General features: G+C 42.7%; 2 protein-coding genes across 2 annotated transcripts; both read right to left on the bottom strand.

The window, feature by feature from the left end:
- Positions 1–34841: 34841 nt before the first annotated feature.
- On the bottom strand, positions 34842–36653 carry LOC123153928 (uncharacterized). The gene has a single exon (XM_044572801.1). The coding sequence runs from the start codon at positions 36651–36653 to the stop codon at positions 34842–34844; it is 1812 nt and encodes a 603-aa protein (XP_044428736.1).
- A 23446-nt stretch (positions 36654–60099) lies between these two features.
- Positions 60100–61911, bottom strand: LOC123153927 (uncharacterized). Its single transcript, XM_044572800.1, has one exon. It carries the CDS (start codon positions 61909–61911, stop codon positions 60100–60102), a length of 1812 nt encoding a protein of 603 aa, XP_044428735.1.
- Between the last annotated feature and the right edge of the window lie 10178 nt (positions 61912–72089).

Here is a 72089-nt window from a genome sequence, read left to right as displayed (position 1 = left end):
GATAGACATCCCTCTAATCCTCTAAGTGATCACGTGATCCAAATCAACTAAACCATGTCCGATCATCACGTGAGATGGAGTAGTTTCATCGGTGAACATCATTATGTTGATCATATCTACTATATGATTCACGCTCGACCTTTCGGTCTCCGTGTTCCGAGGCCATATCTGCATATGCTAGGCTCGTCAAGTTTAACCTGAGTATTCTGCGTGCGCAACTGTTTTGCACCCGTTGTATTTGAACGTAGAGCCTATCACACCCGATCATCACGTGGTGTCTCAGCACGAAGAACTTTTGCAACGGTGCATACTCAGGGAGAACACTTCTTGATAATTTAGTGAGAGATCATCTTATAATGCTACCGTCAATCAAAGCAAGATAAGATGCATAAAAAGATAAACATCACATGCAATCAATATAAGTGATATGATATGGCCATCATTATCTTGTGCTTGTGATCTCCATCTCCGAAGCACCGTCATGATCACCATCGTCACCGGCGCGACACCTTGATCTCCATCGTAGCATCGTTGTCGTCTCGCCAATCTTATGCTTCCACGACTATCACTACCGTTTAGTAATAAAGTAAAGCATTACATCGCGATTGCATTGCATACAATAAAGCGACAACCATATGGCTCCTGCCAGTTGCCGATAACTTGGTTACAAAACATGATCATCTCATACAATAAAATTCAGCATCATGCCTTGACCATATCACATCACAACATGCCCTGCAAAAACAAGTTAGACGTCCTCTACTTTGTTGTTGCATGTTTTACGTGGCTGCTACGGGCTTAAGTAAGAACCAATCTCACCTACGCATCAAAACCACAACGATAGTTTGTCAAATAGACTCCGTTTTAACCTTCGCAAGGACCGGGCGTAGCCATACTTGGTTCAACTAAAGTTGGAGAGGCAGTCGCCCGCAAGCCATCTCTGTGCAAAGCACGTCGAGGGAACCGGTCTCGCGTAAGCGTACGCGTAAGGTTGGTCCGGGTCGTCTCGTCCAACAATACCGCTGAACCAAAATATGACATGCTGGTAGGCAGTATGACTTGTATCGTCCACAACTCACTTGTGTTCTACTCGTGCATATAACATCAACATCATTAACCTAGGCTCTGATGCCACTGTTGGGTTTCGTAGTAATTTCAAAAAATTTCCTACGCGCACACAGGATCATGTGATGCATAGCAACGAGAGGAGAGTGTTGTCTACGTACCCAACGCAGACCGACTGCGGAAGCAATGACACGACGTAGAGGAAGTAGTCGTACGTCTTCACGATCCAACCGATCAAGCACCGAAACTACGGCACCTCCGAGTTCGAGCACACGTTCAGCTCGATGACGATCCCCGGACTCCGATCCAGCAAAGTGTCGGGGAAGAGTTTCGTCAGCACGACGGCGTGGTGACGATCTTGATGAACTACAGCAGCAGGGCTTCGCCTAAACTCCGCTACAGTATTATCGAGGAATATGGTGGCAGGGGGCACCGCACACGGCTAAGGAATCGATCACGTGGATCAACTTGTGTCAACTTGTGTGTTTAGAGGTGCCCCTGCCTCCGTATATAAAGGAGGAGAGGAGGGGAGGCTGGCCGGCCAAAGAGGGAGGCGCAGGAGAGTCCTACTCCCTCTGGGAGTAGGATTCCTCCCCCCAATCCTAGTCCAACTAGGATTCCTCGGAGGGGAAGGGAGAGAGGGGGGCCGGCCACCTTCTCCTAGTCCTAATAGGACTAGGGGAGGGGAAAGAGGCGCAGCCACCTTGGGCTGCCCCTTTTCTCCTTTCCACTAAGGCCCATGATGGCCCATATGGCTCCCGGGGGGTTCCGGTAACCTCCCGGTAACCCGGTAAAATCCCGATTTCACCCGGAACACTTCCGATGTCCAAACATAGGCTTCCAATATATCAATCTTTACGTCTCGACCATTTCGAGACTCCTCGTCATGTCCGTGATCACATCCGGGACTCCGAACAACCTTCGGTACATCAAAATGCATAAACTCATAATATAACTGTCATCGTAACCTTAAGCGTGCGGACCCTACGGGTTCGAGAACAATGTAGACATGACCGAGACATGTCTCTGGTCAATAACCAATAGCGGGACCTGGATGCCCATATTGGCTCCTACATATTCTACGAAGATCTTTATCGGTCAGACCGCATAACAACATACGTTGTTCCCTTTGTCATCGGTATGTTACTTGCCCGAGATTCGATCGTCGGTATCCAATACCTAGTTCAATCTCGTTAACGGCAAGTCTCTTTACTCGTTCCGTAATACATCATCTCACAACTAACATATTAGTTGTAATGCTTGCAAGGCTTATGTGATGTGTATTACCGAGAGGGCCCAGAGATACCTCTCCGACAATCGGAGTGACAAATCCTAATCTCGAAATACGCCAACCCAACATCGACCATTGGAGACACCTGTAGTACTCCTTTATAATCACCCATTTACGTTGTGACGTTTGGTAGTACCCAAAGTGTTCCTCCGGTAAACGGGAGTTGCATAATCTCATAGTCGTAGGAACATGTATAAGTCATGAAGAAAGCAATAGCAACATACTAAACGATCAGGTGCTAAGCTAATGGAATGGGTCATGTCAATCAGATCATTCTACTAATGATGTGACCTCGTTAATCAAATAACAACTCATTGTTCATGGTTAGGAAACATAACCATCTTTGATTAACGAGCTAGTCAAGTAGAGGCATACTAGTGACACTCTGTTTGTCTATGTATTCACACATGTATTATGTTTCCGGAAAATACAATTCTAGCATGAATAATAAACATTTATCATGATTATAAGGAAATAAATAATAACTTTATTATTGCCTCTAGGGCATATTTCCTTCAAGACAATCTTACCACACCTTCTTACTCTGTTCCTGATGTTGCTCATGTTCCTCGACTTACCATGAATCTTTTTTTTGCTGGTCAACTTACTGATTCTGGTTGTCACATCATCCTTGACGTTGACTCTTGTTCTGTTCAGGATCGTCGAACTCGCACTTTGGTTGGGGCTGGCCCTCGCCGCCGTGACTCTCAGGGTCTTTGGGAGCTAGACTGGCTTCATGTTCCTTCCGCTGCCACCACTATAACTAGTCCATCTGCTTCTGTCGCTTCAGCTACCAACTCCTTCCAGCAGTGGCATCATCGACTTGGTCATCTTTGTGGGTCTCGCTTGTCGTCATTAGTTCGTCGAGGTCTTCTGGGGTCTGTCTCAAGAGATGTCTATTTAGAGTGTCAGGGTTATAGACTAGGAAAATAGATTCAGTTACCTTATCCTACTAGTGAGTCGGTGTCTCAGCGTCCTTTTGATTTAGTCCATTCTGATGTATGGGGTCCGGCTCCCTTCGCTTCGAAAGGGGGCCATCAATACTATATTATTTTCATAGATGATTTCTCCGCTACACTTGGCTTTATTTTATGACCTTTCGCAGTGAGGTTCTTTTCATCTATAAGCGTTTTGCTGCCATGGTTCACACTCAGTTCTCTTCGACTATTTGTGTGTTCCGTGCTGACTCCGCTGGAGAGTATATTTCCAGGATGTTGCATGGTGTTCTTGCTGAGCAGGGCACTCTTCCTCAGTTCTCTTGTCCTGGTGCTCATGCTCAGAATGGCGTAGCTGAGCGAGAGCATCACCACGTTCTTGAGACGACTCGTGCGTTGATGATCGCCGCTTCCCTTCCACCTCATTTTTGGGATGAGGCTATCTTCACCTCCACCTATCTCATCAACCTTCAGCCGTCCGCTGCTCTCCAGGGTGGTGTTCCTTTTGAGCGTCTCTTTGATCGTTCTCCTGATTATTCGACGCTTCGCTTGTTTGTTTGTGTTTGCTATGTTCTTCTTGCCCCTCGCGAACGCACCAAACTGACCGCCCAGTCTGTTGAGTGTGTCTTGTTAGGCTATAGTGACGAGCATAAAGGCTATCGTTGTTGGGATCCTATCAGTCGTCGGATGCGTATTTCTCGGGATGTGACTTTTGATGAGTCTCATCCCTTCTACCCGCGTCCATCTTCCTCGACCTTTTCAGTGGAGGATATTTCTTTCCTCACTTTTCCTGACACACCTATCACTCCAGTTGAGCCCTTGGCTTTCCGTCCTGCTCACTCTACTTCCCCACATCTTGCCGATTTGCTGCCACCATCTCCCACGGTTTCCTCACCTAGCATGTCACCGGATTCTGCACCTTCATCCCCGGTGATTTCTTTGTCTCCACCTCCTGATTCTACCTTGGCTACTTCTCCTCGTATTCTTCTATCTTTTCCTTAGTATTACACTCGTCGTTCACGTAATGTGGATGCGTCTGCTGATGTGTTGTCCTCCTTGTCTCAGTCTACCTATGGCTTGCGTCCTCGTTCGCTTCCGCCTGTTGATCGCCTTGGTTTTTCAACCGCTGGTGCTGCTGTTCTTGAGCCGACTTCTTATCGTGAGGCTGTTGTTCATCCTGAATGACATTTTGCTATTGCAGAGGAGATTGCTGCTCTTGAACGCATTGGTACATGGGATCGTGTTTCTCTTCCTCCAGGTGTCCGTCCCATCACTTATAAGTGGGTCTACAAAGTTAAGACTCATTCCGATAGTTCTCTTGAGCATTACAAAGCTCGTCTTGTGGTTCATGGCTTTCATCAGGAGCATGGTCGTGATGACGACGAGACTTTTCCTCATGTGGCCCATATGACCACTATTCGTACACTTCTTGTCGTGGCCTCTGCACGCCACGGCAAAAATTATGGGCCAGTGATATGTGTCGCTCCTTGCGCGCCAGAGATATATCTCGCCTGCTGCGAAAGGACCATCCTTCATCTCTAGGGAACCCTCCTATTAGTGGACCAATCCATTGCAACGGTTCTGGAAAGGCCCTATAGATCGGTATAAATCATTTTTTGAACCTTTCATGCGGTTCCTTTTTGCGTTTTTCTATGTTTCTTATTGGTTTTATTTGGATTTATCATTTTCCTTTTTTTCAAATACAATCAAACCCACTAGTTGAAAATTTTCATATACACGTGAATAAATTTTTAATATACGTTGAACATTTTTAACATATGTGAACATTTTAAAAAATAGATGTTTGCGCGGTCTTTAAAATAAACGTTCAGACATTCTTATTCATTGTAACAAATATTTTTCTAAATCACGCGATCGCTTTCTTAAGTGTCTTTAATCATGTGAACCTTTAAAAAAAATTCAAATCCTTTTTTTTTTGCATAGTATGGTATTCTTTTTCCAAATTACGCAAACATTTAAAAAAATATTAGCATAGAAAAGACTCAATACTCTTTCCAGGTTACAGTTTTTAACCTTTCTACTGTAGCCAGTTTTATTGGTAGAACCTGGAAACCTGAAGGAAATAACTACTTTTCGTAGTTGATAAAGTAGGCTAGCCCAATACCTTCTTAGGTGCAATTCCTCGGCAATTTGCAGCAGAGAGCGATAAGAGAGAGAACTAGTCAATGCGTACCCATTGCGAAAACCCCGCAAGGGTCAGTTTGGTGGGGTGAGAGTGCGCCAAGTGGTGCATCCAGCCGCTGCCACATGTCATGTGCCTCAGTTTTTTTTTTATTTTTCTGTACGCACTTTGGGGTTTTATATGAATTGTTTTGGCTTTTCCTTTTTTGAACGGTTTGCCTAGGTTTAAGAGAAAAAAAATGCTTTCACGAGATTGACATATTTGGTTTCAGTGGACGCACACATTTACTTACGCAAAAAGCACAACTGTGTTTTTTCCAAAGGGAAAAAAATTGAAGAGGTCCCTGTAAAATAGCACAAAACATACTCACACATAAAAAAGAAAAGGTCCTCTGCTACTTGCTCGTGTTGCAGCAGCAGCAGCTCGCGCGCGCGGCAGGCAGCAACATACAATCCATAACTAGGCAAAAAAAGCCCATATGTCCATAACCCAACAACATACAACCCTTAAATAGGCAGAAAGAAAAGAAAGAAGAAGATGTAGCGGGGTGCATGAGACATCACTACAAACCCGTGCATTTTATCGTAAAAATGGTCATAGATAACATTATTTTTCTAAAAGAAAATAGAAGTTCAAGTAGTTACTTATAAGACATTATCAACACATTAAAGAACATGCCCTCGTATTTGTGAGGGTCATTGTGCTAGTTTTAGCTGCTAGACATTGTCAGGAGAGTCATCATCTTTGCTACAATTTGCAGTCACATGCATGGCTGGTGGTACCTGCTGGCTAAGAGACTTTACCGTCGAAAGTTGGAAACTATATACATTTTTTTAACAAAGGATGGATTTTATTAACTTAAAATGAAGTATCAAGAGGATACAAACATCAGGAGTACACACCCGGCCTCTACATAACTAAGATGCACACACCCAACACCAACACACGCACACACAAAAAACGCCATTAAATAGCAAAGCCATATAAGACCAAAGGTATGTGTAGGCAAGGAAAAAAACAACTAGATCTGCGATTGGCAAACTACAACAATGATCATATCCGCACCAACAATTTCATGACACCACACGAACGTCAGGGTTCTTCAACAGCAACGCCTTCATGAAGGGAGCAACGCTTAAGCGCCGCCGTCACCGGATCCAACCACTCAAGGTCAGGATCCAGATTTTCATTCTGAAGAACTAGTCCGAGCATATCTGAGCAATGCCTTCAACAAGGCCACGACATAAAAATATCGCCATTGCTAGGTATAACTTGTCAGACCTAGGTTTTCATCTCGGAGCCCGAGACAAGATGCTTGAGTAGCACCACCATCGACATCATGCATGTGTTGTCACCACCATTTTTCACGATCCCAACAGCTACATGCGATGTGCCACCGCCGCCACTGCACAACCACCGCTCTGCGTCAAACCGTCGTCTGTAGTTTACATCTCATCATCGAAGTCAACCACCGGATCTCGCAGGTCGAACCCTCACGAAGACCTTACGGTAGCCACCGCAGTCCACAGGGAGGCCGCCGCCGCAGGCCGGAGTGTTCATCAACAACCAACACAAACGGCGGAGCACACCACCGGCGACTATCACCCCGTCAAAGAGAGCCCTGCTCAAACCTGTCGACCCAGAGGCTGACATGGCTAGAACTGGAGCACGGAAGGCAGATCCCCATCGCGCGCCCGCGCGAAGCACATGCTGCTAGATCAGGAGCAAACAACTGCCAAATCGGCGTCATGCCTTCCGACCAAAGCATTGTGCGTGCCCCGAGCATGCCCACCTTCTGCATGCACTTGGCCTCCAATGGAGCAGCGTCTTGCACACTAGGAGAAGCGCACAACGATCTGCCACAACCCAAACCAATTGGCCATTGGCGTTGAGCAGCCATCGGTCATCTCCTTCAGGCCGTCCTCCAGATCCGAAGGAAATTTCTCACAGATGAAGAATGCTGCAGGCCGAAGCTTCTGCAACAGCACCCATCGGAGCACCAAGCTGCACCGAAGCCACGGCTCCTCGGATCGCCGCTGCTGCCGGCCAACCGTCCGCCGCTGCCGCCTGTGCGCAGACCTACTGGAGCACCGCCACCACACACCTATACACACACCCGCCGCGCCCTCCGCCTTTGACGGCAGGGCGCCGCCGCCACCGCCGCGGAGCCGGCAATGACGGCGGCAGGGAGAGACCAGGATGGGGGCTAGTTGGCTAGGGTTCCCTTCGCCTCCGGAAACCATATACATACCAGATTAATTCCACAATTAGCAACATCAGAAAGAAACTATGTTCTTTAAAGGAGGATAACCCCGGCCTCTGCATCAACATGATGCATACAACCATTTTATTAAAACGAAATAAAGTACAATCAAGTCTGTAATTCAGTACAACTCGCAAAAGGAGCAAAAATCAGCCTCAAAACTGAAAACAACAAGCCACAATCGGCAAATCATAGGACTCAGTGACTAAACACCTCTCCTATTAGTGGACCGCCATCCAAACCGGATGAAGATATCTCATTCTACTGTCTTCCACCGGTTGCATCCAGTAACCAAAATCTCCCTGCAGTCCGTATGAGTGAGCAACGACCATATACGGATCCAACCAGTAGCTATGAAGATGACATGCAAAAAATTAATAAAGTTTCTTCTATTAAAGATCATATCATTTCTGTAGTTTCATATAGCCTAGAGTAATGTGCATATTCCTATCTGAATATGTCTCGCAATAATGGGCTCCACACCAGTAAGCCATGTCCCAAACTACATTACAATGCTAGTGGGAGGGTTAATATTAAAGGCTATATGAATCGAGCGCCATAGGATCTTGGCTAGGGGGCAGTCAAGTAAGAGATGTTGTATTGTCTCATCCTGGGCACAAAAACAACATCGAGGGTTGACGACTCATCTTCGCTTCGGAAGATTATCCTTAGTGAGAATCACTTCCCTGTGTGCAAACCACATGAAAATCTTGATTCTCAGCAGCGCCTTAATTTTCCATATATGGTTTGATCTCGGGATTGAGCCAGAGTTAATTAAATCTGCATGCATAGATTTCACCGTAAACGTATCATTCTTGGTTAACTTCCATTGAAATACGTCTGGCTGGTCTGAAAATTGAACATCCATCAACCTTCGCACCAGATGCAACCAGGAAGTCCATCGTTTCCCCACAAGGAACCTCTTGAATTGAATATTCAACGGAGAAGATTGTTATACTAAACAATATGGGCCTCCTTACGTTGCACAATATTATATGGACTTTTTTACATTTGTGCCCCTGGTTCCTTAACCATATTCATTCATCCCCATGCTCTTAACTTTTGCTCACCTTTTCCCACTCCCTTATCCGAAACCCTCAGAACTGGTCACAAAAAGTGGATGCCGTCGGGTCAGTGCTTTGACCGTTAACTCTGACGAGTGGGCCCACGCTGACTGTGTCGCCTGTTGGACCTGATGAGTGGGGTCGCAGCGGACGGTGCCGCAGTTAGCCCGTTGGGCCATGCGCGCGCCGCAACAACAGAAGCCCGTTATGCATGCATGACATGTCCAGCTAGCCTGCATGCATGCACGTAGCTAGCCTACTTGCATGCGCTGCCGCCCGCCGCCATGATGCGCTGACCGGCCTCTTTTTCACGCGAGCCGCCACGGACGCTGACCGGCCTCATTTTCACGCGAGCCGCCACAGACGCATGGACGGTTGCTGCCGCTGGTTCGTATCATCTCCCACGCGTGTCTCCTTGATGTAGAGCATTATTTCACACTTTTCGATCCACTCGCATCTATTCAATGTGGCAATTAAAACCTGTTGGCAATTAAAGTGGCATATCGATCGACGCGGCTCGTTTGAACGTAGCAAATCCAAAGCGCGGCCGGTGCCACTCCCCTTCCCTTCCCCTTTCCATATTTAAACCACCACCCCTCAACCTATTCTCCACACATCCATTTGCGCTGCCCCCTTCTCTTCTTCACCAAAACCCAGAGCACTCTGAAAGCGAGGCGATGATGCAGTACAACGGCCCCACCTTCGAGCTCCCACCGACCGTGCCGGAGAGACGGTATCTGGCCGGCGTCAGCGTGGAGAGGACGCTCCGCGTGTGGTCGTTCTCACACTGGAGGGGTGCAAGGGTGTGTGCCGAGTGGTTCCTCCGTGCGGTCTTTGCCCACCTCCCGGCGGGCTCACCGGTGATGTTCCGACTGGATGAAGTGCGTCCAAACTCCAGGACTCCGCCGATAGGGCTCACTGTCACCTTCACCAACAGATTTGATGCGTACCACCTCCTCGGCAAGGAGTTTTGGTGTGGATGCGAATTCATCGCATTCACAACCCACAACATCTTCACAAACTACGACTGCTGCTACCTCTTGAGCACTGCATTGGTTTTCCCCGAAGAGGAAGGGATGATGCAGCAAAGTAGCGTAAGTATTTCCCTCGGTTTTTGAGAACCAAGTGATACGTCCATTTTGCATCATGCTTTTATATCATTATTTATTGCATTATGGACTGTTATTTCACTTTATGTCACAATACTTATGGCTATTCTCTTTTATTTTACAAGGTTTACATAAGGAGGGAGAATGCCGGCAGCTGGAATTCTGGGCTGGAAAAGGAGCAAATATAAGAGACCTATTATGCGCAACTCCAAAAGTCCTGAAACTCCACGAAACATCTTAAAATAAATAAAGAAAAATCCTCGCCAAAGATGAAGGCCAGGGGGCCCACACCCTGCTCACGAGGGTGGGGGCGCGCCCCCCTCCTAGGGCGCGCCCCCTACCTCGTGGGCCCCCTGGTGGGTCTCCGACGTCCATCTTCTGCTATATGAAGTCTTTCGATGAGAAAAAAATCAGAAGGAACTTTTCGGGACGAGACTCCGCCGCCACGAGGCGGAACCTTGGCGGAACCAATCTAGAGCTCCGGCAGAGCTGTTCTGCCGGGGATACTTCCCTCCGGGAGGGGGAAATCATCACCATCGTCATCACCAACGCTCCTCTCATCGGGAGAGGGCAATCTCCATCAACATCTTCACCAGCACCATCTCATCTCCAAACCCTAGTTCATCTCTTGTATCCAATTCTTGTCTCAAAGTCCGGGATTGGTGCTAGTAGGTTGCTAGTAGTGTTGATTACTCCTTGTAGTTGATGCTAGTTGGTTTATTTGGTGGAAGATCATATGTTCAGATCCTATATGCATATTATTACCCCTCTGATTATGAACATGAATATGCTTTGTGAGTAATTACGTTTGTTCCTGAGGACAAGGGAGAAGTCTTGCTATTAGTAGTCATGTGAATTTGGTATTCGTTTGATATTTTGATAAGATGTATGTTGTCTAGCCTCTAGTGGTGTTATGTGAACATCGACTACATAACACTTCACCATTATTTGGGCCTAGAGGAAGGCATTGGGAAGTAATAAGTAGATGATGGGTTGCTAGAGTGACAGAAGCTTAAACCCTAGTTTATGCGTTGCTTCGTAAGGGGCTGATTTGGATCCATATGTTTCATGCTATGGTTAGGTTTACCTTAATACTTTTGTTGTAGTTGCGGATGCTTGCAATAGAGGTTAATCATAAGTGGGATGCTTGTTCAAGTAAGAACAGCACCCAAGCACCGGTCCACCCACATATCAAATTATCAAAGTATCGAACGCGAATCATATGAACGTGATGAAAACTAGCTTGACGATATTCCCATGTGTCCTCGGGAGCGCTTTTCCTATTATAAGAGTTTGTTCCGGCTTGTCCTTTGCTACAAAAAGGATTGGGCCACCTTGCTGCACTTTATTTACTTTTGTTACTTGTTGCTCGTTACAATTTATCTTATCACAAAACTATCTGTTACCACTTATTTCAGTACTTGCAGAGAATACCTTGCTGAAAACCGCTTATCATTTCCTTCTGCTCCTCGTTGGGTTCGACACTCTTACTTATCGAAAGGACTACGATAGATCCCCTATACTTGTGGGTCATCAAGACTCTTTTCTGGCGCCGTTGCCGGGGAGTGTAGCGCCTTTGGTAGGTGGAATTTGGTAAGGAAAAATTTATATAGTGTGCTGAAATTTACTGTCACTTGCTACTATGGAAAGTAATTCTCTGAGGGGCTTGTTCGGGGTATCTTCACCCCGTCCAGTAGAGCAAAGAGTTGCTCCTCAACCTACTGAACCTATTGAAAATGAAACTCCTTTTGAATTTCCTTCGGGTATGATGGAAAAACTGCTAGCTAACCCTTTTACAGGAGATGGAACAAAGCATCCTGATGAGCACTTAATATATGTGGATGAAGTTGTGGATTATTAAGCTTGCAGGTGTACCCGATGATGTTGCTAAGAAGAAGGTCTTCCCTTTATCTTTGAAGGGAGACGCATTGATATGGTATAGGCTATGTGATGATATGAGATCATGGAACTATAAAGATTGAAATTGGAATTTCATCAAAAGTATTACCCTATGCATCTTGTTCATCGTGATCGCAATTATATATATAATTTCTGGCCTCGCGAAGGAGAAAGCATCGCTCAAGCTTGGGGGAGGCTTAAATCAATGTTATATTCATGCCCCAATCATGAGCTCTCGAGAGAAATAATTATGCAAAGTTTTTATGCTCGGCTTTCTCATAATAATCAAACCATGCTCGATACTTCTTGTGCTGGCTCTTTTATGATGAAGACTATTGAATTCAGATGGAATTTATTGGATAGAATTAAACGCAACTCTGAAGATTGGGACCTCGACGAAGGTAAAGAGTCAGGTATGACACCTAAGTTTGATTGTGTTAAATCTTTTATGGACACCGATATTTTCCGTAAGTTTAGCACTAAATATGGACTTGACTCTGAGATAGTAGCTTCTTTCTGTGAATCTTTTGCTACTTATGTTGATCTCCCTAAGGAGAAGTGGTTTAAATATCATCCTCCCATAGAAGTAAAAGTAGCTGCACCTATTAAAGTTGAAGAAAAGACTGTCACTTATAATGATCCTATTGTTCCTACTTCTTATGTTGAGAAACCACCTTTCCCTGTTAGAGTAAAGGATCATGCTAAAGCTTCAACTGTTGTTCGTAAAAGCAATATTAGAACTTATACACCCCCTGAGCAAGTTAAAGTAGAACCTAATATTGCTATTGTTAAAGATCTCTTGTCTGATAATATTGATGGGCATGTTATTCAGTTCGAAGGTGAAACTGCTAGAATTGCTAAACCTTGTGCTAAAGATAAACATAGACCTGTGGTAGGCGTGCCTGTTATTTCTGTTAAAATAGGAGATCATTGTTATCATGGCTTATGTGATATGGGTGCGAGTGCTAGTGTTATACCGCATACTTTATACGAAGAAATTAAGAATGAAATTGCACCTGCTGAGTTAGAAGGTATTGATGTCACAATTAAACTTGCCAATAGAGATACTATTTCACCAATTGGAATTGTTAGAGATGTTGAAGTCTTGTGTGGGAAAACTAAATATCCTGCTGATTTTCTTGTTCTTACTTCTCCGCAAGATAGCTTTTGTCCCATTATATTTGGTAGACCCTTCTTGAACACTGTTAATGCTAGGATAGATTGCGAAAAGAATGTTGTTACTATTGGCTTGGATGATATGGTTCATGAGTTTAATTTCTCTAAATTTAGTAAACAACATCGTGAGGAAGAATTACCTAGTAAGGATGAGATTATTGGTCTTGCTTCTATTGCCGTACCTCCTAGTGATCCTTTAGAACACTATTTGCTAGACCATGAAAATGATATGTTCATGAATGAAAGAAGGGAAATAGATGAAGTATTCTTTAAACAGGAACCTATTCTGCAACACAATTTGCCTGTTGAAATTTTAGGGGATCCTCCTCCACCCAAGGGTGATCCCGTGTTTGAGCTTAAACCTTGCCTGATAATCTTAAATATGCTTATCTTGATGAAAAGAAGATATATCCTGTTATTATTAGTGCTAACCTTTCAGAGCATGAAGAAGAAAGATTATTGAAAACTCTGAAGAAGCATCGTGCTGCTATTGGATATACTCTTGATGATCTTAAGGGCATTAGTCCCACTCTATGTCAACATAAAATAAATTTGGAAGCAGATGCCAAACCAGTTCGTGATCCTCAACGACGTCTGAATCCTAAAATGAAAGAAGTGGTAAGAAAAGAAATACTCAAGCTTCTGGAGGCAGGTATAATTTATCCCGTTGCTGATAGTCAGTGGGTAAGTCCTGTCCATTGTGTCCCTAAGAAGGGAGGTATTACTGTTGTTCCTAATGATAAAGATGAATTGATTCCACAAAGAATTATCACAGGTTATAGGATGGTAATTGATTTCCGCAAATTAAATAAAGCTACTAAGAAAGATCATTACCCCTTACCTTTTATTGATCAAATGCTAGAAAGATTATGCAAACATACACACTATTGCTTTCTAGATGGTTATTCTGGTTTCTCTCAAATACCTGTGTCGGCTAGAGATCAATCAAAGACTACTTTTACATGCCCTTTTGGTACTTTTGCTTATAGACGTATGCCTTTTGGTTTATGTAATGCACCTGCTACCTTTCAAAGATGCATGATGGCTATATTCTCTGACTTTTGTGAAAAGATTTGTGAGGTTTTCATGGACGATTTTTCCGTCTATGGTTCCTCTTTTGATGATTGCTTGAGCAATCTTGATCGAGTTTTGCAGAGATGTGAAGAAACTAATCTTGTCTTGAATTGGGAAAAGTGCCACTTTATGGTTAATGAAGGTATTGTCTTGGGGCATAAAGTTTCTGAAAGAGGTATTGAAGTTGATAAAGCCAAGGTCGATGCTATTGAAAAGATGCCATGTCCCAAGGACATCAAAGGTATAAGAAGTTTCCTTGGTCACGCCGGATTTTACAGGAGGTTCATTAAGGACTTCTCAAAAATTTCTCGGCCTCTGACTAATTTATTGCAAAAAGATATACCATTTGTCTTTGATGATGATTGTGTAGAAGCATTTGAAATACTTAAGAAAGCATTAGTCTCTGCACCTGTTGTTCAGCCACCTGATTGGAATTTACCCTTTGAAATTATGTGTGATGCTAGTGATTATGCTGTAGGTGCTGTTCTAGGGCAAAGAGTTGATAAGAAATTAAATGTTATTCATTATGCTAGTAAGACTCTAGACAATGCTCAAAGAAATTATGCTACTACTGAAAAAGAGCTTTTAGCAGTTGTATTTGCTTGTGATAAGTTCAGACCTTATATTGTTGATTCTAAAGTAACTATTCACACTGATCATGCTGCTATTAAATACCTTATGGAAAAGAAAGATGCTAAACCTAGACTTATTAGATGGGTTCTCTTGCTACAAGAATTTGATTTGCATATTGTTGATAGAAAGGGAGCTGAGAACCCCGTTGCAGACAACTTGTCTAGGTTAGAGAATGTTCTTGATGACCCACTACCTATTAATGATAGCTTTCCTGATGAACAATTAAATGTTATAAGTACTTCTCGTAGTACTCCATGGTATGCTGATTATGCTAATTATATTGTTGCTAAGTTTATACCACCTAGCTTCACATACCAGCAAAAGAAAAAGTTTTTCTATGACTTGAGACATTACTTTTGGGATGACCCACATCTTTATAAAGAAGGAGTAGATGGTGTTATTAGACGTTGTGTACCTGAGCATGAACAGGAACAGATCCTACGCAAGTGTCATTCCGAGGCTTATGGAGGACACCACGCTGGAGATAGAACTGCACATAAGGTATTGCAATCTGGTTTTTATTGGCCTACTCTCTTCAAGGATGCCCGTAAGTTTGTCTTGTCTTGTGATGAATGTCAAAGAATTGGTAATATTAGTAGACGTCAAGAAATGCCTATGAATTATTCTCTTGTTATTGAACCGTTTGATGTTTGGGGCTTTGATTATATGGGACCTTTTCCTGCCTCTAATGGATACACACATATTTTAGTTGCTGTTGATTACGTTACTAAGTGGGTAGAAGCTATTCCAACTAGTAGTGCTGATCATAACACTTCTATTAAAATGCTTAAAGAAGTTATTTTTCCGAGGTTTGGAGTCCCTAGATATTTAATGACTGATGGTGGTTCACACTTTATTCATGGTGCTTTCCGTAAAATGCTTGCTAAATATGATGTTAATCATAGAATTGCATCTCCTTATCACCCACAGTCTAGTGGTCAAGTAGAGTTGAGCAATAGAGAGCTCAAATTAATTTTGCAAAAGACTGTTAATAGGTCTAGAAAGAATTGGTCCAAGAAACTTGATGATGCATTATGGGCTTATAGAACTGCATACAAAAATCCTATGGGTATGTCTCCGTATAAAATGGTTTATGGAAAAGCATGTCACTTACCTCTCGAACTAGAACATAAGGCATATTGGGCTATTAAAGAGCTCAACTATGATTTCAAACTTGCCGGTGAGAAGAGGTTATTTGATATTAGCTCACTTGATGAATGGAGAACCCAAGCTTATGAAAATGCCAAGTTGTTTAAAGAAAAAGTTAAAAGATGGCATGACAAAAGGATACAAAAGCGTGAGTTTAATGTAGGTGATTATGTATTGCTATACAACTCTCGTTTAAGATTTTTTGCAGGAAAACTTCTCTCTAAATGGGAAGGCCCCTATGTTATCGAAGAGGTCTATCGTTCCGGTGCCATAAAAATCAACAACTTCGAGGGCACAAATCCGAAGGTGTTAAACGGTCAAAGAATCAAACATTATATCTCAGGTAATCCCATAAATGTTGAAACCAATATTATTGAAACCGTAACCCCGGAGGAATACATAAGGGACACCTTCCAGACCGTTTCAGACTCCGAAAAGGAATAGGTATGTGGTACGGTAAGTAAACCGACTCCAAAACAATTTTTAAGGCAATATCTCTCCGTTTTGGAATATTTAGAAAATAAGAAAAATAAGTAGCAGTCCGGGAAGGACACGAGGGCCCCACGAGGGTGGTGGGTGCGCCCCCCTACCTCGTGAGCACCTCGTATGCTTTCTAGACTCCGTTTTCCTGCACGATACGTATTTTGGTCGGTAAAAATTCATTATATAACCTCCCGATGGTTTTGACTCCCGTATCACGCAAATATCCTCTGTTTTCGTTTCAAGCTCTCCCGTTGCAGATTAAATCAACATGTCTTCCCAGGATCCGGAAGGAGAAAGCTATGTGGATGATTACTTAGCAAATCCCAAGGTCTATGGAGATGTGGAACACGATGGATGGACCACAGAGGAAGAAGAGGACTGTGAACTCTAGGGGAAGGAGGAGACGAGCTCAGATGAAGATGAAGCACCATTACCTCAACCTGGGGACATGCACGTGGAGTTCAAAAAGTCAAGTCTCCCTAATAGGGTAAAGAAACCCATGTTCGAGTTTATCCCTTTTCGCCTCTTGCAGGAAAATAAGCAGGACCTATGCAAAAAGATATTAACCCTGGAGTGGGAGATTGATGATCTGAGGGATCAAAATGCCGTCCTCAAGCGCAAATTAAGGGAGAAGCCTAAGCCATCAACTAAGCCAACATCACCACCACCTTCTTCACCGACAAAGGAGACATAATCACATGGGTATGGGCACTCCCCTTGGCAACTGCCAAGCTTGGGGGAGGTGCCCCGGTATCGTATCACAATCACAACTCCTATCTTTACCGTTTTTCTTAGTTCGATCCTATTAGTAGTATCTTGATCTAGTAGAATAAAGTTTATGGCATGATCTAGTTTTGAGTTTTGCTTTATGATCTCTCTTTGTAATCGAGTCCGTGAGCTATATATAATAAAGATTAGTGTTGAGTCAAGGGCTTGATTATTTTGCCATGATCTTGGGTGAATAAAAGAAAGAGAAAAGAATAAAAAGAAACAAAAAGTTCATATTGATCTTATTGAGAGTAATGACTTCACATAGAAAGAGTATGATGATTAAAAGTTGTTGGGAGTTGGCAGACATAGCTTTGGTCATTGTTGCAATTAATAGGAAGTAATAAGGAAAGAGAGGTTTTCACATATAGATATATTATCATTGACATCTTTTATGATTGGGAGCACTCATTAAAATATGACATGCTAAAGAGTTGATGTTGGACAAGGAAGACAACGTAATGAGTTATGTCTTTCTTATATCTGAGATAAAGTATGTTGTCATGGATCCTCTAACTTGTTGAGCTTGCCTTTCCCCTCATGCTAGCCAAATTCTCAGCACCAAGTAGAAATACTACTTGTGCTTCCAAATACCCTTAAACCAGTTTTGCCATGAGAGTCCACCATATCTACCTATGGATTGAGTAAGATCCTTCAAGTAAGTTGTCATCGGTGCAAAGCAATAAAAATTGCTCTAAATATGTATGATTGATTGGTGTGGGAGAAATAAGCTTTATACGATCTTGTGATGTGGAAGTAATAAAAGCGACGGACTGCATAATAAAGGTTCATATCACAAGGGGCAATATAAAGTGACGTTCTTTCGCATTGAGATTTTGTGCATCCAACCATAAAAGCGCATGGCAACCTCTGCTTCCCTCTGCGAAGGGCCTATCTTTTATTATTATCTTCTACCTTATGCAAGAGTCACGGTGATCTTCACCTTTCCTTTTTCATTTTATCCTTTGGCAAGCTCAGCATGTTGGAAAGAACATGATATATATATATCTAATTGGATGTAGGGGAGCATGAATTATTATTGTTGACATTACCCTTGAGGTAAAAGGTTGTGGGGCAAAACTATAAGCCCCTATCTTTCTCTGTGTCCGATTAAAACTTCATAACCACAAGTATTGCGTGAGTGTTAGCAATTATGAAGGACTAAATGATAGTTGAGTATGTGGACTTGCTTTTTAGCTCTGACATAGACTCTTTCCGATGTTATGATAAATTGCAATTGCTTCAATGACTGAGATTATAGTTTGTCGGAGCCCAATAAGGTTTATGATTTATACTTTTGCATTGTGAATAGATCATCACTTGAACATAAGTAATCATATGACAAAATCTATATATGTTGCTGTTATGAGAATAATCATGATGCCTTCATGTCCGTATTTTATTTTTATCGACGCCTCTACCTCTAAACATGAGGACATATTTATTGTTATCGGCTTTTCGCTTGAGGACAAGCGAGGTCTAAGCTTGGGGGAGTTGATACGTCCATTTTGCATCATGCTTTTATATCGATATTTATTGCATTATGGACTGTTATTTCACTTTATGTCACAATACTTATGGCTATTCTCTCTTATTTTACAAGGTTTACATAAGGAGGGAGAATGCCGGCAGCTGGAATTCTGGGCTGGAAAAGGAGCAAATATTAGAGACCTATTCTGCGCAACTCCAAAAGTCCTGAAACTCCACGGAACATCTTAAAATAAATAAAGAAAAATCCTCGCCAAAGATGAAGGCCAGGGGGCCCACACCCTGCTCACGAGGGTGGGGGGCGCCCCCCTCTAGGGCGCGCCCCCTACCTCGTGGGCCCCCTGGTGGGTCTCCGACGTCCATCTTCTGCTATATGAAGTCTTTCGATGAGAAAAAAATCAGAAGGAACTTTTCGGGACGAGACTCCGCCGCCACGAGGCGGAACCTTGGCGGAACCAATCTAGAGCTCCGGCAGAGCTGTTCTGCCGGGGATACTTCCCTCCGGGAGGGGGAAATCATCACCATCGTCATCACCAACGCTCCTCTCATCGGGAGAGGGCAATCTCCATCAACATCTTCACCAGCACCATCTCATCTCCAAACCCTAGTTCATCTCTTGTATCCAATTCTTGTCTCAAAGTCCGGGATTGGTGCTAGTAGGTTGCTAGTAGTGTTGATTACTCCTTGTAGTTGATGCTAGTTGGTTTATTTGGTGGAAGATCATATGTTCAGATCCTATATGCATATTATTACCCCTCTGATTATGAACATGAATATGCTTTGTGAGTAATTACGTTTGTTCCTGAGGACAAGGGAGAAGTCTTGCTATTAGTAGTCATGTGAATTTGGTATTCGTTTGATATTTTGATAAGATGTATGTTGTCTAGCCTCTAGTGGTGTTATGTGAACGTCGACTACATAACACTTCACCATTATTTGGGCCTAGAGGAAGGCATTGGGAAGTAATAAGTAGATGATGGGTTGCTAGAGTGACAGAAGCTTAAACCCTAGTTTATGCGTTGCTTCGTAAGGGGCTGATTTGGATCCATATGTTTCATGCTATGGTTAGGTTTACCTTAATACTTTTGTTGTAGTTGCGGATGCTTGAAATAGAGGTTAATCATAAGTGGTATGCTTGTTCAAGTAAGAATAGCACCCAAGCACCGGTCCACCCACATATCAAATTATCAAAGTATCGAACGCGAATCATATGAACGTGATGAAAATAGGTTGACGATATTCCCATGTGTCCTCGGGAGCGCTTTTCCTATTATAAGAGTTTGTTCCGGCTTGTCCTTTGCTACAAAAAGGATTGGGCCACCTTGCTGCACTTTATTTACTTTTGTTACTTGTTGCTCGCTACAATTTATCTTATCACAAAACTATCTGTTACCACTTATTTCAGTACTTGCAGAGAATACCCTGCTGAAAACCACTTATCATTTCCTTCTGCTCCTCGTTGGGTTCAACACTCTTACTTATCGAAAGGACTACGATAGACCCCCTATATTTGTGGGTCATCACCAAGGTATCAATCCAGTAGGAGGCTACGCGCGAGTCCCTCGTACCTGCACAAAACAAATAAATCCTCGCAACCAACGCGATAAGGGGTTGTCAATCCCTACACGGCCACTTACGAGAGTGAGATCTGATAGATATGATAAGATAATATTTTTGGTATTTTTATGATAAGGTGCAAAGTAAAATAAAAGCAAAGTAAAAAAGAAAAGGAAATTACTAAGTATTGGAAGATTAATATGATGAAGATAGACCCGGGGGCCATAGGTTTCACTAGTGGCCTATCTCAAGAGCATAGGTATTCTACGGTGGGCGAACGAATTACTGTTGAGCAATTGACAGAATTGAGCATAGTTATGAGAATATCTAGGTATGATCATGTATATATGCATCACGTCCGAGACAAGTAGACCGACTCCTTCCTGCATCTACTACTATTACTCCACTCATCGACCGCTATCCAGCATGCATCTAGAGTATTAAGTTCATGGAAACAGAGTAACTCCTTAAGCAAGATGACATGATGTAGAGGGATAAACTCATTCAATATGATGAAAACCCCATCTTGTTATCCTCGATGGCAACAATACAATACGTGCCTTGCTGCCCCTACTGTCACTGGGAAAGGGCACCGCAAGATTGAACCCAAAGCTAAGCACTTCTCCCATTGCAAGAAAGATCAATCTAGTAGGCCAAACCAAACTGATAATTCGAAGAGGCTTGCAAAGATAACCAATCATACATAAAAGAATTCAGAGAAGATTCAAATATTGTTCATAGATAGACTTGATCATAAACCCACAATTCATCGATCTCAACAAACACACCGCAAAGAGAAGATTACATTGAATAGATCTCCACAAGCGAGGGGGAGAACATTGTATTGAGATCCAAAAAGGGAGAATAAAACATCTATGTAATAACTATGGACCCGTAGGTCTGAGGTAAAATACTCACACTTCCTCGGAGGGGCTATGGTGATGATGTAGAAGCCCTCCATGATCGATGCCCCCTCCGGCGGAGCTCCGGAACAGGCCCCAAGATGGGATCTCGTGGATACAGAAAGTTCCAGCGGTGGAATTAGGGTTTTGGCTCCGTATCTGATCGTTTGGGGGTACGTAGGTATATATAGGAGGAAGGAGTACGTCGGTGGAGCAACAGGGGGCCCATGAGGGTGGAGGGCGCGCCTAGGGAGGGTGTAGGTGCGCCCCCTACATTGTGGCCTCCTCCTTTGTTTCTTGACGTAGGGTCCAAGTCTCCTGGGTCTTGTTCGTTGAGAAAATCACGTTCCTGAAGGTTTCATTCCGTTTGGACTCCGTTTGATATTCCTTTCCTTTGAAACCCTATAATAGGCAAAAAACAACAATTCTGGGCTGGGCCTCCGGTTAATAGGTTAGTCCCAAAAATAACATAAAAGTGGATAATAAAGCCCAATAATGTCCAAAACAGTAGATAATATAGCATGGAGCAATCAAAAATTATAGATACGTTGGAGACGTATCAAGCATCCCCAAGCTTAATTCCTGCTAGTCCTCGAGTAGGTAAATGATAATAACAGAATTTTTGATGCGGAGTGCTACTTGGCATAATTTTAATGTAATTCTTCTTAATTGTGGTATGAATATTCAGATCCGAAAGATTCAAGATAAAAGTTTAATATTGACATAAAAATAATAATACTTCAAGCGTACTAACAAAGCAATCATGTCTTCTCAAAATAACATGGCCAAAGAAAGGTATCCCTACAAAATCATATAGTCTGGCTATGCTCTATCTTCATCACACAAAGTATTTAAATCATGCACAACTCCGATGACAAGCCAAGCAATTGTTTCATACTTTTGACATTCTCAAACTTTTTCAATCTTCACGCAATACATGAGCGTGAGCCATGGATATAGCACTATAAGTGGAATAGAATAGTGGTTGTGGAGAAGACAAAAAGGGAGAAGATAGTCTCACATCAACTAGGCGTATCAACGGGCTGTGGAGATGCCCATCAATAGATATCAATGTGAGTGAGTAGGGATTGCCATGCAACGGATGCACTGGAGCTATAAGCATGTGAAAGCTCAACAAAAGAAACTAAGTGGGTGTGCATCCAACTTGCTTGCTCATCAAGACCTAGGGCATTTTGAGGAAGCCCATCATTGGAATATACAAGCCAAGTTCTATAATGAAAAATTCCCACTAGTATATGAAAGTGATAACATAGGAGACTCTCTATTATGAATATCATGGTGCTACTTTGAAGCACAAGTGTGGTAAAAGGATAGTAACATTTTCCCTTCTCTCTTTTTCTCTCATTTTTTTATTTTGGGCCTTTTCTCTTTTTTTTATGGCCTCTTTTCTTTTTTTCGTCTGGAGTCTCATCCCGACTTGTGGGGGAATCATAGTCTCCATCATCCTTTCCTCACTGGGACAATGCTCTAATAATGATGATCATCACACTTTTATTTTCTTACAACTCAACAATTACAACTCGATACTTAGAACAAAATATGACTCTATATGAATGCCTCCGATGGTGTAGCAGGATATGCAATGAATCAAGACTGACATGTATGAAAGAATTATGAATGGTGGCTTCGCCACAAATACGATGTCAACTACATGATCATGCTAAGCAATATAACAATGACGGAGTGTGTCATAATAAACGGAACGGTGGAAAGTTGCATGGCAATATATCTCAGAATGGCTATGGAAATGCCATAATAGGTAGGTATGGTGGCTGTTTTGAGGAAGGTATATGGTGGGTGTATGATACCGGCGAAAGGTGCACGGTATTTGAGAGGCTAGCAATGGTGGAAGGAAGAAAAGTGCGTATAATCCATGGACTCAACATTAGTCATAAAGAACTCATATACTTATTGCGAAAATATACAAGTTATCAAAGCAAAGTATTACGCGCATGCTCATAGGGGGATAGATTGGTAGGAAAAGACCATCGCTCGTCCCCGACCGCCACTCATAAGGAAGATAATCAAAAAATAAATCATGCTCCGACTTCATCACATAAGGGTTCACCATACGTGCATGCTATGGGAATCACAAACCTTAACACAAGTATTTCTCAAATTCACAACTACTCAACTAGCATAACTTTATTATCACCATCTTCATATCTCAAAACAATTATCAAGCATCAAACTTCTCATAGCATTCAACACACTCATAAGAATTTTTTGCTATTCTTGAATACCAAGCATATTAGGATTATTTAAGGAAATTACCATGCTATTTAAGACTCTCAAAATAATCTAAGTGAAGCATGAGAGATCAATAGTTCCAATAAAACAAATCCACCACCGTGCTCTAAAAGATATAAGTGAAGTACTAGAGCAAAACTATATAACTCAAAAGATATAAGCGAAGCACATAAAGTGTTCTAACAAATTCCAAATTATGTATGGATCTCTCAAAAGTTGTGTACAGGAAGGATGATTGTGGTAAACTAAAAATCAAAGACTCAAATCATACAAGACGCTCCAAGCAAAACACATATCATGTGGTGAATAAAAATATAGCTCCAAGTAAAGTTACCGATAGAAGTAGACGAAAAGAGGGGATGCCTTCCGGGGCATCCCAAGCTTTGGCTTTTAGGTGTCCTTAGATTATCTTGGGGGTGCCTTGGGCATCCCCAAGATTAGTCTCTTGCCACTCCTTGTTCCATAATCCATGAAATCTTTACCCAAAACTTGAAAACTTCACAACACAAAACTTAAAGTAGAAAATCTCGTGAGCTCCGTTAGCGAAAGAAAACAAAAGACCACTTCAAAGTACTGTAATGAACTCATTATTTATTTATATTAGTGTTAAACCTACTGTATTCCAACTTCTCTATGGTTTATAAACTATTTTACTAGCCATAGATTCATCAAAATAAGCAAACAACACACGAAAAACAGAATCTGTCAAAAACAGAACAGTCTGTAGTAATCTGTAGCTAGCGCAAGATCTGGACCCCAAAAATTCTAAAATAGATTACTGGACGTGAGTAATTTTATCTATTAATCATCTGCAAAAAGAATTAACTAAATATCACTTTCCAAATAAAAATGGCAGCAGTTCTCGTGAGCGCTAAAGTTTCTGTTTTTTATAGCAACATTAACAAGACTTTCCCCAAGTCTTCCCAATGGTTCTACTTGGCACAAACAGTAATTAAACACAAAAACACAACCTAAACAGAGGCTAGATAAATTATTTATTACTAAACAGGAGAAAAAAGCAAGGAATAAAAATAAAATTGGGTTGCCTCCCAACAAGCGCTATCGTTTAACACCCCTGGCTAGGCATAAAAAGCAAGGATAGATCTAGGTATTGCCATATTTTGTAGGCAATTCTTCAATGAGGTATCTACCATCCTTAGGAATTTCTTTATTTTTATTTATTATCAAACTTTTAGGCACAAGATCAAAAAATTCATTTGTAACAAATGGTTCCTTAATGATAGCAAAAAGATTGGGATGAATACTTATAGATTTGAGATCCGTAGTTTCCTTACTAGTGGATTCACCCTTATTTTTAGGAACATACATAAGCTTGACAATTTTAGTGGGAGGACTTGGAGTATTCTTTACGGAACAAAAAGCGGTTCCCAAGTTGGTAATAATATCCTCAATTTTATCAATCCTAGTGGAATCGTGATTTATTTTCTCATTAACTATGGGTTCCTTCTCTTTAATATTTTTCAAAGTGACTCCTACTTTAGATCCATATCGAGAGATTCGGTTGTGGATCTTTTTATCGAAATTTTCAATTAACTCTATGGTAGCAACCTTATTTTCAATAATTTCGAGCCTTTGCATTACATGCTCCAAAGTTAATACAGTTCCATTAACCAAAAGAGGGGGTGAACCAAACAAATCTATCATAGCATTATAAGAATCAAAAGTATGGCTACCCAAGAAGTTCCCTCCGGTAATGGTATCAAGGATATATCTGTGCCAAGGAGTTATGCCTATATATAAATTGCGAAGAAGAACGGAAGTAGATTGCTTCCTTTTAGATCTATTTTGAGCATTGCAAATTCTATGCCAAGCAACTTTTAGATTTTCTCCCTCCCTTTGCTTTTAATTTATAATTTCATTCTCGGGAGATAACGGAGAAGATAAGGGACTAGCCATAACGACAAGCAAACGGAAAAGAGGTGAACGGCAAGGGTGAAGTGGGGGAGAGGAAACGAGAGGAAAGTGGCAAATAATGTAATGTGGGAGATAGGGATTGTGATGGGTACTTGGTATATTGACTTTTGCGTAGACTCCCCGGCAACGGCGCCAGAAATGGCTCATTGTCGGGAGTCAAATCTTGACTTGCGCGAACCTCCCCAGCAACGGCGCCAGAAATCCTTCTTGCTACCTCTTGAGCACTGCGTTGGTTTTCCCCGAAGAGGAAGGGATGATGCAGCAAAGTAGCGTAAGTATTTCCCTCGGGTTTTGAGAACCAAGGTATCAATCCAGTAGGAGGCTACGCGTGAGTCCCTCGTACCTGCACAAAACAAATAAATCCTCACAACCAACGCGATAAGGGGTTGTCAATCCCTACACGGCCACTTATGAGAGTGAGATCTGATAGATATGATAAGATAATATTTTTGGTATTTTTATGATAAAGATGCAAAGTAAAATAAAAGAAAAGCAAAAAAGCAAAGGAAATTACTAAGTATTGGAATATTAATATGATGAAGATGGACCCGGGGGCCATAGGTTTCACTAGTGGCTTCTCTCAAGAGCATAGTTATTCTACGGTGGGTGAATGAATTACTGTTGAGCAATTGACAGAATTGAGCATAGTTATGAGAATATCTAGGTATGATCATGTATATAGGCATCACGTTCGAGACAAGTAGACCGACTCCTGCCTGCATCTACTACTATTACTCCACTCATCGACTGCTATCCAGCATGCATCTAGAGTATTAAGTTCATGGAAACAGAGTAACGCCTTAAGCAAGATGACATGATGTAGAGGGATAAACTCATGAAATATGATGAAAACCCCATCTTGTTATCCTCGATGGAAATAATACAATACGTGCCTTGCTGCCCCTACTGTCACTGGGAAAGGACACCGCAAGATTGAACCCAAAGCTAAGCACTTCTCCCATTGCAAGAAAGATCAATCTAGTAGGCCAAACCAAACTGATAATTCGAAGAGACTTGCAAAGATAACCAATCATACATAAAAGAATTCAGAGAAGATTCAAATATTGTTCATAGATAGACTTGATCATAAACCCACAATTCACCGGTCTCAACAAACACACCGCAAAAAAAGATTACATCGAAGGGATCTCCACAAGAGAGGAGGAGAACATTGTATTGAGATCAAAAAAGGGAGAAGAAGCCATCTAGCTAATAACTATGGACCCGTAGGTCTGAGGTAAACTACTCACACTTCATCGGAGGGGCTATGGTGATTATGTAGAAGCCCTCTGTGATCGATGCCCCCTCCAGTGGAGCTCCGGAACAGGCCCCAAGATGGGATCTCATGGATACAGAAAGTTGCGGCGGTGGAATTAGGGTTTTCGCTCCGTATCTGATCGTTTGGGGTACGTAGGTATATATAGGAGGAAGGAGTACGTCGGTGGAGCAACAGGGGGCCACGATGGTGGAGGGTACGCCTGGGGGGGGGGGGGTAGGCGCGCCCCCTACCTCATGGCCTCCTCCTTTGTTTCTTGACGTAGGGTCCAAGTCTCCTGGGTCTTGTTCGTTGAGAAAATCACGTTCCCAAAGGTTTCATTCCATTTGGACTCCGTTTGATATTCCTTTTCTTCGAAACCCTAAAATAGGAAAAAACCAGCAATTCTGGGCTGGTCCTCCGGTTAATAGGTTAGTCCCAAAAATAATATAAAAGTGGATAATAAAGCCCAATAATGTCCAAAACAGTAGATAATATAGCATGGAGCAATCAAAAATTATAGATACGTTGGAGACGTATCAAATGCATCTTCCCCACCCGCGATGGTATGCACAGCCTCCCCTATTACATCGGCCTGGACGACATGAAGAGGGAGTAGTGAAGAGAAGGCGCAGTGAAGATGGTGGTGAAGTCCCAGTCTCGATCGTGAGCTTGTCTTGCCCTAGGGTGTTAGGGCTTTTTATCTTCTATATATTTCTATCTTAATTATGTCATTGACTGTACCGTGAACTTTTAATCTTTGTCGTGTTATCCCCTCCCTAAGAACTTTGTTATGCTTGCTACCCTTAGTTGATTTTTTTGAGAAACGCTACCCTTATTTGATATGTCGTTGGTTATCGCTAGATGGATATGGTGCCGTACACGAGCCATTCTGCTAAATCAATCAATGATTGAGTATTCCTCAATGAAAACCAGCAAGTTTTCGCCTATTTAGAGTAGGGTCAAGTTTTCGCCCATTTAGAGTAGGGTCAAGTTTTCGCACATGCGGATAATGGAGTAGTTGAAGTGTCAAAAGGGAAACTAAAGCTAAAAAATGAGCCATGTTGATGTTGAAAAGAAGAAGAATAAAAGATAAATTTTTTGAATTGTTGGTGGCCCTATTTCGTATATTCTATGAACAAAAACAAGCTAATTTTTGAATAATTTGTGGACTGTGCTATGGTTTAGGGTACATTATGTTTTATGTAAGAAGTATGCTATGGTTGCTACTTTTTATGTTATGGATGTATGCTTGCTGCGTGAGATATCGGTCGATGGATATGATGCCGTAGCCGAGCTACTTCTTAATAAAAAACAAAAACAAAAAATCGTGTATACAATATTTTTCTTGCAACAAAAACTTGTTTATAATACCCGCATGTCAAAAAATGAACTCAAAAATGAAAGTGTTGTGCCGTAGGCTATATACAGAAGGAAATTGCCATGATATGTACGAATAAATTTGACATGTGCAAGTCCAACAATAAATCGATTTACCATCATGCACTATTTTCGTTCGGCATGGCAAACCATGGATTTACCATGGTAATAATCAAGGTTAAAAACAGAGCCAGCGCGTGGGCCTCCGACACTCAACGCGATGAGATGTCCCAACCAGAGCTTAGTTTCAATTTGGGCCCCAAAACTACGTTTTTTTCTTCTGCGGTCGGTGTTGTCTGACGAAACTGACGAGTACCCAAAACTAACATGATCCACAAATTAAGCAACACAGAGAATAGAGCACATGATCCACAAATTAAGCAACACAGAGCATAGAGCACATGATCCACAAATTTAAGAAAATCGTAGAGCACATGATCCACAAAAAGAAGAAGATGTAGTGGGGTGCATGAGACATCGCTACAAACCCATGCATTTTATCATAAAAATGGTCATAGGTAACATTATTTTTCTAAAAGAAAATAGAAGCTCAAGTATTTACTTATAAGACATTGTCAACACATTAAAGACCATGCCCTCTCAATTGCGAGGGCCACTATGCTAGTTTTAGCTGCTAGACATTGTCAGGAGAGTCACCATATTTGCTACAATTTGCAGCCACATGCATGGCTGATGGTACCTGCTGGCTAAGAGACTTTAACATCGAAAGTTGGAAACCATATACATACCAAATTAATTCCACAATCAGCAACATCAAAAAAGAAATAGTGTTTTTTTAAAGGAGGATAACCCCTGACCTCTGCATCAACATGATGCATACAACCATTTTATTAAAACAAAATAAAGTACAATCAAGTCTGCAATTCAGTACATCTCGCAAAAGGAGAAAAAATCAGCCTCAAAACTGGAAAAACAACAAGCCACAACCGACAAATCATAGGACTCAGTGACTAAACACCTATCCTATTAGTGGACCGCCATCCAAGCCTGTTGAAAATGTCTCATGCCACCGTCTCCCACTGGTTGCACCCAGTAACCAAAATATCCTTGCAGTATGTATGAGTGAGTAACGAACACGTACGGAACCAACCAGTAGTTATGATGATGCCATGAAAGAAATTAATAAAGTTTTTTCTATTAAAGATCATATCATTTCTGCAGTTCCATATAGCCTAGAGTAATGTGCATATTTCTATCTGAATACGTCTCACAGTAATGGGCCCCACACCAGAAAGCCATGTCCCAAACAACATTACAATGCTAGTGGGAGGGTTAATATTAAAGTCTATATGAATCGAGCGCCATAGGATCTTGGCTAGGGGGCAGTCAAGGAAGAGATGTTGTATTGTCTCATCCTGGGCACTGATACGTCTCCAACGTATCTATAATTTTTGATTGTTCCATGCTATTATATTATCAACCTTGGATGTTTTATATGCATTTATATGCTATTTTATATGACTTTTGGGACTAACCTATTAACCTAGAGCCTAGTGCCAGTTTCTATTTTTTCCTTGTTTTAGGGTTTCGAAGAAAAGTAATATCAAACGGAATGAAACCTTCGGAAAAGTTATTTTTGGAAAGAAAGCAATACAGGAGACTTGGAGTGCACGCCAGGGGATCAACCGGGAAGCCATGAGGCACGGGGCGCGCCCACCCCCCCTGGTGCGCCCTCCAGCCTCCTGGGCCCCTCGTGGCTCCCCTGATGTATTTCTTCCGCCTATATATATCCATATACCCAAAAACTATCGAGGAGCACAATAGATCGGGAGTTCCGCTGCCAAAAGCTTCCATAGCCACCGAAAGACAATGTAGACCCATTCTGGCACCCTGCCGGAGGGGGAATCCTTCTCCGGTGGCCATATTCATCATCCCGGCGCTCTCCATGACGAGGAGGGAGTAGTTCACCCTCGGGGCTGAGGGTATGTACCAGTAGCTATGTTTTTGATCTCTCTCTCTCGTGTTCTTGATTTGGCACGATCTTGATGTATCGCGAGCTTTGCTATTATAGTTGGATCTTATGTTTCTTCTCCCCCTCTACTCTCTTGTAATGGATTGAGTTTCCCCTTCGAAGTTATATTATCGGATTGAGTCTTTAAAGATTTGAGAACACTTGATGTATGTGTTGCCATGCGTATCTGTGGTGACAATGGGCTATCACGTGATTCACTTGATGTATGTCTTGGTGATCAACTTACGGGTTCCTCCCATGAACCTATGCAAAGGGGTTGGCACACGTTTTCGTCGTGATTCTCCGGTAGAAACTTTGGGGCACTATTTGAGGTTCTATGTGTTGGTTGAATAGATGAATCTGAGATTGTGTGATGCATATTGTATAATCATACCCACGGATACTTGAGGTGACATTGGAGTATCTAGGTGACATTAGGATTTTGGTTGATTTGTGTCTTAAGGTGTTATTCTAGTACGAACTCTAGGGCTGTTTGTGACACTTATAGGAATAGCCCAACGGATTGATTGGAAAGAATAACTTTGAGGTGGTTTCGTACCCTACCATAATCTCTTCGTTTGTTCTCCGCTATTAGTGACTTTGGAGTGACTCTTTGTTGCATGTTGAGGGATAGTTATATGATCCAATTATGTTATTATTGTTGAGAGGACTTGCACTAGTGAAAGTATGAACCCTAGGCCTTGTTTCAACACATTGCAATACCGTTTACGCTCACTTTATCATTCGTTACCTTGCTGTTTTTATATTTTCAGATTACAAAAACTATTATCTACCATCCATATACCACTTGTATCACCATCACTTCGCCGAACTAGTGCACCTATACAATTTACCATTGTATTGGGTGTGTTGGGGACACAAGAGACTCTTTGTTATTTGGTTGCAGGGTTGCTTGAGAGAGACCATCTTCATCCTACGCCTCCTATGGATTGATAAACCTTAGGTCATCCACTTGAGGGAAATTTGCTACTGTCCTACAAACCTCTTCACTTGGAGGCCCAACAACGTCTACAAGAAGAAGGTTGTGTAGTAGACATCAGGCACAAAAGCAACATTGAGGGCTGACGACTCATCTTCGCTTCGGAAGATTATCCTTAGTGAGAATCACTTCCTTATGTACAAACCACATGAAAATCTTGATTCTCGGCGGCACCATAATTTTCCATATATGGTTTGATCCCGGGATTGGGCCAGAGTTAATTAAATCCGGGTGCATAGATTTCACCGTAAACGCATTGTTCTTAGTTAACTTCCATTGAAATACGTCTCGCTGGTCTGAAAATTGAACATCCATCAACCTTCGCACCAGATGCAACCAGGAAGTCCAGTGTTCCCCCACAAGGGACCTCCTAAATGGAATATTCAACGAAGACTATTGTAATACTGTAACAATATAAGCCTCCTTACGTTGCACAATATTATATAACGTGGGATACTGAAGAGCTCGAGGCACATCTCCTGGTCAAGTATCCTCCCAGAATCAGGTAGTTCAACTGTCTCCAACAACGAATTTCACTCTACGGAAAAAAGTGTCTTTCATTCTCATTAGCCCTTTACGAAACGGTGGGTTGGTAGGCCTTAGGGTGACCTGAGTTGGGGATATAGTTTGGAGTTATTTGTTACGAAGGATTTGTGCCCACACACCATCCAACTCCGTAGATAGCCTTAATAACCATTTGCTAAGTATGCATTTGTTTTTTATTTCCAAATTCTCAATACCTAGCCCACCTTGGTCTTTGGGCCTGCAAATGATGTCCCACCTTGTTAATCTATATTTCGCCTTAGCCTCACCACTTTGCGAGAAGAATCGGGATCGATAAAAGTCTAACATTTTCCGTACCCCTATAGGCACTTCAAAGAAAGATAGAAGGAACATAGGCATACTAGTTAATACCGAGTTTATTAACACTAGGCGACCTCCGTAAGACACAAGCTTGCCCTTCCAGCAGCTTAGTTTTTTCTTCAAAATGATCCTCAACACATTTTCATTCTTTATTGGAAAGCTTCCGATCGTGAACCGGAGTTACTAGATATCGAAATGGCAAAGAACCCATTTCACAACCGAACAATTGTCTATAAGCATCTTGTTCCTTTTTAGCTCGTCTAAAGCAGAACAATTCACTCTTATGAAAACTTATTTTAGACCCCACAATTGTTCAAAAAGGCAAAGGATCAGTTTTATATTCCTGGCCTTTGCGACGTCATGCTCCATGAAGATGATAGTGTCACCGGCGTATTGTAAAGTGGATACCCCCATCAACTAGATGAGGGACTAGTCTACCTTCCTGCCCTTTATCCTTGGCCCTACCTATCAGGACTACCAACATATCTGCCACAATGTTGAACAAGACCGGAGACATCGGATCCACTTTTCTTAAGCCTTTGTAGGTTTGGAAATATTGACTTATGTCATCATTCACTTAAATCCCCATGCTACCTTTTTGAATAAAGGAGTCTACTTTTCTCCGTCAGGATTCGGCAAACCCCTTCGTTCGCATAGCCTGTTGGAGAAAGGGCCATTTGACCTTATCATATGCTTTTTCAAAATCCACCTTGAATATAACCCCACCTAACTTCTTGGAATGGATTTCATGCAATGTTTCGTATAAGACAACAACCCCTCTAGGATGTGTCTCCCGGGCATGAAAGCAGTCTGACTCGAATGTACCATCGAATGGGCAATCTGCGTCAACCTATTTGTGCCGACTTTAGTGACAATTTTGAAACAACATCCAAAAAACAAATAAGCCTAAACTCCTCCATGTGCACTTCTTCCTCCTTCTTTCATAACAGCGTAATCGTACCAAAATTAAGGTGAAAAAGCTGGAAATGACCATTGAACAAATAATGGAACATTGGTAAAAGGTCACCCTTAAATAATGTGCCAACATTTCTTATAAAGTTCTGCTGGGAACCCATCTGGGATAGATTGAAAAACAGACCCCGCGTTGCCTCACCCAGGGAGGCTTGGGCGTCCCTTGCCAAACCCTAGTGCCGCCACCCTCCTTCCCTCACCTGCTGCCGCGCCGTTGTCGGAGGACGCCGTCGGGCGAAGCCTTTGGGGCTGACGGCGGCGGCGGGCCTCCTCTCGCGGAAGCACCCAGATCTGGTGGGCACATACGAGGGCGGCGCGTCGGCGCGCGCTGGGACGCGAGGTCCTGGCGGGGCTTGGCGGCTTGGTGGACGCGGGCACTGTCCCTGGCGGCTGGTCTTGGACGGCAACGGTGGGCGTGCACAAGCCTGGATGGACGGGCGCTAGATGTGTAGAATTGTTCCAGAGCGTATGGCTGCATGCATCCTCGCGGGTGGGCAAGCACTTGTTTCGGTATGGCCTCCCCTCGCCGACGGACGGGCGCTCCGGCGGCGGCGGCGGCGATCTAGATTTTGATTGGCCTATTTGGTGGTGGATGCAAACTACGTAGCTTTGACCTCCCGCGGCTCCATGGCGGCTGTGGCCACTGAAAATCTTCGTGAGGGTTCGTCCCTCCAGATTTGGTGCTTCGGCGATGAGATGCAAACTATGGATGTCGGCTTGACGCAAAGGAATGGTTGTGCAGAGGCAGCGTTCGTATCGCGTGTAACTGTCCGGATTGCGAAAAATTGGTGGCGACGTCACATGAATGACTACAATGGTGGTGCTTATCGAACACCTAGTATCAAGCTCTGGGGTGAAAGCCCAGGTCTGACCCGAGTTGGTTATACCTGGCAGTGGCGACATTCATATGTCGTTACCTTGTTGAAGGCATTGCTCGGGTATATATGCTCAGACCGTTTCTTCAGGGTGAAAATCTAGATTCTATACTTCGATGGTTGGATCCGGTGATGCAGGCGCCTAAGCGTCGCACCCTTTGTGAAGGCGTTGTTGTTGAAGAATCTCGTCATTGACGTGTTGTCATGAGATGGTTGGTGCGGATATGGCCTTTCCTATAGTTTGCCGATCAAGGATCTGATCATTTAGTTTTCTTTTTTCGCCTCGCCTATGCATAGCTTTGGTCTTATATGACTTGCTATTTGCCCGCGTGTGCTTTTGTGTGTGTTAGTATTGGCTGTGTGCATCCTAGCTATGCAGAGTCCGGGTGTGTGCTCATCATGTTTGTATTCTCTTTAAGGATGGCAATTTTACCCATGGACATGCATATCCATGGATACCCGACCCGAATGAATAGGGTTTGGATATGCTTTTGTGTCCATGGGCGGCGTCCAAACCCGACCCAATTACTCGTGGATAGGGCATGTATATAATCTTGTATCCGATGGTATACCCAAACCCGACCCGATAGTATGACTTAATGGGCAAAAATCTGCTATCCCTACCACACAGTCACATGTCCCACTGCAATTTTACACTTTGTTATCTAAAACATGTAAAAGAAATCACACAATCCCCATCATAACTTTTATTATTTGACATTCAGTTCCCACCATAACATACTCCAAGGCCCCTTCCCTTATTTTTTATCTCCTTGCTAAATGACTTGTCATTCCCATCTGTTAGAAAAATACTAAATGATCTTAGGTTGTAAGTGGACGTTGATGTACCATAAGTTGATGTTTACCATAAGTGAAGCCTAGCCTGCCACTAGGTGAAGAATGAAAGAGCTTATGTTAACATTGTGTTATGTCTTATTTATATGTCTCGAGAGGACTCAATGGATATCCAATGGGTATGAATATCCATCGGGTTTGGACATGGACACAAATTTTCGCCCGTGGATATTTTCATGGGCGGGCAAAGATTGTCTTCATGGATATGGATATGGATTTGATATTGTTCAACCCGATCCAAACCCGACCCATTGCCATCCTTAATTCTCTTGATACTTCGATTTGAGCCAATAAAGTCCGCCTTTTATCGGAAAAAAATCTGGGAAAAAGAACCAGTGTACAGGTTTAATGTCAAAACAAAACAGAACAAAACAGTACGTACATGTTCATCCACATGCATGCATATTCTTTAAGAATTGCTTTAATCAAATGAAATTAGCACAGTGCGTGTGAGTTAGCCCTCTCACTTAAACTCCTCCTCATCGTTGACATCCTCCTGGTTCTTGTTGTTTCCATTCTGGGGCTCCCGGGCTTGTGTAACTGTACCCTCCACCATTTCCCCACCTTGGTTGCTCCCGTCGGCGTCGGCGGCGGGCACCACCTTGAACTTGGCGTAGATGTCCCCCTTGTAGAAGCTTCTGGTCCTCCACACCAGCACCAGCGAGACGAGCGCGCCGGCGAGCGTGACCCCCGTGATTATGAGAAACGCGTGCTTGAAGCACTGCACCCCCTTGCAGATCTTGTCGCCGACGGCGGCGGCGTGGCCCCCATGCTGCCTGGCCGCCTCAGCGTCGTACATGCGGCCGGCGATGCGCACGTTGAGCACGTAGGCGCCGATGGGGCTGGCCGCAGAGCCAAAGTTGAAGAGTGTGGAGTAGTACTTGAGGCCGAACACCTCGGAGATGATGGAGAAGAGCAGCGGCCACTGCGCGCCGAAGCAGAAGCCGAGGATGACGGACGCGGCGTATAGGGACTGCGGCACGCCGAAGGCGATGAGGAGGTGGCCGACGCAGGAGAAGAGGAGCACGGCGGTGAGGGCCAGCGGGCGCGGGAACCTGTAGCGGGCGACGAAGAACTCGGACATGTAGCCGGCGCCGACGCGGCCGGCGTAGTTCCAGATGCTGATGAGGGAGACGAAGGTGTTGATGCTCTTTGCCGGGTACCCCAGTGACTGGCCAATCTGCGCCATGTTGTCGATGGCGGTCAGGGTGCCGCCGATGCCGAACACCGACACCACGAACAGCACCAGCATCTCCACGCTCACCAGCGCCTGCATGATGGAGTAGTCCTCCCCTAGCGCCGGCGGCTTGAACACGTTGGTGAGGCAGCCCGTCATGCTCATGCTGCACTTTGGCTGTTCGTCGTCTTTCGCGCTCGCTGGTTCCTCGACGGCAATGGCCGGCGGGTGCTGGAGGGATTCCTCGAGCTGGGAGACGGCGGTGTACTCCTCCTTGATGACGACGCCGAGGGGGAGGAAGAGGATGATGAGGAGCACGGTGGCGCCGACGGCGTACGCGGCGTGGGAGAAGCTCGGCACCTGCTTCTGCACGACGATCATGACGAGGAGGTAGGTGGCGAGCGCGATGGAGATGTAGAGGAAGCAGAAGAAGGGCTTGCTGTTGGGCTGGTCGCCCTCCGCGCGGCGCCGGTACGGCAGGACGCGGATGGTGTGCACGAAGAAGATGTAGACGGCGGCGGGGAGCCAGGCGATGAGGAGGACGAGCGACTTGGCGTCGTCGCCGTAGATGGCGAGGTAGAGCTGCGTGTAGATGGCGCCGCTGAGGCCGACGAAGCCCTTGAGCAGGCCGATGACGATGCCGCGGCTCTCCGGGAAGTTCTTGACGCAGGCGACGAGCGCGCCGGTGTTGGAGAAGGTGAGCGCGTTGGCGCCGACGCACATGTAGATGCACATGAGCCACACGGGCGGCGCCGCCGTGCGCTCCGTGAGCGCCAGGTACACCATGAGGTAGCCCGCCAGGTTCATGCCGGCGCCGATGAGGAGCACGGCCCACGTGGGCGCCACCTGCTGCACCAGGCCGGAGACGACGCCGACGTTGGTGCCCAGGTCCTTGAAGAAGCCCAGCGTGTTGAGCGTCTGCTGGTTGTACCCCAGCACGGACCGCAGCTCCTTGGAGTAGAGCGCGAAGATGTAGGTGGACCCCGACGCCGCCATCACCACCATGGACGCGAACACCACGTACCACCGGCTGCGCAGCACCCGCCCCACGAACGCCGGCGTGCACATCACCGCCGTGGCGCCCTCGCCGCCGGCCATTTCTCCTTCCTCGCTTCCTCTTCTCTTTGGAATCGAAGCAATGGGGATAGCTAGATTGATCTGATAGATACAACACCAAGTGTAAGCTCTGCTACTTATAGCGACGTACGTGACGGCTATGACATGCTAAAAGATTTGGACTACGTAGTTTCCTTGCCATTCCAAGCAGTCCATGCACTGAGTGAGACGGCTATGACATACTAAAAGATTTGGAGAAATGACAAGTACACACAAGGTGTAGCTGGTATAGTGGACTTTTGGTCAGATTGATGAGATTTCATTGGATGCTACTGCATCTGGCCCGTATTCAATGGCAAGCTCAAGAGAGGGCATTTTACCATGTCCTGTGAGTAGCATTTCTTGAGGATTAGTGGCGGCTATGGTGTGTGTGGATGTGTACTAAATCCAGCACTGCCATCACATTTATTAGTTGACCAAATACTCTCTGCGGCTCACACTCTGTTGGTTTCAGCTGGCCAGTTTTTTCTCCCATCCCTGCAGTTTTGGAACTAACCATATATGAATCTAAAGGGTCTGCATAAGACAAATTCAAGGTGGCCAACATAAAATTGATATAACTTTAGTTATGGTTCAATTTTGACACCGACTAGCAAAGTGCCGGCGCCATTGCAATAAACCTAAAATAGACTAATACTACATGTTTATCCTAGTTTAATGCTCTGTGCCTTACTTGATGGGTTTTCGCGCAGCCACTTTTGATATTCGTTGACTTGGGAAGTTGGTGCGCCTAATTTTGATTGGCGGCACGGGGATTTGACTTTGTTTAATTTGTAGTAGAACGCGGTAGTTGTACGATGATAGCACATGTATGGTACCTTCTCTCCCACGAACAAATCGAGTATGACAGCTTGATAATGATACACATATAAGATAAATTAGTCATGTATTAACGTACGTTATGTGTAGAAGAGTTATGTTTTACTCACCCACAAAATGTAATAGTTCTATCATCAGGCAATTGTGTAGCTGGCTAGTTTCTTCACATGGCACAAGAATTTAAATCCAGGCGGCTGCTAATGTACATTGTGATTGAGATTAGATGGCTGCTAGCAGGTTTATTCGTCAGAACTTGCTAGTTGAGATCCTCGATGATGACCCCTTTGGAAAAAAGATCCTCGATGATCACTGTGAGCTGTGACAACATTTGATCATCAACTTAGTTGTAATTAGCTTATATTGTGTCATGAGCAGGCAATATCTTCGTCATCTTTTATTTTTCTAATTAAAATTCTTATTCAGTCCACATAGACTTTAGAAGCCATCACGTTTTCTTAATTCTGTTTATTATATTTATATCACATAACAATTATTATTATCAATATGTATTTTCTCTTCATAAAAATCAAATGTAATTCTAGAGATAGAACTTAGACAAGCATGACAAACCCAAACAAAGTATTATAATATAATTTATCAAAGTTTAATCAGATTACATCTTTCGATTTAGAGAAGTGCTATTAAGTCTTAAAACCTCTGTTTGCAAAAAAAGTCTTAAAACTTCTAGTGACCGTGAAAGTGTAGTAATTATTTTGGCAGTGTAATCTATCCGACAAACTGATAGTATGTATTAATTCTACTCCACCAAGCAATTGTGCGGTCGGTGGTTTTTCTTTTCTTGGTGCGCCTGGCAAGTCACTTCACATGGCAAAAGAATTTAAATCCAGGCAACGGCTAACATACATTACGATTCAGATTAGATGGCTTCTATAAGGTTCATTAGCTGTAGCTAAATTAATGAGCACCTTTTAAAAAAAGGTTCCTCGATGATCACTGCATGCCATGAGATTCAGAAATTGAGCGTGAACTTAGTTATAATTAGCATAGACCTGCTCGTCGGCGTAGACGTACGTCTGTACAAACTAGAATAGCGGCCCGCACACATGCCTAACCAACATATTCATCATCTATTATTGTTCTACATTTGAAATCTAGTGAATGTAAGCGTGCATAGACTTTATAAGGCACTTCAATCAAGTAACAATTGTTACTTGTTACTACCAATGGTGCTTCTTCTCTCCATAAAAAACATACATAATCCTGAAAAAACGATTGGAACTTAGAAAAATAAGTTTAAGCATGCCAATGCTAGTGTAGCGCCGTTCACCCTCCGCGCGGGGGGGGGGGGGGGGGGCATCATCTTGGAATAGGCGTTGGAGGGTTCAGAAGGTGGAGCGTTGTGCCATATACCGGCTCTCGTAGGCGTGGTGTAGCGGGGTCTAGCAACGGATGTGTAACGATCGACACATGCAGGGAGGTTGCATTGTTTGCCGTTGTGGTAGCGGCGACAACGGAAGGGTCTGCCAAGATCAATGCATGGATCACCCATGGAGATGGGATGGCGGAAGATGACGGCGATGGATTGGCGCTCCCGGCTAGTCGGCGGGAGTTTTGGCGAAGCCATCGGTTTTCATGGTGTATGTTGGCGAAAGGTCAGGACATATCATCAACCTTGTAGGTAGGGCGACAATTTTCGCAAGGAAGATGGGTTTGGGTCGATGCATGTATTTATTTAGTAATGCTTTGTTGAATAATATAGTAAAGATGGCTATGTGCATCGCTCGATGCAGAGGCCGGAGTTTATCATCATTTTTGAAAAAAACATGCCAATCCTAAATAATAAAGAATTATAAATTTACTAGTCGCCTACCCGTGCATTCGCACGGATTAGTTGATAAAATTATCATGCGTATCAATTTTTCACGTTAATAAGATAATATAATGTTGTTGGAGTTTATATAACCAATATCTAACTAATTGGCACCACCGCCACCGGTTACCAGCTTATTAGAATTTTGAGAATATCAATTTTTCATATACAAATTGTCTTAATTTGAATATAGTACCAGAGGAAGCAACGAACTACAAAAATATTATTGCAAGTAAGCATGCATTTTTATGGTTTATACAAAACTTAGGAACCGTTAAATATATTTTAGACATATTAAATTGAACCTATCAAAACATAAAAAAATCGACATGTGATCTCTGGATATTTAACAACCTTCTGGAAAATAATTTATTGATCATGGGAACATTCTCCGTAAATCCTGAATGTCGATCAAGTGGGTTGTAGTATCACAAATCTTCCTTGGACGTGTACAGTACCAATATCTTTTTAAAGGAGACATATAAATTCAATCACATTCTAATTTGTTAGAGCAACCGTCTAACTGAAAACAACAAAGTACTGGTCTTGCATGGGAAAGGAGATTTCCTTTAGTTACACTAGTAGAAAAAGGGCCTTTAGTCCCGGTTCATAAGGGCCTTTAGTGGACTAAAGGGTCGTTACTAATGCCCTGACCCTTTAGTCCCGTTTCAAACCAGAACCGGGACTAAAGGCCCTCCACATGGCCGGTCCACCTTTAGTCCCGGTTGGTAACACCAACCGGTACTAAAGGAAATTTTCTGATTTTTTTTGGAATTTTTTTTGGAATTTTTTTTATTTTCAAATTTCTGAATTATTTTAACCTTTAATCTCTAATCACCCCTCATCACTGCTCAATTTAATCTCTAATCACCCCTCATCATTCTAAATCATCTAACTTCCTGGACGATCACCCATCCTCCCAGTCCCCCAGCCTGAGCACGCTTAACTTCCGGGTTCTATTCTTCCTCGTTTCCAAGTCTGCACTCGTTGTTTTCCTGACAATAGTAAGATGTCAATCCTATTAACCCTCAGGAGTTTAGCTTGAGCATGAAGTCACACATTTCACTGTTTGAGTTTGAAACTATTGTTTTAAAAAACAATATTTTTTTAGTAACACTAATATTTCTTGAATAAGTAGTTTGACCAAAGTTTGACCAAAGTTTGACCATAGTTTGACCAGATTTGACCAAAATTCAAAAAAACTGAAATAGTTATTTAATAACACTAATATTCTTGAATAATTATTTAGTAACACTAATACTTCTTGAATAAGTAGTTTGACCATAGTTTGACCAGATTTAATGAAAATTTAAAAAAAACTGAAATTTAAGCATAACTTTTTTTCCTTTTGGAATTTGAGGATTCTACAAATTTGCAAACAGGCCATAGGCGGTCTCCATCGGATGTAACTTTTCAAGTAGATGATTTTTCATATAAAAAACTTTTTAATCCGAGTTCGTATGCAAAAGTTATGCCCATTTTACAAATTCCAGAGAGATTTTGTAAATAAAGTCGAAATTCATATTTGTAAATTTTCCCAACAACTAGACCACATATCACATGGGAAACTTATTTTATTTTATTTTATTGACATTTCCATCATTTTCTTTTGTTTTTTCTAAAACTGAAAAGGCGGTCCAGGGGGGAGGAGTTTGAAAATGGGACCTTTAGTACCGGTTCGTGCCATGAACCGGTACTAATGCTTCAAAGACCATTAGTCCTGGTTGGTGGCACCAACCGGGACTAAAGGTCTAACCTTTAGTCCCGGTTGGTGCCACCAACCGGGACTAATGGGCATCGCACCCTTTAGTCCCGGTTCGTGGCACGAACCGGGACTAAAGGGTCCAGGTGAACCGGGGCTAATGCCTTAGCTGCACGAACCGGGATAAATGCACCCATTGGTCCCGGTTCTGGACTGAACCGGGGCTAATGGGCTTACCCGGCCTGGACCAAAGCCCCCTTTTCTACTAGTGTTAGTTGATGGTGCTTTCTTAATTGACATACCATTTTGACTTACAAAAAATAATCAATTACAAAATATTTCTTTAATTTAGACTTAATAACAGACAAAGTAATTTTTGATCTAAAAACAAAACCAAAACTATTAATGAATATTATCTTAATAATTTTTAAAAACTCTGTAAAGTAAAAATCCTTTATACATCTACACCATTTTCTTAAATCTAAGAAACTCTTATGTAAATCCATACAAACCTTCAAGCAAACTATGGGAACTATATAAATCCAAGTCGTTGCCTATTGATTGTTTCCTAAACAAGGGATGGAGCGTAAGAGAATGGCATGGATCATTTGTTTGACATGAAAAATATGATGCCTACATAAAAAAAGCATCGAATGACTACTCTGTGTGGAATGGTTAACAGTAGGATGAAATGGCATTTTAGAATGTACAGTTATTAGTGTATCCATTGGAACACAGTGGGTCTTTATGCAACAATCTACATGAAGCCTCTGCCAACATCTTATATTTTCCAAGCAAAAACAACTGTGCTCTCCAACAGGACATATTTCTTCGTTCTCGTGATCTGCTACAAATCGAAGTGGTGGCTATGCAATTGAGTACATTAGTTTAACACCAAAGGAGATACACTTGGCATCTGGAATGAAGATGTGGATATATGCAGGTTATATCACTGTGCAGAAAAATCAATGTTGTACTATACCTATTGTGAACTGCACTTATCATAATTTTGGTATAACCACCACATATGTGAGAGAAAATTGTCTTGAGTAAATATGGCAAGTTGAAATTATACTCCATGGAATCATGGTGTCAACAAAGAGCGTTCATGTCTTTCACCAATTGAATTCGGATAAAAAGACCTAAAAGAAGGGTGGAATGCCAAAACATTGTTTACACGGTCATATGGTTGCAAAGAATATCCATAAAAATAGAGATCTGGAAGTCGTACTGAAAACTAAAATTCTTCTTTACCCTACGGACACGACACTCATATTTCTCAACTCGATGCATCATTCTGAGTTAACAAAAAGACACAACATTTTATTTGCTTAGAAGCTATACATATTCTCAAGGCAGGAAAAGTCTGCCAACAATAAGTACACTATAATTTCTCTACGGATCCTTCAATATAACAGGGGAAAGGATTTTTTATAGAAGCAAGCCATCAAATACCTTGCATAGTTAAAAAGATGCAAGCATGTTTGAAATTTATGAGACCATATAAGAGAGGGAGTAGTTATCTCCAGAGAAGGGAGCCAATAGTGCAAGGTATAAGATGTATTCTATAGTAGGAAGACATAATATTCCATATTTAAGTACTCCCGGAACTAGTTTTAATAGTGCCTATTTTTTTAACACCATTGTCCCTATTTTTAACAGTTTCATCCCCTGCTACTGCAACATTTATAAATTCATTCTTGAAATACTAAAAGGTAAGAGATTGACCAAGCGAAAAACCTTTCAACACAAGAGCCTGTAACAAATATTAAAAACTAATTTAGATGGTTACCTCACAGAATTCACCTTCGATATAACTTCAGGAGATAACTTTTGTACAATTTTGGCCTACATAGAAGAGAAAAAGCTCATGTAACCAAGTAAAATGAACAAAATGATTCCTATTTATCTCAGTTCTGAATGTAAACAGATATCAATTCGTCAAGATTTAAGTGAATGATAACCCTTAAATCTATGTCCATACCTGCTTTTGGCAAGTTTGAAGGCCGACTCACATTTATCTATACATCTGAAATATAGAATGTGAGTTTCATTTCTGTTTATATGACAACACTTGTAGAAAAGGAACAACCAGAAGAGAAAACACACAAACAAACTTGAAAAAGCACATGCAGGCAATAAGCCCATCGAAGGTAACCATATTAGTGCTAGTGCATAATAATTTGCTACAGATTCCTGAATGAAGAAATCACAATAATTCTTTTCTTCTGAAGTTAACCATAGTAATTTGATCACTCAGTTAATGATCAAGGACCACATGGCATGTGTAGTCAGATGCACGAGGCCGATGGACAGGCTAATTGCACTTGCAACCAAGATGACATATGTATGTGTGCGTGCACCGCGCTCGTTGTATGCATGAACCCTTCTCATCTGATGATCTCTGCCTATCTAACAGCCATGCACGAAAAGCTAATTTCGCCATGCGGAGGGCGGGAGCAACCAGATTGAGTGTAGTACTTGCGTAGAGAAGTTGGTGGTACTACGAGCCGATATTTGAAGAGTATCATCAGTGAGGGAAGTTGGAGGAGAGACGCCGTCATGCAAAGGGGGGAGCGCTGGTCAGGGAGTACACCTCGGCTCCAACCCTGTCCACCTCGAGCGGCCGGATTGATGCCGCTGGTCCGATGGCATAAGAGGGTGGAGAACTCGGACGTCCGCGCCGCCGTCGCGGAGGGCAGCTGCTTCCGCCGCGGCACGTGCTTGGCCCAGATGCCCTCGAGCCTAATATAACCTATATCATTTGGAACAATCTATATCTTTACCCTTAATTCAATTATGCAACTAATACCCACTGCTTTTACATGTATGGTTCCATATTCTAGTCGTTGGTATATCTCCCTAGAGAGATAAATTCGAGTTATAAAATGCGTTTTTGCTAAAGCACATCTAGATGTCCTTTAAGTAGTATTGCACATCTAAATCACATGTCATTGATTGTACATGAAGATTGGTGTGGGTATATATTTTTTATATTTTTATATTTGAGTGGCTCATTTCAACGTGCAATAACTAAGGCACATCTAGTTGTGCCCTAGACATACACATAAGACGCCTCCTTGAAAGAAATATCAAGTTTTATCAATAGAAAACAAAAGTAGTGAGGCTTGTCAGAAAATAATAGTGCATGTATATGATGAACACATTTGCCTTTTATTTCTGCAAATCTGAAAAGTTCAAGTAAGAGTTTATAATGGAGTGAGGCATTTTGCCTCCCAGGAGCATCTGCACCTGCGCTGAATAAAAAAAAATCAAAACAAATAATAGAAAATTTCAATATTTTTGGCATGGTAGATAATTTGGTGCGCGATGTCCGGTCCAAATTCAAATCATTTGGACATCTGAGTAGCTCTCAGCAAAAAAAAGAGACAAATTTGGGGTCTGTTAAATAGTGTATTGTTCATATATTGTTCTGAACCAATTTGTCTTTTTTGCTGAGGGCTACTCAAATGTCCAAATGCTCTAAAATTTGGAGCGCACCTCGCGCACCAAATTATCTACCATGCACAAAAAATTTGGATTTGTGTGAATTTTTTATGAATTATTTTTTAACCAGGTGCAGATGAGCCCGGGCTTAAAATTGGATATTTGTCTATAATGCTCACAGTCTTGAGAAAACTAAGAGTAGTAAGGGAAAAAAATAAAGAAACTATTGTTTGATATATATTGCAATTGGAACAATATCCTTCCAGAGATATATCTTTTTTTATTCAAGAACACCATGGAGGAAAACATCTTGGTTAGGTGTTTCTTGCGTTATTTCGTTATTATTCTTGTGCCAAGTAGCCTACTAACTATAGTCATCAATTTGGAGAGGCAGATCTTAGTAAAATTAGTCAAACTGCTAAACCTTTGACAATATGCACAGAAACGAAAACCAATCTATACCTAATATCTATATCTATATCTATACCTAATATCTATATCTATATCTATACCTAATAATAAAGGACGAAGTCTTTCATAATTCTCCATAAGTCATTCATTTATATCCATTGATTTTGTGTTAACGATAAAAATTGATGATTGAGATTAAAAGTAGATCTACACAATGTCACGTAAAATAAAAAACAAGTAGTCCATAGAGAGTCCCTTCTCTTTTTAGAGTACGAGAGTCCAACACGCACACAAACACATTAGTTTTTTTTGTTGAAAATAACACTTTATATATCATCCAGGGTGCATAATAAGTTATTCATCCGGGGTAATCTTACTATCGCTTTCTAAATAAATTATGTTTAGAATATAAATAGTTACATGCATATTGATTCAATATGTAAAATTTGGTATAAAAAATAAAAATATAGGTTATAAGACCAGAAAAATCACATTTTATGTATGTTTTACACTGTTACATTCGTAATTTTACGTAACATAAAATATTTTTTACGGCGAGTACATATTTTCTTACGTTCTATTTTTGTGTATGAAATAAGACAAAATTTACGAAACGTAAAAATACGGCGAATTGATGTCAAAATAGAGAGGGGGTGAAGAATAACTATTCCTCACCCAGGGTGGCGAATAGCGTGACCATATATATATATACACTATTCTGATCCCAGGATCAAAATAGTTATTCGGATCACAACGCCCCTATATAGGGCCGAAGAGATCATCCCGAACTTCCGAACCGGAAGCGACAAAGAAAAAAACCGCAACCCACCTTCTTCCGCCCTGCTCTATCCCACCCCGATTCCACCTTCCCCCGCACACAACCACCGGCAACCATGGCCGCCCCTGCCTCGCCCCTGCCCCGCCCCCATATCCGATCTCCGCGTAGCCTCAGCCCCCGGATCCGGCCGCCGGGCTGTCTCCGCCCCTGGATCCGGCCGCCGGGCCTCCTCATCCTCTGGATCCACCCAGGACCGATCCCGCCACCGCCAGCGACCACCAAGCGCCGGCGCGCGGCCTCGCCGTCTACCTTTGGTACGCCGCCGCGCCTTCCCTGCCACCTAGGCTGCCCCCGGCCTCGCCCAGCTTCTCTTCCGGCGAGGGTGGCCACATCAGCAGAGGAGCCCGCCATGGCCATTAGAGACGGCGACCTCCCCGACCTCCCTGCGGGCCCTCCGGCCAACCGCTGCCTCCCCACCCCGTGCCCCTCGTCTCCCAACCAACCACCGTCTCGCCATCCCTTCGGCCGACCTGCAGATGGGGGAGGTCTCGACCTGCAGCTGGGAGGAGTCCCGACCTGCACCTGGTCACGCGCGCCGCTGCAAGTGAGGTCCACCACCTACAGCCGGCGCGACGTCAACCACCCCCCGCAGCCACCCCCCTGCACGGATCTGGTCAGGACCGGTGAGATCCACGGGTCCGGCAAGCAGTTCAGCCCCATCCCTCGACGTACTGCCCAAAAAGCAAAGGATGACGACGACGAGATTCTCTCCTCCAGCACCGGCGTTGTCGTACTCGGCTACCTACTGCGTCAAGGAATTCTTATGCCGGATCCAGCGGATGCTAGAACGTGGGAGGTGGTGCTACTCCGGTGAGCTACTTTGTCCCCGAGCACGGTACATCGCTGGCGGCCACCTCCCAATCACTCTGTCCTCCAATAATACATATGGGGATGCGTCGACGGAGTGAGGACAACACTTCTTGCAAAAAAAACCGCATCCTTTCTTCAATGTATTTCCAAAAAGATTTGAGGCAATTCTTCTGTATCAGTTCAACAAAAGAATTAACAGCAGTTCCACCGATACACGCATGGAAGGAAACTTCGTAATGCGCGCCAGCTACTGATCATCGACCATGTGCTCAGGTTGTCGGTCGTCCTCCCGCCAGTGCCTCAACATGTCTGGGGTTGCCCCTTCTCTAGCATGCAGCTGCCTGCCTGAAGGTGTGCTTGCGCGTGATGTGCTAGCGCGCTATGCGTTCCTTGTGTGTTGTGATGCGTGTGGTGTGCGTGCATGGTATCCATCCATAGGTAGCCTGTGTGATTGCTAGTGCTGCTACTGTTGATGCTTTTCCTTGGAACGTAATCGCGTATTTCTTTCCCTGATTTTGCCTATTTGATCATTTGAATCATGGTGTGGGTAAATTATGCTTTGTGGTTAAACTTAAATAACGAGCGATGGAGTTTTAAAATAGTTATTCATCTTTCTAAAAAGGACAACCAAGAAGTTCAAAATAATTTGAGCTTGTATTCAAAATAATTCAACACTAACGATTATATACGCCCCAAAGTATATTTCTAAAAAGCTAAACCCGTTATGTTTTAGAAATTCATGTTTTAGATATAAATGTGAAGTTCATGTTTTATAAATTCACAAGTTCACATGTACCATATCGTGAAGAAAATCATAAATGAAATAAAAAGGATCGTCCAGGGCATTTCACTGACAACAAAAAAATGCCTAAAAATGTCGCGATACAAAAAAATAAATCGTAGAAAGTGGAAAAAACTATAATTTTGTTTTGTAAAAAGTTAGAGCGGATCGATGTCTATAAAAACTCAGATTTTTTCCATTACGAACGAGAAACAAAAAAGAAATCCAAAGTGATAACTGTCAGAAGTTAACGTACAGCATGGTGTGTGTTTCGTATTAGAAAATTACAATAAAAGGGCAAAGTCTAAAAGTTTTGTTGGTAGAAGTTCAAGTGCTCGGCCCGGGAAAGTTCAAAAATTCTTCTGAAAGAGGTTCACCGTGTATTTAGATGTTCAAATGGAAAAAGAAAGTATTTCAAATAAACCATGAAGTCCAAATTATAAAAATAGAGAAGTTCAATATCATCACACTTTTATTTTCTTACAACTCAACAATTACAACTCGATACTTAGAACAAAATATGACTCTATATGAATGCCTTCGATGGTGTAGCAGGATATGCAATGAATCAAGAGTGACATGTATGAAAGAATTATGAATGGTGGCTTCGCCACAAATACGATGTTAACTACATGATCATGCTAAGCAATATAACAATGACGGAGTGTGTCATAATAAACGGAACGGTGGAAAGTTGCATGGCAATATATATCGGAATGGCTATGGAAATGCCATAATAGGTAGGTATCGTGGCTGTTTTGAGGAAGGTATATGGTGGGTGTATGATACCGGCGAAAGGTGCGCGGTATTTGAGAGGCTAGCAATGGTGGAAGGAAGAAAAGTGCGTATAATCATGGACTCAACATTAGTCATAAAGAACTCATATACTTATTGCGAAAATATACAAGTTATCAAAGCAAAGTATTACGCGCATGCTCATAGGGGGATAGATTGGTAGGAAAAGACCATCGCTCGTCCCCGACCGCCACTCATAAGGAAGATAATCAAAAAATAAATCATGCTCCGACTTCATCACATAAGGGTTCACCATACGTGCATGCTATGGGAATCACAAACCTTAACACAAGTATTTCTCAAATTCACAACTACTCAACTAGCATAACTTTATTATCACCATCTTCATATCTCAAACCAATTATCAAGCATCAAACTTCTCATAGCATTCAACACACTCATAAGAAAATTTTTACTATTCTTCAATACCAAGCATATTATGATTATTTAAGGAAATTACCATGCTATTTAAGACTCTCAAAATAATCTAAGTGAAGCATGAGAGATCAATAGTTCCAATAAAACAAATCCACCACCGTGCTCTAAAAGATATAAGTGAAGTACTAGAGCAAAACTATATAACTCAAAAGATATAAGCGAAGCACATAAAGTGTTCTAACAAATTCCAAATTATGTATGGATCTCTCAAAAGTTGTGTACAGGAAGGATGATTATGGTAAACTAAAAAGCAAAGACTCAAATCATACAAGACGCTCCAAGCAAAACACATATCATGTGGTGAATAAAAATATAGCTCCAAGTAAAGTTACCGATAGAAGTAGACGAAAAGAGGGGATGCCTTCCGGGGCATCCCAAGCTTTGGCTTTTAGGTGTCCTTAGATTATCTTGGGGGTGCCTTGGGCATCCCCAAGATTAGTCTCTTGCCACTCCTTGTTCCATAATCCATGAAATCTTTACCCAAAACTTGAAAACTTCACAACACAAAACTTAAAGTAGAAAATCTCGTGAGCTCCGTTAGCGAAAGAAAACAAAAGACCACTTCAAAGTACTGTAATGAACTCATTATTTATTTATATTAGTGTTAAACCTACTGTATTCCAACTTCTCTATGGTTTATAAACTATTTTACTAGCCATAGATTCATCAAAATAAGCAAACAACACACGAAAAACAGAATCTGTCAAAAACAGAACAGTCTGTAGTAATCTGTAGCTAGCGCAAGATCTGGACCCCAAAAATTCTAAAATAGATTTCTGGACGTGAGTAATTTATCTATTAATCATCTGCAAAAAGAATTAACTAAATATCACTTTCCAAATAAAAATGGCAGCAGTTCTCGTGAGCGCTAAAGTTTCTGTTTTTTATAGCAACATTAACAAGACTTTCCCCAAGTCTTCCCAACGGTTCTACTTGGCACAAACAGTAATTAAACACAAAAACACAACCTAAACAGAGGCTAGATAAATTATTTATTACTAAACAGGAGAAAAAAGCAAGGAATAAAAATAAAATTGGGTTGCCTCCCAACAAGCGCTATCGTTTAACACCCCTGGCTAGGCATAAAAAGCAAGGATAGATCTAGGTATTGCCATCTTTTGTAGGCAATTCTTCAATGAGGTATCTACCATCCTTAGGAATTTCTTTCTTTTTATTTATTATCAAACTTTTAGGCACAAGATCAAAAAATTCATTTGTAACAAATGGTTCCTTAATGATAGCAAAAAGATTGGGATGAATACTTATAGATTTGAGATCCGTAGTTTCCTTACTAGTGGATTCACCCTTATTTTTAGGAACATACATAAGCTTGACAATTTTAGTGGGAGGACTTGGAGTATTCTTTACGGAACAAAAAGCGGTTCCCAAGTTGGTAATAATATCCTCAATTTTATCAATCCTAGTGGAATCGTGATTTATTTTCTCATTAACTATGGGTTCCTTCTCTTTAATATTTTTCAAAGTGACTCCTACTTTAGATCCATATCGAGAGATTCGGTTGTGGATCTTTTTATCGAAATTTTCAATTAACTCTATGGTAGCAACCTTATTTTCAATAATTTCGAGCCTTTGCATTACATGCTCCAAAGTTAATACAGTTCCATTAACCAAAAGAGGGGGTGAACCAAACAAATCTATCATAGCATTATAAGAATCAAAAGTATGGCTACCCAAGAAGTTCCCTCCGGTAATGGTATCAAGGATATATCTGTGCCAAGGAGTTATGCCTATATATAAATTGCGAAGAAGAACGGAAGTAGATTGCTTCCTTTTAGATCTATTTTGAGCATTGCAAATTCTATGCCAAGCAACTTTTAGATTTTCTCCCTCCCTTTGCTTTTAATTTATAATTTCATTCTCGGGAGATAACGGAGAAGATAAGGGACTAGCCATAACGACAAGCAAACGGAAAAGAGGTGAACGGCAATGGTGAAGTGGGGGAGAGGAAACGAGAGGAAAGTGGCAAATAATGTAATGTGGGAGATAGGGATTGTGATGGGTACTTGGTATATTGACTTTTGCGTAGACTCCCCGGCAACGGCGCCAGAAATGGCTCGTTGTCGGGAGTCAAATCTTGACTTGCGTGAACCTCCCCAGCAACGGCGCCAGAAATCCTTCTTGCTACCTCTTGAGCACTGCGTTGGTTTTCCCCGAAGAGGAAGGGATGATGCAGCAAAGTAGCGTAAGTATTTCCCTCGGGTTTTGAGAACCAAGGTATCAATCCAGTAGGAGGCTACGCGTGAGTCCCTCGTACCTGCACAAAACAAATAAATCCTCACAACCAACGCGATAAGGGGTTGTCAATCCCTACACGACCACTTATGAGAGTGAGATCTGATAGATATGATAAGATAATATTTTTGGTATTTTTATGATAAAGATGCAAAGTAAAATAAAAGAAAAGCAAAAAAGCAAAGGAAATTACTAAGTATTGGAATATTAATATGATGAAGATGGACCCGGGGGCCATAGGTTTCACTAGTGGCTTCTCTCAAGAGCATAGTTATTCTACGGTGGGTGAATGAATTACTGTTGAGCAATTGACAGAATTGAGCATAGTTATGAGAATATCTAGGTATGATCATGTATATAGGCATCACGTTCGAGACAAGTAGACCGACTCCTGCCTGCATCTACTACTATTACTCCACTCATCGACTGCTATCCAGCATGCATCTAGAGTATTAAGTTCATGGAAACAGAGTAACGCCTTAAGCAAGATGACATGATGTAGAGGGATAAACTCATGAAATATGATGAAAACCCCATCTTGTTATCCTCGATGGAAATAATACAATACGTGCCTTGCTGCCCCTACTGTCACTGGGAAAGGACACCGCAAGATTGAACCCAAAGCTAAGCACTTCTCCCATTGCAAGAAAGATCAATCTAGTAGGCCAAACCAAACTGATAATTCGAAGAGACTTGCAAAGATAACCAATCATACATAAAAGAATTCAGAGAAGATTCAAATATTGTTCATAGATAGACTTGATCATAAACCCACAATTCACCGGTCTCAACAAACACACCGCAAAAAAAGATTACATCGAAGGGATCTCCACAAGAGAGGAGGAGAACATTGTATTGAGATCCAAAAAGGGAGAAGAAGCCATCTAGCTAATAACTATGGACCCGTAGGTCTGAGGTAAACTATTCACACTTCATCGGAGGGGCTATGGTGATTATGTAGAAGCCCTCCGTGATCGATGCCCCCTCCAGTGGAGCTCCGGAACAGGCCCCAAGATGGGATCTCATGGATACAGAAAGTTGCGGCGGTGGAATTAGGGTTTTGGCTCCGTATCTGATCGTTTGGGGTACGTAGGTATATATAGGAGGAAAGAGTACGTCTGTGGAGCAACAGGGGGCCACGATGGTGGAGGGTACGCCTGGGGGGGGGGGGTAGGCGCGCCCCCTACCTCGTGGCCTCCTCCTTTGTTTCTTGACGTAGGGTCCAAGTCTCCTGGGTCTTGTTCATTGAGAAAATCACGTTCCCAAAGGTTTCATTCCATTTGGACTCCGTTTGATATTCCTTTTCTTCGAAACCCTAAAATAGGAAAAAAACCAGCAATTCTGGGCTGGGCCTCCTGTTAATAGGTTAGTCCCAAAAATAATATAAAAGTGGATAATAAAGCCTAATAATGTCCAAAACAGTAGATAATATAGCATGGAGCAATCAAAAATTATAGATACGTTGGAGACGTATCAAATGCATCTTCCCCACCCGCGATGGTATGCACAGCCTCCCCTATTACATCGGCCTGGACGACATGAAGAGGGAGTAGTGAAGAGAAGGTGCAGTGAAGATGGTGGTGAAGTCCCAGTCTCGATCGTGAGCTTGTCTTGCCCTAGGGTGTTAGGGCTTTTTATCTTCTATATATTTCTATCTTAATTATGTCATTGACTGTACCGTGAACTTTTAATCTTTGTCGTGTTATCCCCTCCCTAAGAACTTTGTTATGCTTGCTACCCTTAGTTGATTTTTTTGAGAAACGCTACCCTTATTTGATATGTCGTTGGTTATCGCTAGATGGATATGGTGCCGTACACGAGCCATTCTGCTAAATCAATCAATGATTGAGTATTCCTCAATTAAAACCAGCAAGTTTTCGCCTATTTAGAGTAGGGTCAAGTTTTCGCCCATTTAGAGTAGGGTCAAGTTTTCGCACATGCGGATAATGGAGTAGTTGAAGTGTCAAAAGGGAAACTAAAGCTAAAAAATGAGCCATGTTGATGTTGAAAAGAAGAAGAATAAAAGATAAATTTTTTGAATTGTTGGTGGCCCTATTTCGTATATTCTATGAACAAAAACAAGCTAATTTTTGAATAATTTGTGGACTGTGCTATGGTTTAGGGTACATTATGTTTTATGTAAGAAGTATGCTATGGTTGCTACTTTTTGTGTTATGGATGTATGCTTGCTGCGTGAGATATCGGTCGATGGATATGATGCCGTAGCCGAGCTACTTCTTAATAAAAAACAAAAACAAAAAATCGTGTATACAATATTTTTCTTGCAACAAAAACTTGTTTATAATACCCGCATGTCAAAAAATGAACTCAAAAATGAAAGTGTTGTGCCGTAGGCTATATACAGAAGGAAATTGCCATGATATGTACGAATAAATTTGACATGTGCAAGTCCAACAATAAATCGATTTACCATCATGCACTATTTTCGTTCGGCATGGCAAACCATGGATTTACCATGGTAATAATCAAGGTTAAAAACAGAGCCAACGCGTGGGCCTCCGACACTCAACGCGATGAGATGTCCCAACCAGAGCTTAGTTTCAATTTGGGCCCCAAAACTATGTTTTTTTCTTCTGCGGTCGGTGTTGTCTGACGAAACTGACGAGTACCCAAAACTAACATGATCCACAAATTAAGCAACACAAAGAATAGAGCACATGATCCACAAATTAAGCAACACAGAGCATAGAGCACATGATCCACAAATTTAAGAAAATCGTAGAGCACATGATCCACAAAAAGAAGAAGATGTAGTGGGGTGCATGAGACATCGCTACAAACCCATGCATTTTATCATAAAAATGGTCATAGGTAACATTATTTTTCTAAAAGAAAATAGAAGCTCAAGTAGTTACTTATAAGACATTGTCAACACATTAAAGACCATGCCCTCTCAATTGCGAGGGCCACTATGCTAGTTTTAGCTGCTAGACATTGTCAGGAGAGTCACCATATTTGCTACAATTTGCAGCCACATGCATGGCTGATGGTACCTGCTGGCTAAGAGACTTTACCATCGAAAGTTGGAAACCATATACATACCAAATTAATTCCACAATCAGCAACATCAAAAAAGAAATAATGTTTTTTTAAAGGAGGATAACCCCTGACCTCTGCATCAACATGATGCATACAACCATTTTATTAAAACAAAATAAAGTACAATCAAGTCTGCAATTCAGTACATCTCGCAAAAGGAGAAAAAATCAGCCTCAAAACTGGAAAAACAACAAGCCACAACCGACAAATCATAGGACTCAGTGACTAAACACCTATCCTATTAGTGGACCGCCATCCAAGCCTGTTGAAAATGTCTCATGCCACCGTCTCCCACTGGTTGCACCCAGTAACCAAAATATCCTTGCAATATGTATGAGTGAGTAACGAACACGTACGGAACCAACCAGTAGTTATGATGATGCCATGAAAGAAATTAATAAAGTTTTTTCTATTAAAGATCATATCATTTCTGCAGTTCCATATAGCCTAGAGTAATGTGCATATTTCTATCTGAATACGTCTCGCAGTAATGGGCCCCACACCAGAAAGCCATGTCCCAAACAACATTACAATGCTAGTGGGAGGGTTAATATTAAAGGCTATATGAATCGAGCGCCATAGGATCTTGGCTAGGGGGCAGTCAAGGAAGAGATGTTGTATTGTCTCATCCTGGGCACTGATACGTCTCCAACGTATCTATAATTTTTGATTGTTCCATGCTATTATATTATCAACCTTGGATGTTTTATATGCATTTATATGCTATTTTATATGACTTTTGGGACTAACCTATTAACCTAGAGCCTAGTGCCAGTTTCTATTTTTTCCTTGTTTTAGGGTTTCGAAGAAAAGTAATATCAAACGGAATGAAACCTTCGGAAAAGTTATTTTTGGAAAGAAAGCAATACAGGAGACTTGGAGTGCACGTCAGGGGATCAACCGGGAAGCCATGAGGCAGGGGGCGCGCCCACCCCCCCTGGTGCGCCCTCCAGCCTCCTGGGCCCCTCGTGGCTCCCCTGATGTATTTCTTCCGCCTATATATATCCATATACCCAAAAACAATAGATCGGGAGTTCCGCTGCCAAAAGCTTCCATAGCCACCAAAAGACAATGTAGACCCATTCTGGCACCCTGCCGGAGGGGGAATCCTTCTCCGGTGGCCATATTCATCATCCCGGCGCTCTCCATGACAAGGAGGGAGTAGTTCACCCTCGGGGGTGAGGGTATGTACCAGTAGCTATGTTTTTTATCTCTCTCTCTCGTGTTCTTGATTTGGCACGATCTTGATGTATCGCGAGCTTTGCTATTATAGTTGGATCTTATGTTTCTTCTCCCCCTCTACTCTCTTGTAATGGATTGAGTTTCCCCTTCGAAGTTATATTATCGGATTGAGTCTTTAAAGATTTGAGAACACTTGATGTATGTCTTGCCATCCGTATCTGTGGTGACAATGGGCTATCACGTGATTCACTTGATGTATGTCTTGGTGATCAACTTACGGGTTCCTCCCATGAACCTATGCAAAGGGGTTGGCACACGTTTTCGTCGTGATTCTCTGGTAGAAACTTTGGGGCACTATTTGAGGTTCTATGTGTTGGTTGAATAGATGAATCTGAGATTGTGTGATGCATATTGTATAATCATACCCACGGATACTTGAGGTGACATTGGAGCATCTAGGTGACATTAGGATTTTGGTTGATTTGTGTCTTAAGGTGTTATTCTAGTACGAACTCTAGGGCTGTTTGTGACACTTATAGGAATAGCCCAACGGATTGATTGGAAAGAATAACTTTGAGGTGGTTTCGTACCCTACCATAATCTCTTAGTTTGTTCTCCGCTATTAGTGACTTTGGAGTGACTCTTTGTTGCATGTTGAGGGATAGTTATATGATCCAATTATGTTATTATTGTTGAGAGGACTTGCACTAGTGAAAGTATGAACCCTAGGCCTTGTTTCAACACATTGCAATACCGTTTACGCTCACTTTTATCATTCGTTACCTTGCTGTTTTTATATTTTCAGATTACAAAAACTATTATCTACCATCCATATACCACTTGTATCACCATCTCTTCGCCGAACTAGTGCACCTATACAATTTACCATTGTATTGGGTGTGTTGGGGACACAAGAGACTCTTTGTTATTTGGTTGCAGGGTTGCTTGAGAGAGACCATCTTCATCCTACGCCTCCTATGGATTGATAAACCTTAGGTCATCCACTTGAGGGAAATTTGCTACTGTCCTACAAACCTCTTCACTTGGAGGCCCAACAACGTCTACAAGAAGAAGGTTGTGTAGTAGACATCAGGCACAAAAGCAACATTGAGGGCTGACGACTCATCTTCGCTTCGGAAGATTATCCTTAGTGAGAATCACTTCCTTATGTACAAACCACATGAAAATCTTGATTCTCGGCGGCACCATAATTTTCCATATATGGTTTGATCCCGGGATTGGGCCAGAGTTAATTAAATCCGGGTGCATAGATTTCACCGTAAACGCATTGTTCTTAGTTAACTTCCATTGAAATACGTCTCGCTGGTCTGAAAATTGAACATCCATCAACCTTCGCACCAGATGCAACCAGGAAGTCCAGTGTTCCCCCACAAGGGACCTCCTAAATGGAATATTCAACGAAGACTATTGTAATACTGTAACAATATAAGCCTCCTTACGTTGCACAATATTATATAACGTGGGATACTGAAGAGCTCGAGGCACATCTCCTGGTCAAGTATCCTCCCAGAATCAGGTAGTTCAACTGTCTCCAACAACGAATTTCACTCTACGGAAAAAAGTGTCTTTCGTTCTCATTAGCCCTTTACGAAACGGTGGGTTGGTAGGCCTTAGGGTGACCTGAGTTGGGGATATAGTTTGGAATTATTTGTTACGAAGGATTTGTGCCCACACACCATCCAACTCCGTAGATAGCCTTAATAACCATTTGCTAAGTATGCATTTGTTTTTTATTTCCAAATTCTCAATACCTAGCCCACCTTGGTCTTTGGGCCTGCAAATGATGTCCCACCTTGTTAATCTATATTTCGCCTTAGCCTCACCACTTTGCGAGAAGAATCGGGATCGATAAAAGTCTAACATTTTCCGTACCCCTATAGGCACTTCAAAGAAAGATAGAAGGAACATAGGCATACTAGTTAATACCGAGTTTATTAACACTAGGCGACCTCCGTAAGACACAAGCTTGCCCTTCCAGCAGCTTAGTTTTTTCTTCAAAATGATCCTCAACACATTTTCATTCTTTATTGGAAAGCTTCCGATCGTGAACCGGAGTTCCTAGATATCGAAATGGCAAAGAACCCATTTCACAACCGAACAATTGTCTATAAGCATCTTGTTCCTTTTTAGCTCGTCTAAAGCAGAACAATTCACTCTTATGAAAATTTATTTTAGACCCCACAATTGTTCAAAAAGGCAAAGGATCAGTTTTATATTCCTGGCCTTTGCGACGTCATGCTCCATGAAGATGATAGTGTCACCGGCGTATTGTAAAGTGGATACCCCCATCAACTAGATGAGGGACTAGTCTACCTTCCTGCCCTTTATCCTTGGCCCTACCTATCAGGACTACCAACATATCTGCCACAATGTTGAACAAGACCGGAGACATCGGATCCACTTGTCTTAAGCCTTTGTAGGTTTGGAAATATTGACTTATGTCATCATTCACTTAAATCCCCATGCTACCTTTTTGAATAAAGGAGTCTACTTTTCTCCGTCAGGATTCGGCAAACCCCTTCGTTCGTATAGCCTGTTGGAGAAAGGGCCATTTGACCTTATCATAGGCTTTTTCGAAATCCACCTTGAATATAACCCCACCTAACTTCTTGGAATGGATTTCATGCAATGTTTCGTATAAGACAACAACCCCTCTAGGATGTGTCTCCCGGGCATGAAAGCAGTCTGACTCGAATGTACCATCGAATGGGCAATCTGCGTCAACCTATTTGTGCCGACTTTAGTGACAATTTTGAAACAACATCCAAAAAACAAATAAGCCTAAACTCCTCCATGTGCACTTCTTCCTCCTTCTTTCATAAGAGCGTAATCGTACCAAAATTAAGGTGAAAAAGCTGGAAATGACCATTGAACAAATAATGGAACATTGGTAAAAGGTCACCCTTAAATAATGTGCCAACATTTCTTATAAAGTTCTGCTGGGAACCCATCTGGGATAGATTGAAAAACAGACCCCGCGTTGCCTCACCCAGGGAGGCTTGGGCGTCCCTTGCCAAACCCTAGTGCCGCCACCCTCCTTCCCTCCACCTGCTGCCGCGCCGTTGTCGGAGGACGCCGTCGGGCGAAGCCTTTGGGGCTGACGGCGGCGGCGGGCCTCCTCTTGCGGAAGCACCCAGATCTGGTGGGCACATACGAGGGCGGCGCGTCGGCGCGCGCTGGGACGCGAGGTCCTGGCGGGGCTTGGCGGCTTGGTGGACGCGGGCACTGTCCCTGGCGGCTGGTCTTGGACGGCAACGGTGGGCGTGCACAAGCCTGGATGGACGGGCGCTAGATGTGTAGAATTGTTCCAGAGCGTATGGCTGCATGCATCCTCGCGGGTGGGCAAGCACTTGTTTCGGTATGGCCTCCCCTCGCCGACGGATGGGCGCTCAGGCGGCGGCGGCGGCGATCTAGATTTTGATTGGCCTATTTGGTGGTGGATGCAAACTACGTAGCTTTGACCTCCCGCGGCTCCATGGCGGCTGTGGCCACTGAAAATCTTCGTGAGGGTTCGTCCCTCCAGATTTGGTGCTTCGGCGATGAGATGCAAACTATGGATGTCGGCTTGACGCAAAGGAATGGTTGCGCAGAGGCAGCGTTCGTATCGCGTGTAGCTGTCCGGATTGCGAAAAATTGGTGGCGACGTCACATGAATGACTACAATGGTGGTGCTTATCGAACACCTAGTATCAAGCTCTGGGGTGAAAGCCCAGGTCTGACCCGAGTTGGTTATACCTGGCAGTGGCGACATTCATATGTCGTTACCTTGTTGAAGGCATTGCTCGGGTATATATGCTCAGACCGTTTCTTCAGGGTGAAAATCTAGATTCTATACTTCGATGGTTGGATCCGGTGATGCAGGCGCCTAAGCGTCGCACCCTTTGTGAAGGCGTTGTTGTTGAAGAATCTCGTCGTTCACGTGTTGTCATAGATGGTTGGTGCGGATATGGCCTTTCCTATAGTTTGCCAATCAAGGATCTGATCATTTAGTTTTCTTTTTTCGCCTCGCCTATGCATAGCTTTGGTCTTATATGACTTGCTATTTGCCCGCGTGTGCTTTTGTGTGTGTTAGTATTGGCTGTGTGCATCCTAGCTATGCAGAGTCCGGGTGTGTGCTCATCATGTTTGTATTCTCTTTAAGGATGGCAATTTTACCCATGGACATGCATATCCATGGATACCCGACCCGAATGAATAGGGTTTGGATATGCTTTTGTGTCCATGGGCGGCGTCCAAACCCGACCCAATTACTCGTGGATAGGGCATGTATATAATCTTGTATCCGATGGTATACCCAAACCCGACCCGATAGTATGACTTAATGGGCAAAAATCTGCTATCCCTACCACACAGTCACATGTCCCACTGCAATTTTACACTTTATTATCTAAAACATGTAAAAGAAATCACACAATCCCCATCATAACTTTTATTATTTGACATTCAGTTCCCACCATAACATACTCCAAGGCCCCTTCCCTTATTTTTTATCTCCTTGCTAAATGACTTGTCATTCCCATCTGTTAGAAAAATACTAAATGATCTTAGGTTGTAAGTGGACGTTGATGTACCATAAGTTGATGTTTACCATAAGTGAAGCCTAGCCTGCCACTAGGTGAAGAATGAAAGAGCTTATGTTAACATTGTGTTATGTCTTATTTATATGTCTCGAGAGGACTCAATGGATATCCAATGGGTATGAATATCCATCGGGTTTGGACATGGACACAAATTTTCGCCCGTGGATATTTTCATGGGCGGGCAAAGATTGTCTTCATGGATATGGATATGGATTTGATATTGTTCAACCCGATCCAAACCCGACCCATTGCCATCCTTAATTCTCTTGATACTTCGATTTGAGCCAATAAAGTCCGCCTTTTATCGGAAAAAAATCTGGGAAAAAGAACCAGTGTACAGGTTTAATGTCAAAACAAAACAGAACAAAACAGTACGTACATGTTCATCCACATGCATGCATATTCTTTAAGAATTGCTTTAATCAAATGAAATTAGCACAGTGCGTGTGAGTTAGCCCTCTCACTTAAACTCCTCCTCATCGTTGACATCCTCCTGGTTCTTGTTGTTTCCATTCTGGGGCTCCCGGGCTTGTGTAACTGTACCCTCCACCATTTCCCCACCTTGGTTGCTCCCGTCGGCGTCGGCGGCGGGCACCACCTTGAACTTGGCGTAGATGTCCCCCTTGTAGAAGCTTCTGGTCCTCCACACCAGCACCAGCGAGACGAGCGCGCCGGCGAGCGTGACCCCCGTGATTATGAGAAACGCGTGCTTGAAGCACTGCACCCCCTTGCAGATCTTGTCGCCGACGGCGGCGGCGTGGCCCCCATGCTGCCTGGCCGCCTCAGCGTCGTACATGCGGCCGGCGATGCGCACGTTGAGCACGTAGGCGCCGATGGGGCTGGCCGCAGAGCCAAAGTTGAAGAGTGTGGAGTAGTACTTGAGGCCGAACACCTCGGAGATGATGGAGAAGAGCAGCGGCCACTGCGCGCCGAAGCAGAAGCCGAGGATGACGGACGCGGCGTATAGGGACTGCGGCACGCCGAAGGCGATGAGGAGGTGGCCGACGCAGGAGAAGAGGAGCACGGCGGTGAGGGCCAGCGGGCGCGGGAACCTGTAGCGGGCGACGAAGAACTCGGACATGTAGCCGGCGCCGACGCGGCCGGCGTAGTTCCAGATGCTGATGAGGGAGACGAAGGTGTTGATGCTCTTTGCCGGGTACCCCAGTGACTGGCCAATCTGCGCCATGTTGTCGATGGCGGTCAGGGTGCCGCCGATGCCGAACACCGACACCACGAACAGCACCAGCATCTCCACGCTCACCAGCGCCTGCATGATGGAGTAGTCCTCCCCTAGCGCCGGCGGCTTGAACACGTTGGTGAGGCAGCCCGTCATGCTCATGCTGCACTTTGGCTGTTCGTCGTCTTTCGCGCTCGCTGGTTCCTCGACGGCAATGGCCGGCGGGTGCTGGAGGGATTCCTCGAGCTGGGAGACGGCGGTGTACTCCTCCTTGATGACGACGCCGAGGGGGAGGAAGAGGATGATGAGGAGCACGGTGGCGCCGACGGCGTACGCGGCGTGGGAGAAGCTCGGCACCTGCTTCTGCACGACGATCATGACGAGGAGGTAGGTGGCGAGCGCGATGGAGATGTAGAGGAAGCAGAAGAAGGGCTTGCTGTTGGGCTGGTCGCCCTCCGCGCGGCGCCGGTACGGCAGGACGCGGATGGTGTGCACGAAGAAGATGTAGACGGCGGCGGGGAGCCAGGCGATGAGGAGGACGAGCGACTTGGCGTCGTCGCCGTAGATGGCGAGGTAGAGCTGCGTGTAGATGGCGCCGCTGAGGCCGACGAAGCCCTTGAGCAGGCCGATGACGATGCCGCGGCTCTCCGGGAAGTTCTTGACGCAGGCGACGAGCGCGCCGGTGTTGGAGAAGGTGAGCGCGTTGGCGCCGACGCACATGTAGATGCACATGAGCCACACGGGCGGCGCCGCCGTGCGCTCCGTGAGCGCCAGGTACACCATGAGGTAGCCCGCCAGGTTCATGCCGGCGCCGATGAGGAGCACGGCCCACGTGGGCGCCACCTGCTGCACCAGGCCGGAGACGACGCCGACGTTGGTGCCCAGGTCCTTGAAGAAGCCCAGCGTGTTGAGCGTCTGCTGGTTGTACCCCAGCACGGACCGCAGCTCCTTGGAGTAGAGCGCGAAGATGTAGGTGGACCCCGACGCCGCCATCACCACCATGGACGCGAACACCACGTACCACCGGCTGCGCAGCACCCGCCCCACGAACGCCGGCGTGCACATCACCGCCGTGGCGCCCTCGCCGCCGGCCATTTCTCCTTCCTCGCTTCCTCTTCTCTTTGGAATCGAAGCAATGGGGATAGCTAGATTGATCTGATAGATACAACACCAAGTGTAAGCTCTGCTACTTATAGCGACGTACGTGACGGCTATGACATGCTAAAAGATTTGGACTACGTAGTTTCCTTGCCATTCCAAGCAGTCCATGCACTGAGTGAGACGGCTATGACATACTAAAAGATTTGGAGAAATGACAAGTACACACAAGGTGTAGCTGGTATAGTGGACTTTTGGTCAGATTGATGAGATTTCATTGGATGCTACTGCATCTGGCCCGTATTCAATGGCAAGCTCAAGAGAGGGCATTTTACCATGTCCTGTGAGTAGCATTTCTTGAGGATTAGTGGCGGCTATGGTGTGTGTGGATGTGTACTAAATCCAGCACTGCCATCACATTTATTAGTTGACCAAATACTCTCTGCGGCTCACACTCTGTTGGTTTCAGCTGGCCAGTTTTTTCTCCCATCCCTGCAGTTTTGGAACTAACCATATATGAATCTAAAGGGTCTGCATAAGACAAATTCAAGGTGGCCAACATAAAATTGATATAACTTTAGTTATGGTTCAATTTTGACACCGACTAGCAAAGTGCCGGCGCCATTGCAATAAACCTAAAATAGACTAATACTACATGTTTATCCTAGTTTAATGCTCTGTGCCTTACTTGATGGGTTTTCGCGCAGCCACTTTTGATATTCGTTGACTTGGGAAGTTGGTGCGCCTAATTTTGATTGGCGGCACGGGGATTTGACTTTGTTTAATTTGTAGTAGAACGCGGTAGTTGTACGATGATAGCACATGTATGGTACCTTCTCTCCCACGAACAAATCGAGTATGACAGCTTGATAATGATACACATATAAGATAAATTAGTCATGTATTAACGTACGTTATGTGTAGAAGAGTTATGTTTTACTCACCCACAAAATGTAATAGTTCTATCATCAGGCAATTGTGTAGCTGGCTAGTTTCTTCACATGGCACAAGAATTTAAATCCAGGCGGCTGCTAATGTACATTGTGATTGAGATTAGATGGCTGCTAGCAGGTTTATTCGTCAGAACTTGCTAGTTGAGATCCTCGATGATGACCCCTTTGGAAAAAAGATCCTCGATGATCACTGTGAGCTGTGACAACATTTGATCATCAACTTAGTTGTAATTAGCTTATATTGTGTCATGAGCAGGCAATATCTTCGTCATCTTTTATTTTTCTAATTAAAATTCTTATTCAGTCCACATAGACTTTAGAAGCCATCACGTTTTCTTAATTCTGTTTATTATATTTATATCACATAACAATTATTATTATCAATATGTATTTTCTCTTCATAAAAATCAAATGTAATTCTAGAGATAGAACTTAGACAAGCATGACAAACCCAAACAAAGTATTATAATATAATTTATCAAAGTTTAATCAGATTACATCTTTCGATTTAGAGAAGTGCTATTAAGTCTTAAAACCTCTGTTTGCAAAAAAAGTCTTAAAACTTCTAGTGACCGTGAAAGTGTAGTAATTATTTTGGCAGTGTAATCTATCCGACAAACTGATAGTATGTATTAATTCTACTCCACCAAGCAATTGTGCGGTCGGTGGTTTTTCTTTTCTTGGTGCGCCTGGCAAGTCACTTCACATGGCAAAAGAATTTAAATCCAGGCAACGGCTAACATACATTACGATTCAGATTAGATGGCTTCTATAAGGTTCATTAGCTGTAGCTAAATTAATGAGCACCTTTTAAAAAAAGGTTCCTCGATGATCACTGCATGCCATGAGATTCAGAAATTGAGCGTGAACTTAGTTATAATTAGCATAGACCTGCTCGTCGGCGTAGACGTACGTCTGTACAAACTAGAATAGCGGCCCGCACACATGCCTAACCAACATATTCATCATCTATTATTGTTCTACATTTGAAATCTAGTGAATGTAAGCGTGCATAGACTTTATAAGGCACTTCAATCAAGTAACAATTGTTACTTGTTACTACCAATGGTGCTTCTTCTCTCCATAAAAAACATACATAATCCTGAAAAAACGATTGGAACTTAGAAAAATAAGTTTAAGCATGCCAATGCTAGTGTAGCGCCGTTCACCCTCCGCGCGGGGGGGGGGGGGGGGGGGGGGGGCATCATCTTGGAATAGGCGTTGGAGGGTTCAGAAGGTGGAGCGTTGTGCCATATACCGGCTCTCGTAGGCGTGGTGTAGCGGGGTCTAGCAACGGATGTGTAACGATCGACACATGCAGGGAGGTTGCATTGTTTGCCGTTGTGGTAGCGGCGACAACGGAAGGGTCTGCCAAGATCAATGCATGGATCACCCATGGAGATGGGATGGCGGAAGATGACGGCGATGGATTGGCGCTCCCGGCTAGTCGGCGGGAGTTTTGGCGAAGCCATCGGTTTTCATGGTGTATGTTGGCGAAAGGTCAGGACATATCATCAACCTTGTAGGTAGGGCGACAATTTTCGCAAGGAAGATGGTTTGGGTCGATGCATGTATTTATTTAGTAATGCTTTGTTGAATAATATAGTAAAGATGGCTATGTGCATCGCTCGATGCAGAGGCCGGAGTTTATCATCATTTTTGAAAAAAACATGCCAATCCTAAATAATAAAGAATTATAAATTTACTAGTCGCCTACCCGTGCATTCGCACGGATTAGTTGATAAAATTATCATGCGTATCAATTTTTCACGTTAATAAGATAATATAATGTTGTTGGAGTTTATATAACCAATATCTAACTAATTGGCACCACCGCCACCGGTTACCAGCTTATTAGAATTTTGAGAATATCAATTTTTCATATACAAATTGTCTTAATTTGAATATAGTACCAGAGGAAGCAACGAACTACAAAAATATTATTGCAAGTAAGCATGCATTTTTATGGTTTATACAAAACTTAGGAACCGTTAAATATATTTTAGACATATTAAATTGAACCTATCAAAACATAAAAAAATCGACATGTGATCTCTGGATATTTAACAACCTTCTGGAAAATAATTTATTGATCATGGGAACATTCTCCGTAAATCCTGAATGTCGATCAAGTGGGTTGTAGTATCACAAATCTTCCTTGGACGTGTACAGTACCAATATCTTTTTAAAGGAGACATATAAATTCAATCACATTCTAATTTGTTAGAGCAACCGTCTAACTGAAAACAACAAAGTACTGGTCTTGCATGGGAAAGGAGATTTCCTTTAGTTACACTAGTAGAAAAAGGGCCTTTAGTCCCGGTTCATAAGGGCCTTTAGTGGACTAAAGGGTCGTTACTAATGCCCTGACCCTTTAGTCCCGTTTCAAACCAGAACCGGGACTAAAGGCCCTCCACATGGCCGGTCCACCTTTAGTCCCGGTTGGTAACACCAACCGGTACTAAAGGAAATTTTCTGATTTTTTTTGGAATTTTTTTTGGAATTTTTTTTATTTTCAAATTTCTGAATTATTTTAACCTTTAATCTCTAATCACCCCTCATCACTGCTCAATTTAATCTCTAATCACCCCTCATCATTCTAAATCATCTAACTTCCTGGACGATCACCCATCCTCCCAGTCCCCCAGCCTGAGCACGCTTAACTTCCGGGTTCTATTCTTCCTCGTTTCCAAGTCTGCACTCGTTGTTTTCCTGACAATAGTAAGATGTCAATCCTATTAACCCTCAGGAGTTTAGCTTGAGCATGAAGTCACACATTTCACTGTTTGAGTTTGAAACTATTGTTTTAAAAAACAATATTTTTTTAGTAACACTAATATTTCTTGAATAAGTAGTTTGACCAAAGTTTGACCAAAGTTTGACCATAGTTTGACCAGATTTGACCAAAATTCAAAAAAACTGAAATAGTTATTTAATAACACTAATATTCTTGAATAATTATTTAGTAACACTAATACTTCTTGAATAAGTAGTTTGACCATAGTTTGACCAGATTTAATGAAAATTAAAAAAAAACTGAAATTTAAGCATAACTTTTTTTCCTTTTGGAATTTGAGGATTCTACAAATTTGCAAACAGGCCATAGGCGGTCTCCATCGGATGTAACTTTTCAAGTAGATGATTTTTCATATAAAAAACTTTTTAATCCGAGTTCGTATGCAAAAGTTATGCCCATTTTACAAATTCCAGAGAGATTTTGTAAATAAAGTCGAAATTCATATTTGTAAATTTTCCCAACAACTAGACCACATATCACATGGGAAACTTATTTTATTTTATTTTATTGACATTTCCATCATTTTCTTTTGTTTTTTCTAAAACTGAAAAGGCGGTCCAGGGGGGAGGAGTTTGAAAATGGGACCTTTAGTACCGGTTCGTGCCATGAACCGGTACTAATGCTTCAAAGACCATTAGTCCTGGTTGGTGGCACCAACCGGGACTAAAGGTCTAACCTTTAGTCCCGGTTGGTGCCACCAACCGGGACTAATGGGCATCGCACCCTTTAGTCCCGGTTCGTGGCACGAACCGGGACTAAAGGGTCCAGGTGAACCGGGGCTAATGCCTTAGCTGCACGAACCGGGATAAATGCACCCATTGGTCCCGGTTCTGGACTGAACCGGGGCTAATGGGCTTACCCGGCCTGGACCAAAGCCCCCTTTTCTACTAGTGTTAGTTGATGGTGCTTTCTTAATTGACATACCATTTTGACTTACAAAAAATAATCAATTACAAAATATTTCTTTAATTTAGACTTAATAACAGACAAAGTAATTTTTGATCTAAAAACAAAACCAAAACTATTAATGAATATTATCTTAATAATTTTTAAAAACTCTGTAAAGTAAAAATCCTTTATACATCTACACCATTTTCTTAAATCTAAGAAACTCTTATGTAAATCCATACAAACCTTCAAGCAAACTATGGGAACTATATAAATCCAAGTCGTTGCCTATTGATTGTTTCCTAAACAAGGGATGGAGCGTAAGAGAATGGCATGGATCATTTGTTTGACATGAAAAATATGATGCCTACATAAAAAAAGCATCGAATGACTACTCTGTGTGGAATGGTTAACAGTAGGATGAAATGGCATTTTAGAATGTACAGTTATTAGTGTATCCATTGGAACACAGTGGGTCTTTATGCAACAATCTACATGAAGCCTCTGCCAACATCTTATATTTTCCAAGCAAAAACAACTGTGCTCTCCAACAGGACATATTTCTTCGTTCTCGTGATCTGCTACAAATCGAAGTGGTGGCTATGCAATTGAGTACATTAGTTTAACACCAAAGGAGATACACTTGGCATCTGGAATGAAGATGTGGATATATGCAGGTTATATCACTGTGCAGAAAAATCAAAGTTGTACTATACCTATTGTGAACTGCACTTATCATAATTTTGGTATAACCACCACATATGTGAGAGAAAATTGTCTTGAGTAAATATGGCAAGTTGAAATTATACTCCATGGAATCATGGTGTCAACAAAGAGCGTTCATGTCTTTCACCAATTGAATTCGGATAAAAAGACCTAAAAGAAGGGTGGAATGCCAAAACATTGTTTACACGGTCATATGGTTGCAAAGAATATCCATAAAAATAGAGATCTGGAAGTCGTACTGAAAACTAAAATTCTTCTTTACCCTACGGACACGACACTCATATTTCTCAACTCGATGCATCATTCCGAGTTAACAAAAAGACACAACATTTTATTTGCTTAGAAGCTATACATATTCTCAAGGCAGGAAAAGTCTGCCAACAATAAGTACACTATAATTTCTCTACGGATCCTTCAATATAACAGGGGAAAGGATTTTTTATAGAAGCAAGCCATCAAATACCTTGCATAGTTAAAAAGATGCAAGCATGTTTGAAATTTATGAGACCATATAAGAGAGGGAGTAGTTATCTCCAGAGAAGGGAGCCAATAGTGCAAGGTATAAGATGTATTCTATAGTAGGAAGACATAATATTCCATATTTAAGTACTCCCAGAACTAGTTTTAATAGTGCCTATTTTTTTAACACCATTGTCCCTATTTTTAACAGTTTCATCCCCTGCTACTGCAACATTTATAAATTCATTCTTGAAATACTAAAAGGTAAGAGATTGACCAAGCGAAAAACCTTTCAACACAAGAGCCTGTAACAAATATTAAAAACTAATTTAGATGGTTACCTCACAGAATTCACCTTCGATATAACTTCAGGAGATAACTTTTGTACAATTTTGGCCTACATAGAAGAGAAAAAGCTCATGTAACCAAGTAAAATGAACAAAATGATTCCTATTTATCTCAGTTCTGAATGTAAACAGATATCAATTCGTCAAGATTTAAGTGAATGATAACCCTTAAATCTATGTCCATACCTGCTTTTGGCAAGTTTGAAGGCCGACTCACATTTATCTATACATCTGAAATATAGAATGTGAGTTTCATTTCTGTTTATATGACAACACTTGTAGAAAAGGAACAACCAGAAGAGAAAACACATAAACAAACTTGAAAAAGCACATGCAGGCAATAAGCCCATCGAAGGTAACCATATTAGTGCTAGTGCATAATAATTTGCTACAGATTCCTGAATGAAGAAATCACAATAATTCTTTTCTTCTGAAGTTAACCATAGTAATTTGATCACTCAGTTAATGATCAAGGACCACATGGCATGTGTAGTCAGATGCACGAGGCCGATGGACAGGCTAATTGCACTTGCAACCAAGATGACATATGTATGTGTGCGTGCACCGCGCTCGTTGTATGCATGAACCCTTCTCATCTGATGATCTCTGCCTATCTAACAGCCATGCACGAAAAGCTAATTTCGCCATGCGGAGGGCGGGAGCAACCAGATTGAGTGTAGTACTTGCGTAGAGAAGTTGGTGGTACTACGAGCCGATATTTGAAGAGTATCATCAGTGAGGGAAGTTGGAGGAGAGACGCCGTCATGCAAAGGGGGGAGCGCTGGTCAGGGAGTACACCTCGGCTCCAACCCTGTTCACCTCGAGCGGCCGGATTGATGTCGCTGGTCCGATGGCATAAGAGGGTGGAGAACTCGGACGTCCGCGCCGCCGTCACGGAGGGCAGCTGCTTCCGCCGCGGCACGTGCTTGGCCCAAATGCCCTCGAGCCTAATATAACCTATATCATTTGGAACAATCTATATCTTTACCCTTAATTCAATTATGCAACTAATACCCACTGCTTTTACATGTATGGTTCCATATTCTAGTCGTTGGTATATCTCCCTAGAGAGATAAATTCGATTTATAAAATACGTTTTTGCTAAAGCACATCTAGATGTCCTTTAAGTAGTATTGCACATCTAAATCACATGTCATTGATTGTACATGAAGATTGGTGTGGGTATATATTTTTTATATTTTTATATTTGAGTGGCTCATTTCAACGTGCAATAACTAAGGCACATCTAGTTGTGCCCTAGACATACACATAAGACGCCTCCTTGAAAGAAATATCAAGTTTTATCAATAGAAAACAAAAGTAGTGAGGCTTGTCAGAAAATAATAGTGCATGTATATGATGAACACATTTGCCTTTTATTTCTGCAAATCTGAAAAGTTCAAGTAAGAGTTTATAATGGAGTGAGGCATTTTGCCTCCCAGGAGCATCTGCACCTGCGCTGAATAAAAAAAATCAAAACAAATAATAGAAAAATTCAATATTTTTGGCATGGTAGATAATTTGGTGCGCGATGTCCGGTCCAAATTCAAATCATTTGGACATCTGAGTAGCTCTCAGCAAAAAAAAGAGACAAATTTGGGGTCTGTTAAATAGTGTATTGTTCATATATTGTTCTGAACCAATTTGTCTTTTTTGCTGAGGGCTACTCAAATGTCCAAATGCTCTAAAATTTGGAGCGCACCTCGCGCACCAAATTATCTACCATGCACAAAAAATTTGGATTTGTGTGAATTTTTATGAATTATTTTTTAACCAGGTGCAGATGAGCCCGGGCTTAAAATTGGATATTTGTCTATAATGCTCACAGTCTTGAGAAAACTAAGAGTAGTAAGGGAAAAAAATAAAGAAACTATTGTTTGATATATATTGCAATTGGAACAATATCCTTCCAGAGATATATCTTTTTTTATTCAAGAACACCATGGAGGAAAACATCTTGGTTAGGTGTTTCTTGCGTTATTTCGTTATTATTCTTGTGCCAAGTAGCCTACTAACTATAGTCATCAATTTGGAGAGGCAGATCTTAGTAAAATTAGTCAAACTGCTCAACCTTTGACAATATGCACAGAAACGAAAACCAATCTATACCTAATATCTATATCTATATCTATACCTAATATCTATATCTATATCTATACCTAATAATAAAGGACGAAGTCTTTCATAATTCTCCATAAGTCATTCATTTATATCCATTGATTTTGTGTTAACGATAAAAATTGATGATTGAGATTAAAAGTAGATCTACACAATGTCACGTAAAATAAAAAACAAGTAGTCCATAGAGAGTCCCTTCTCTTTTTAGAGTACGAGAGTCCAACACGCACAAAAACACATTAGTTTTTTTTGTTGAAAATAACACTTTATATATCATCCAGGGTGCATAATAAGTTATTCATCCGGGGTAATCTTACTATCGCTTTCTAAATAAATTATGTTTAGAATATAAATAGTTACATGCATATTGATTCAATATGTAAAATTTGGTAAAAAAAATAAAAATATAGGTTATAAGACCAGAAAAATCACATTTTATGTATGTTTTACACTGTTACATTCGTAATTTTACGTAACATAAAATATTTTTTACGGCGAGTACATATTTTCTTACGTTCTATTTTTATGTACGAAATAAGACAAAATTTACGAAACGTAAAAATACGGCGAATTGATGTCAAAATAGAGAGGGGGTGAAGAATAACTATTCCTCACCCAGGGTGGCGAATAGCGTGACCATATATATATATACACTATTCTGATCCCAGGATCAAAATAGTTATTCGGATCACAACGCCCCTATATAGGGCCGATGAGATCATCCCGAACTTCCGAACCGGAAGCGACAAAGAAAAAAACCGCAACCCACCTTCTTCCGCCCTGCTCTATCCCACCCCGATTCCACCTTCCCCCGCACACAACCACCGGCAACCATGGCCGCCCCTGCCTCGCCCCTGCCCCGCCCCCATATCCGATCTCCGCGTAGCCTCAGCCCCCGGATCCGGCCGCCGGGCTGTCTCCGCCCCTGGATCCGGCCGCCGGGCCTCCTCATCCTCTGGATCCACCCAGGACCGATCCCGCCACCGCCAGCGACCACCAAGCGCCGGCGCGCGGCCTCGCCGTCTACCTTTGGTACGCCGCCGCGCCTTCCCTGCCACCTAGGCTGCCCCGGCCTCGCCCAGCTTCTCTTCCGGCGAGGGTGGCCACATCAGCAGAGGAGCCCGCCATGGCCATTAGAGACGGCGACCTCCCCGACCTCCCTGCGGGCCCTCCGGCCAACCGCTGCCTCCCCACCCCGTGCCCCTCGTCTCCCAACCAACCACCGTCTCGCCATCCCTTCGGCCGACCTGCAGATGGGGGAGGTCTCGACCTGCAGCTAGGGGGAGTCCCGACCTGCACCTGGTCACGCGCGCCGCTGCAAGTGAGGTCCACCACCTACAGCCGGCGCGACGTCAACCACCCCCCGCAGCCACCCCCCTGCACGGATCTGGTCAGGACCGGTGAGATCCACGGGTCCGGCAAGCAGTTCAGCCCCATCCCTCGACGTACTGCCCAAAAAGCAAAGGATGACGACGACGAGATTCTCTCCTCCAGCACCGGCGTTGTCGTACTCGGCTACCTACTGCGTCAAGGAATTCTTATGCCGGATCCAGCGGATGCTAGAACGTGGGAGGTGGTGCTACTCCGGTGAGCTACTTTGTCCCCGAGCATGGTACATCGCTGGCGGCCACCTCCCAATCACTCTGTCCTCCAATAATACATATGGGGATGCGTCGACGGAGTGAGGACAACACTTCTTGCAAAAAAAACCGCATCCTTTCTTCAATGTATTTCCAAAAAGATTTGAGGCAATTCTTCTGTATCAGTTCAACAAAAGAATTAACAGCAGTTCCACCGATACACGCATGGAAGGAAACTTCGTAATGCGCGCTAGCTACTGATCATCGACCATGTGCTCAGGTTGTCGGTCGTCCTCCCGCCAGTGCC

Source organism: Triticum aestivum, chromosome 7A, assembly GCF_018294505.1.
Source record: "Triticum aestivum cultivar Chinese Spring chromosome 7A, IWGSC CS RefSeq v2.1, whole genome shotgun sequence".
Lineage (NCBI taxonomy): Eukaryota > Viridiplantae > Streptophyta > Magnoliopsida > Poales > Poaceae > Triticum > Triticum aestivum.
The sequence above is the reverse complement of the archived record's forward strand: the minus strand, read 5'-3'. Positions and strand labels throughout refer to the sequence as shown.

Excerpts from the sequence above, each read along its gene's own strand:
- LOC123153928 (XM_044572801.1), bottom strand. The coding sequence starts at position 36,653 with ATGGCCGGCGGCGAGGGCGCCACGGCGGTGATGTGCACGCCGGCGTTC.
- LOC123153927 (XM_044572800.1), bottom strand. The coding sequence starts at position 61,911 with ATGGCCGGCGGCGAGGGCGCCACGGCGGTGATGTGCACGCCGGCGTTC.